The following is a 72,089-nucleotide window of genomic DNA, read 5'->3' on the forward strand; positions in this document are numbered from 1 at the left end:
ATCCTCAGGAGAGGATATTTATGAATGAATTTTACCTATCATACTGTCATGATTAACTTCTTGCTAATATGTATCCTTTATATTATTAAACTAAAATTATATGAGTCCTTCTTTACCATAACTCCTGCTACTCTCTTCTGACAAGAACTCCCCTTGTGTTTTCTATTTGTATGTCTGTCTTGCTTATTAAACTGATTATAAGGTCCTTGGAGGGAAGACCCATGTTCCCAGTGTTTACTTGGTATGGCACAAATGGCATGAAAGAGGTAGAGAGAGAAGGAAAAATATCCAAGACAGTCTGTGCTTTTATTTCAAATCCATAATTTTGTACATTTTCCATAACTCCTACATAAGATGCTTATAAAGCATCTTGGCCATTTTGGTAGCCCAAATCCAACAAAGTCTGAGTTATTTTACTCACTATTTTTGTGTTAAGTGAAAATTCTTCTTACAGGCATGAAAGCATATTTGTCAACCAAACTGGACCATAACCTTCTCTTCTAATTCGTCTTATCCCTTCTAGCCTCTCTTACTTAGACTTTTGCTTAGATTATGCTGCATAACAAACAACCCCAAAGTCTCAGGGGTTCATAACAACTGGCATTTATTTCATACTCACAAGTCTGCATATCTGTGAAAGGTTACATGATCTCATCTGGGCTCATCTGGGCCAGATTGTACTCAAGCCAGGTCACTTTCAGGTCTGCTTCCATGTGCCTTTATCTTGGGTCCCACGGTGAAGGAGCAAGAGTTACCTGAGATACACTCTTCTTAAGACAAAGGGAAGAATCTCCAAGAGGGCTGGCAGAAACTTATCATGCCTCTTTTAAAGACTATACTCATGATGTCACTTCTACTGGCCTACGAAGGTCACAAGGCCAACACCAAGGATTCTAAGGGTAAGGGAGGATGCTCCACCCCAAGCAATTTGGGGAGTGAAATGAATAACTGCTGTTCGGTAATCTAATTTACCACAAGCCTCTGCAGCTTTATTTTTACTATCCCATTTAGCTGAAATCCTTTTACTAGCCACAAATCTACCTATTTCGATCTGGCCTATTATCCTTCAAGTCTCAGTTCAAATGTCACCTCCTCCATCAAACTCTCCCTGGTGTCACTGGGCAGATATGATCCTTCCTTTTTTCCAAACACTGAAATCTTTATGACTCAAATAGTATTTATTACACATAGAATTGCATTGCAGTCATTGCCTATGTGCAATATCTCCTATAAAATCCTAAACACCTTTTTTAAAAGGGACTCTGAACAATTTTTTTTTTATTACCAACATCATTCAATGCCTTTAAGCATGGTAGACATTCAGTATTTATTGCATAAAGCAATGAATACATACATATATGTGTGTGCTTGTGACTCTGGTGGGGGGGGGTGTCTGCATTAAAAAGAAAATATAGCATAATAATTAAGAGTTTCAAGGTCTGGCATCCAACAGACCTCAGTTCATATCCTGTCTTCCTCTCTCCTTGGCTGAGTGCCCCCTGGGAAGGTACTTAGCCTCTCTGTGCATCAATTTCCTCAACTATAAAATGTAAATTGTAATAATCCATGTAAATTTTGAATATAAGCACTCAGTAAGTGTTACTATTTTACTATTACTATATACACTATGGTAAAAATTTCTCTTTTATATGCAATGTGATGAAAATATTTTTTTAAATAAGTACATAATGACAAGGACTAAAAGAGAACATATGTTCGTGTAGTAGAATTGTAAGAAAAACATCCCTTTTTTATTTCCTCCATGGATAATATGGTTTTGTTTATGCAACTTAAAAAATTAAATACTTATTTTCCTTGGTGTTCAGCCAACTCCAGGGTGGTGACACCCATATGGACCTACCACTCCACTGAAATGACTTTGTGAACAGATTCTATGTGCCAGTGCTACTATAAATACTTTTTTTTTTCCTAATTCTCACAACAACCTGCAAGGTCAGTAATATTATGCCCATTTTATAGATGAGAAGGGTGAGATCCTGAGAGGCCAAATTATTTGCCCAGGACTTTGCTGTTAATAAGTGGGAAATATATGGAGTTCCCACTTTGGCTCAACAGGATCGGCAGTGTCTCTGCAGTGCCAGGATACAGGTTCAATTCCTGGCCCAGCACAGTGGGTTGCTGTAGCCTGGGGATAGTATGCAACTGTGACTTAGATTTGATCCCTGGACCAGGAACTCTATATGCTGCGGGGCAACCAAAAAAGGGGGAAAAAAGAGAAGAAGAAGAATTGGGTTTAGGAATTCCTGCTGTGGCACAGCTGGTTAAGTTTCCTGTGTTATCTCTGTGGTGGCATGGGTTTGATCCCTGGTCCAGGAACTTCCATATGCCACAGGTGTGGCCTCCCCCATGAAAAAAACTAAAACAAACAAACATAAGTGGGAGATATGAGAAACAGAAATAAGGCCTGTCCCTGCAGTTTAGACTTCCTTCTCCACCCTATGTTTCTGTTCAATCACTATTTCACAGGTAATTTATTGTGTGAAAAACAAACCAAAGGCACCTAGACAGATGTTGGTTTCTAATACCATTCTCCAATAAAATAAACCAAAGCCCACTGGAGAAATTGTTGCATCTAGGACTATAGCTAGAAATATATAAGATGAGTCTGGAACATTTGTAGTGATAGCAAGTAAGGAAGCACTCCAAAAATTTATAAAAAGAAAACATATATACATACAATGACATGGGCATGTCTAAGGGGCACAGGAGCCACCTGAAGGAGCTTCCAATGTCTAAAGCTAAAGCAATATGAGCAACAAAATAAAATGGTATTTAAACCAATGTATAAAATAAGTATCCATGAGTCCTCACTGATATAAATAAATGATTTAATAAAGAAATAAATGGAGGATGGAATTCCTGTCATGGCTCAGCAGAAACGAATCTGACTAGCATCCATGAGGATGCAGGTTCGATTCCAGGCCTTGCTCAGTGGGTTGAGGATCTGGCATTGCCATGAGCCGTGGTGTAGGTCCCAGACATGGCTTGGATCCCGCATTGCTGTGGCTGTAGTGTAGGCCAGCATCTATAGCTCCGATTTGACCCCTAGCCTGGGAACCTCCATATGCCATGGTTGTGGCCTTAAAGGACAAAAAGAAATTTTTTAAGAAAAAAAGAAAAGAATGGAGGAGAACAGACAAATTTTCCATGCAGAAAACCGCCAAGTAAATTATGTGGATACTCTACCCACAAAGAGGGGAAGCATAATTCTCCAGTTTTTAAGTGCAGAGTGCTCAGGGTAACTTCCTTCCAAAGAGTACAGTATAGAAAAAGGAGAAATGAGTAACCTCAGTGGAGAAACAAATACTACCTCAGCCAGGTGTCAAGGTCAACATCAACAGTGATGTCATGTTGATAATATGCACCCTTGATACAATGTGATGTAGTCCCCCTCCCCAAACCTCATAACCCTAACTAATCTAAGAAAAACTTCAGATCGGGTGCTTGGGGTTATCAGACACAACTTAGAATAGATTTACAAGGAGATCCTGCTGAGTAGCATTGAGAACTATGTCTAGACTCATATTGCAACAGAACAAAGGGTGGGGGAAAATAAATGTATACATGTAAGGATAACTTGATCCCCTTGCTGTACAGTGGGAAAATAAATAAATAAATAAATAAATAAGAAAAACTTTAGACAAATTCCATGAGTGGCACATTCCAAAGAATGCCTGAACACTACTCTTCAAAACTGTCAAGATCATAAAGAACAAGAGAAGTCTGGAAAACTCTCATAACCAAAAGGCTAAGGAGACATGACAAATAAAGTGGTGTAGTATCCTGGCTGACATTTTAGAGCAGAAAGAACATTAGGTAAAAACTAAAGAAATCTGAGAAATTCATAAAAAGATGAGTTTCAGTTAGTAGTAATGTATCAATATTGGTTGACTGTGACGAATGTATCATATTAATATAAAATGTTAATAATAGGAGAAACTATGTATATGGGAGTGCTCTGTACGATCCTCACAACTTTTCTATAATCTAAAACTATTCTAAAATTGGAAATTTATTTTAAAAAACACCAGGCCTAGATGTGAAGACAGTTTCAATTCTAGAATTGTCCCCAGAAGAACCTGGGATGCAGGCTAAAAGAGTTTTCTTGTTTTCTTGGTGGTATTTAAGAAAGTACCACCTGACGAAATGCTTGCACACCATCACATTGAAAGCTGACTCACCCAACCAAGTGGATGGTCTATCTGGTGATCCTAATGAGAGACTGATTTGCCAGATCATAAAGTAATTCTTTGGTGAAGAATGTGTGCTCATTGCTCACACTTTGACTTATTATTTGAGCAATTATCTGTTCAATATCTGTCTTCTTTCATACAAAGGGAGTTCCAAGAAGGACTTCTTTCGCCAAACATTCCAAGAACATGGCATCTACTATACATGCTCGGTAATTATTTACTGAATGCATCAATGTCAATATAGGCTAGAGGATCAATGATCAACACTGCTAAGTGTGATCCATGGTGATCACAAGCTTTGGCTTCCTGAAGATTAAGGCGGCACTGGACAAATGTAGCTTCTCTTTCAGTCTTCTAAGTCTCTTGGTTCACTCCCCAGCATCCCAAATACCATTATTTCCAAGCCTTTCAAACAAGAGTAGAGAGAGGAATTTTACTTGTTGTAGTCAAGTCTAGTCCTAGAAAACAGTAAAGTTCCCCAAATCTAAGGAAATTATGATTCACATATTTTCTTTTGTGTGGCCTATTTATTCGCCTAAGAATTGAGCCTATTCCAGGAATCACAGGAAAACATAGACTCCTAAAAACCACAAGAAACATGTAGCCAAAATCACTGTGGGGAAAAACTGTAAGCATAAAACAGATTTCATTAGGGGCACATAGTATTAAGTCTCTCTGGTACATCAATCTTCATTATTGTTATTTTATTCTATCAGTGCATTCCAGGTCACAGTTAAGTTAGTAATTTTGCCATATCTTTCACTGCCTGGCTTTATGTAAGTGCTGCTAAGAATAAAATTAAGCAGTGGGAGAAAAACATCAGTTTGGCCTCTAAATTTAGAAAACTCGATGAATAAATCTATTAATTTCATTGTGGGGAAAAGAGAAGAGCAAATCATTCCTTATTGGAAAGATAAAATAAATAGAAAATAAAAGGTGATTGTCTTTATAATTCAGAACAACAGATTTAAATGTAAAGACCTCTCAACCCTCCTTTATTTACAAATGAGTATATTGGTTGATTGTGTATTTTCATTCATTTAACCCTCATCTTGGATTTTTTAGAAAGACATAATCCGAGGCAAAAAACCATACAGAAAATAGTTATATGAACGTTGGGTTCAGTATTTATTGAAGAGGAGTAAGACCTTTATGAGATCCTACTGATGGGATATAAATCATCTTCCGAAGATCATGGAAAAGTAGGTCCCTGACACTCAGCACTGCAGACATCTGGCAGGCTTTTATCCTCACACTCCATCCTCCCGCTCAACATCTGGCAGCCTCTTCATCCCTGAACCCCACCCCTGTCCCCAACTGCCTCCCAACATCTGCCACACACTTCTCTTAACCTCAGAAGCAAATCCAGTCAAAAGCTCAAAAGCACAATGTTCCAAGGGTGGTGACCTGGAGTCACATGCTAGGTGGGGGTGGAGCAAGGTTTGTTTTTATTTTTTTTTAACTTTAAATGAAAACACAATTCACTGGAACATATGATTTCATGTCTGTCTGGTTCTACTGAGAAACTTGTTTAAAATTGAAATCCACAGTTAACATTAACTTCTTAAAAAGTTTTTTTATCACCTGGGAATTAGAGGATATAATGAAAAAAAATTATGAGGAAAAGAAAGAATTTTATTCTTATGATATGCATTTTATAAGCAAAGAGAATTAATTCTGATAGGGGAAAAATGGACAATATACCTATGTGTTGTCTCTGCATACAAGTCACTTAAAGTGTCTTGGAGTTCCCATCGTGGCTCAGCGGAAACGAATCCAACTAGGAACCATGAGATTGCGGGTTTGATCCCTGGCCTCGCTCAGTGGGTTAAGGATCTGGCATTGCTGTGAGGGGTGGTGTAGGTCACAGATGTGGCTCGGATCTTGCATTGCTGTGGCTCTGGCATAGGCTGGATACCGCAGATGCAGCCCTAAGAGGACAAAAGACAAAAAAAAAGAAAGAAAAATAAAGTGTCATAAACCTACTCCAAAAATGTTTTGAAACCCATTTAAGGGAGTGAGTGCTATTTGGTTTCATGTTGTTTATTTTTTGTGAGGTTGAGTTCTTCCTTTTCTTTTCTTTTTTTCTTTCTGCATCTTTTTTTTTTTTTTTTTTTTTTTTTTTTGCTTTTCGGGGCCATACCTGCTGCATATGGAAGTTTCCATACTAAGGGTCAAATTGGAGCTACAGCTGCTGGCCTAAGCCACAGCCACAGCAACATGGAATCCAAGCCATATTTGTGAGCTACATCACAGCTTACAGCAATGCCAGATCCTTAACCCACAGAGTGAGGCCAGGGATGGAATGCACATCCCCATGGATAATAGTCAGATTTGTAACCCACTGAGCTACGAGGGGAACTCCGATTTATTAATTTTTATACAAGTTTTAAGGTTACTTTCCATTTACCATTGTGGTGCAGAAGGTTAAGAATCCAACTAGTATCCATGAGGATGCAGGTTTGGACCCCTGGCCTCACTCAGTGGGTTAAGGATCCAGCATTGCCTTGAGCTGTGGTATAACTCACAGACACAGCTCAGATCTGGTGTTGGCTGTGGCTGTGATATAGGCTGGCAGATGAAACTCCAATTTGACCCATAGCCTGGGAACTTCTACATGCTGCAGGTGTGGACCTAAAAAAAATAAAAATAAATATATCTTGCAAGTGAATAGGTGCTGTTTGAATCCCACATTAGTTTGGAAATTACTTCGTAGTGCTTCTAGCACCTTATCACACTTAATGGTTTACAGAACTATCTCACATGTGCTTTCCCCTTGTTCTGAATAGGGTAACTTCCTGGTTAGGCTGCCCTGAAATACTTCTCCACACCTGGAGTAAGTCACCTGACTTAGGTTTCCTACTACCAAACTTGTATTCTGGGCCAGACCATTGTGGCAGTTTGTTATTAACCATTTCATGGTTTTCATCTTAGGGTTATGGCTAAATGAATTAACTCCCCCAAAATTTCTTCCCTTTCTACCCCCAATCCCCCCACACACGTAATTCTCCATTCCCTCGCTTCTTTAGACCTTTCCTCTAAATAAAGAGATGCTTGCTCTTTCTCTTTTAAAAGAAATATGGATAAAACCATGTAACCCATGCTGGGCACAAGTGAATTCCTGAAGGTGGTCTTGGCTTCTGATGAGATATTCCAAACTTGAAGATGCTCTGGGCCTTGGATGGCTGCCAAGCTGCTGGATGTATCACAGAGATTCTGCAGGGCAGAGCCCTATCAAAGCATTTTATCATTTTATTACCCACTTAAATTAACAATTACTTCTGGGGCATTATTTAGATTCTGTTGCAGTGTGTAGTTTCTTGTTTAAAAGTTTGAATATGTTTATTGGTTCTTCATTAATTGAAGTTCCTTGCACATACGTTATGTGTTTTGTTGTCTGTTAATATTTTATTTTAATCCCTAAGAATGCTATAAAACAAAGCATTATATCAACATTATTTTCTCTTTTGACTTTTACCTAAACTGGGGAAATCTTTGCATGTATTAAAATCATAGGGATAGTAAACCAAGTTAGGTTGGAAACAGGCTAGAATCATAAACGATCTTTGCTTGTCAAGATTAGCATAAGCAGGACAAAGATGACGTGAATAAGGTCTACAAATGTACACCACGAGCTAAACTAAATGTAGAGTCCTGGAAAGAGCATTTGAATGAAAGATAGATTTGCCTTCTGGTCCAAGTTCTCCATTATCTAGCTTTGTGATTTTAGGCATGCCTCCTCACCTCTCTGTGTCTTGGTTTTTCCCATCTAGAATAAGTAGGTTTGCCTACATACATTTTTCTTAACTTTTTATTTAAAAAAAAAAAAAAGCCTCATTCACAAAAGTAGGGAGAATAGAACAATTAACCCAGCTTCAAAAATTATCAGCATATCTTGCTTCAACTATACTGCCTTAATTTCTCCTTCATCCTGTCCGGCTGATTTTTTAAAAGCAAACCCTAGATATCATAAGATTTAATCTGTAAATGAATATTTCTAACAGATAAAGACTTTTGCCCTAGCCATATCGCATTATCATCATTACATCAAAACAAACAAACCAATAAAAACCACAAACAAAAGAACAAAAACACTTAACATTAATTCCTTCAATCACTCTCAACTCTAACACTTTAAGGCCCAAAACCTCCCACAGCTAGATTTTCATCTGCTAGAGCTACCCTTTCCTAAAAACTGAAGCTTACGCCATTCTATAAGTGAGGAAGAGTCTTAGCATTTTTACCTGGTAGCTTTACTGATCTCCAATTCTGGGCTTCAAACCAAAGGGAAACATGAAAAACTTAGAATTGAGTTAAGAGCCAATCAAAGGTTTAGATGTTCAAAAGAAGGCAGATTCCTCCTGAAACATTAAAGAACTGGAATTTTTCTGACTAAAAAGGAGACACACCAATAGAGTAAATTAGAAGCAAAAATCATTCATTCATTCAGTCACACATTTTTTCATTTATTCATTCATTCAGCAAACACTAACTGAATGCTTGCTTTATGCCAAAGACAATGGTAAGTGATAGGAATGCAAATATGAATATGACACAGAGCATTGCCCACAGAAGTATGTCAATAAGCTAGTCTCCATCTTCAACTAGGGAAAAATTAATAGCAGTGGGATTTACTGTGTAGCAGAAAGACTAGACGAATATTGAAGTGAGTTTCAAGAGACTCTGGGAATCTTTTTTTAGAGGCAGGAGAATTTCATTTTTATTTAGAATGGCTTAAATATGTATAGAGGATAAAAATATTTTGTTACCTTTCAATTCTAAGATTTTTATAAACCCTGATTTGATATTTAGGCAAGAAAGTTATAATGTACAGGGTAGATACTACAGGATTACTATTAACTGTCTGTCGGATACTGAGAGTTTTCCTATACATAAGAGCAAAACCACCCTGATAATTGAGGTTACCTTCTCTCTGAAACAGAAAATGTAAAATATAACCTAACTCTACCTCTCCAAACAGAAGTCATAGATATATGAAACACAACTGGGAAATATTTCAGTCTTCCTTTCCCCCAGTATTCCTGCTACTGGGATATTAGGCTTTATTATCCGATGGCTACAAGATCTTTAAGTTGCTAGGACACCACAGTAATTTTGATATCAGCAGCTTGAAAGCCCAGTGACTGAGAAACACCACATGAGGTAACTCAGACACCTGCAAAAGGACATCCCTGGGCCAAACAGTGATTTGAGAAATGTTTGACCTCACTGACCCCCTCTTACTCTTCACCTGTACCCCAACCCATGGCTTTCACATTGATTGGCTGTTGAGACTTTCACTTAAATGACACTCTGGCTCCTGACTTTCATTCTCCTTTTGTCTCCCACTCATCCCAAAGAAATGCCTTTTCCTGTGCCCTATTTACTCCTTTTTCATAAGACCAAATTTTTAAAATAGTGTGGATATAAAAATAACTAAATCTGTTTGCTCTCCCAGAATGTATATTTTCATTATCATCAGGGCCCCCTAAAAGCATCAGTTGGTCATTAACAGAGAACCGGTGTGCATACAGCACTGCATTTGCTAAGAGCTTTCAGATATTGTCCAATTTAACCTAATTGCCATAGCAGCCCCGTAAGATTTATATCATTTTATAGAAAAGAAACTGAGGTCCAAAACCTTTTCCATAATCAGCTCAGAATCAGAATTATTGCTGATTTCAAATCTCATTTCAATATCTAGATCCCTGAGTGCTTATAATCTCCCTGGTGGAGCTCAAGTAGGACCATCCCCTGCTTAACTGGGAAGGAAGATGCTCTCATCCTCAAGTCATGACCCTTTGGTGCCTGGTCCTCTAGCTTTCTGATTTCAAATGCTCTGTTGTATTGTTGCATTGTTGTTGTCATCCTTGTCATCTCTATTGTTTTGCTTCCACAATCTCAGCATTTATCACTAAAGAAATCCCTTAACCCTGAGGCATCTTTCACTGTAGATATCTAGACATCTTTGTAGTAGCAGAGAGGCCTCCAAATGGCATCACACAGGCAACCACATACTCAACTGAAACAGAGGCCAGCTCTTCAGGTCCTAGTTCTTGCATAAGAGGGCAAAGTCAGCCACAGAAAAGGAAATGTCTCGGTCTCTGATACATGACTGGTCAACTTCAGCACTCTTAAGATTCATAAAGATTAAAATAGACAAGTCACATAGATACCAGACTGAAATGTGTGCTATTGGATTAGCCAATAAGCAAAAAGGGAGGTGGATAGACCTCTTTATAAATCATATACACTAAGACCATTCAGGGTCAGCTGAACTGCCTCTGGGTTTCACTGCACCTAGGACTTAGGTTTAAGGGACTCTAGCTAGATTTATGTACATTCAAATCTATGTGACACCACACCATCTTCTAAGGGGGGCCCTCCAGACTGAAAGTTTAGGTATCTGAGACCTAATCCAGATTTCACTAGCTCTATGATCCTAGATAAGTCACTTAACCTCTCTAGGGCCTCAGATTTTTCATCTATAAAATAGGAACACAGAGAAGAGAAGGTTTGAGCTGAATAAAAACTTGTTTCTACCACTGCCTAAGATCACTCTATTATGTTCTCTTCTGGAAGGACATAAATTTGCACAAAAAACCAGAATGGTATATCCATTGGAGTTAGTCAGCCTGGGTTCGAATACCAGTTCTGCCACTTACTAGCTATGTGTCTTTGAGCAATTCACTTAACTTTTCTAAGATACAGTTTTCTTATCTATAAGTGAAATAATAATTACTGGGAGACCAAATGAAGTAATGCATGTAAGCGGATGAGCAGAGTGCCTAGCACACAATCAGTCCCCAGTAAGTGTTAGTGTTAGTTCACATCACATTTTAAAATGTTGCTCATCCTTTACTATCAACAGTCCACAGACTCATGTGCATCAAGAATGGAAATGATTCATTCTGCCTTTTAAGCTTTCCGGTTTTTGTGTAAACCTGGAAAAACTATTCTTCAGTTCATAAATTCAAAAAACTCTGATTAAAACCTCTCCTTGCCTTGTTATGGAAACTCATTTGCTGTGATACCACATTCAAGCAGCTATGAGCTGGTTGAGTGAGCACCCACTATGTGTCAAACACATCAGAAAGAAGGTAACTATTTGAAAAAGCTCATTGAAGCAAAACCTATATAAAGAAATATACTCCTAATTACTTTATTTTTGATGCTGTCATTTTATATTATTGGCCCTTAGAAACAGCTATTGAAATTAGTCCAGCAAGATAGTGTGTATGCCTTAATTATTTACTTATTCGAAAGATGTATGACCATATATTCTGTACCTATGCTGTGCAAGCCACTGAGGCAGAAGCAGATTAAAACCAAATACCCGGGAGCTTGTAGTTTTGTTAATAAGTAAGATGCTGCATACACAGGTACCTACCAACCAAAGCAGAATTCAAGTGACATAGAAGAAATAGAATATTACCAAAAAATGAAGAATTACGTCTGGCTAAAGGCAGAAGAGACTCAGGGAGGACTTGTTGAAGAGGTGGTTTTTAAACTGGTCCTTTAGTGGCAAGCAGGATTCCAATGATAAGAGATGGTTTATAGGGAGGAGAGTCCCTGAGAACATCCCAGGAAGAGTGATGCGTGCCAGCAAATACTGGGAGCGCCAAACCCAGAGTCCCATCTGGTTAGCATGTGATACATAGAGGGGCATGAGCACAAAGACTGGAAAAGGCACTGCTCAGTCAGGGAAGGCTTTTGTCCTCAGTAAGTGTAGGCGTTAGTTAGTAAACAACAGCAAACCACTGAAGATTTGAGGAGCAAGGGTGCTTTAGGAAGATCAATCTGGCAACAAAAATTAAGTATTTTCTTTCTTCTAAAAGCTAAGACAAGATCATTGAGGGCCTGTGATCCTCCAAATGGAATGTCAAAACTTCCTCTTGGAAGCAGCACTGATATATTTTCACCAATAAATAGTTCACAAATATGTACCTAGCACTTGGTAAAGATCTATGGGTTTTTTTGATGAGAGCAACACTGTCCAGGCACCATGACCTATTTCTCATTTTTCCTGAAAAATAAGCACTACAACCCCTGCCCCTCAAAAAAATTTATTTATACTCAATGTCCCTAGAAAGTGCTGTAGCCATCCCTAAGAGCATATTAATTGTTCAAATAAGAGCGTTATATTAAAGCTTGCAGCCTGTATGTAATGGTAGCGTTGAAGGTTTAAGGCATATGTTATAAAATTAAGTAAATCCACAAAGCCTATCCCTTCTCAACTCCTAGCTCTCAATTCTGGTTGCATCGTAAATGAAACAGGCTTGGTGGTCTCCAGCTACCTCCTAGGAACATTTGTTTGATTTACAAAAACAGGACACAATTTGATACACTGGACATAATTAGTATTCACTACTTAGGAGAATGCCCCAAGAGTTAGAATTCAAATATACCGAAGCCAGCCCTGCATTTCTCTCTGTCCCCCTTTTTTCTCCTTTTTCCCTCCTCTCTTTTTTCTGCTCTCTCATTTTTTTCTCAGAGGACCCTGCCAGACGGAGCTGTGAATAAGCAAACCCCATGTCATGGGGATCTATGCAGAATCAAAGAACAAAATGCGTGTTTCAGCCAAGGCCGTTCTTCGTAGCTAGCAGAGGCTGCTGTTATCTGCTCTACTGCCCAAACCTCTTCACGCAACTGCTGATTATATAATGTTGGTTCCACAATAAGAATTTTCTGGAAGAAGCCCCATTTCAGAGAGGGGTGCTGAGCATTTAACGGTGCTTTGCTAACAATCATTAAAGTTATTACTGTTACTTAAAGCGGCAGTAAATATGTAGAAGACATTGTGGTAACTACTGTTCACAACATATAAAAAGTTCTCTCTTTCCAAGTGCAGAAGATTTTGCCTGTTCATTTTAAATCTGCTTAATTCCTGTTTTAGGGGGCCTTGTGACAGTCTTCCAAAAGTTAGCTGCCAAAACTGTGACTATATTTAGTTGTTTATTACACACCAACTCAAGGTGGTGCATGCTGGTAGACACACAGAAAAGCAAAGAAAATTAGAGCTCATTAGCAAAGGAAGCCAGGAAAGCTTTAGGAAAATTCTGAACCGGGAAGTATTTGTTAGAGCATTTTGGTTACTTTTGAAGACAAAAATAATCTAAGCCCTAAACAAGCAGCATAAACAAGTTAATTTTAAAGTTAATAAGGGACAATGAAGAGGTGATGATAAATAGAAAAGACAGACCCCCAAACTCCAACGAAATGGATGAAATCTTTGATTTCTTGATTCTTTGGTTTGGTATGGTTGACATGCTTCCCCTGGCTCATAGTCTGAAAATGCAAGGGAAGAAAATCATTTTGAATTTTATTTATATCCAAAATGTGACATTTTGGAATCATCACAAATTTCACCTGGGTGGTAATCAGATAAATGACACCTTCCAGTATCAATATAGCAATGCAGAAATGGGATCAAAACTCACCTGGAAGATGGAGTTCCCGTCGTGGCTCAGTGGTTGGGGATCCGGCGTTGCCATGAGCTGTGGTATAGGTCACAGATGTGGCTCAGATCCCACATTGCTGTGACTTTAGGCAGGCAGCTACAACTCTTATTCGACCCCTAACCAGGGAATTTCCATATGCTGTGGGTGTCGCCCTAAAAAGACAAAAAGACAAAAAAAAAAACCAAAACCTCACCTGGAAGACCAGGATGACCTCTGCAAACTCCATATCCAAAAGAACACACTGCATTTGGTTTCTTCTCTGCAATGACTACTTTTTATTAGATTTGAAGCCCCTGCTTAAGCTTATGCTAGAAACTGTTTCAGCTGCTTATTAGTGGTCTATGCCCTCATTAACTACTGTTGAGGAGAGGGAAACAGACTTTCAAGAGCATCCACTCAACCCTACTTTCAAAGCCATGATATTTTTATTTTATCCTTTGGTTTGGTGAAGGCTTGGGAGGGGGAACAGTTCCTGTCTTCCTTCATTTCTTGGAATAGAAATGAAGAGTAATTGCATACTGCCCTTAAAATCAGTTTAAAAGATATTTTGAAACTTATCCCATAAAGTCACATAACCGTAGGTGACAACTGGCCCCTATTTGTACCTCAAAGATTGGTCACTTTCAATTCATTTATATTTTCTTTCACAATACACTCCCGCCACCCACCCACCCTCATTACCACCACCACCATTAGCCCAAACAAAATGTGCTACTTTTGAATTGTTGTGGAGAGTACTAAATGGAGTAGCATAGATGTGTAAACAGTGTCACCTAGTGGACAGGAGAAGAAACCAGTGAATTAGCACAAATGGAAATTCAGGCCAGCTGTCAGCTTTGGGCCTCATTTTCCCCTTTCCTCTATTATCTATCACCTATGATGAACAAGAAAATTCGCTCAAGGAGATACACACACACACACGCACATACACAACCACAAACAAGTAAACCAAAACCCCCATAGCTTTTCCTAATTCTCTAGTTCCCTAATGAAGGCATTACCCAAATTAAAAAAAAAAAAAAAGCTAGTATTTAATGAGCATTTTCCATGAGTCAATATTTTGCAGAGTGCTTTACCTGGATCCTCTCACATAGCCATCCAAACAGTTCAATTATTTGTTAAGGAGTTTGGGTGGCTTGTCCAAGGTAATATAGCCTGACTGTGATAGCCCATGCAGTCAGTAATACCCACTATTTAACCCACACACACAAACCCCAAGGACAATCAAAGAGATCTTGGAGGAACCAATGTATGCAATGACACAATAATTAGATACACAGTAGGCATTTACTGTGCCCCAGACTATTAAGGGAATACAGAAATGAATTTATATGGTTTCTGCCCTCCAAGAATTTATTATCTAAAAGAAAATTTCAATTTGTAGAGTACTTTAAAGTTTACATCATTTCAACCTATCTTTATGGCCCTATAAGGTAGTTATGGCCCTGACTTTAAATATGAAGTTTTATGATTCATCCAAGTTCACACAGACAAGTGGCATGTCTAGAGACTGAAACACCTGGCTTGCGGGTGGCCACTTTGTTGTGCTCAGCGAAAGAACAACTTAAAAGTGTGTGGCGTTGGGAAGGGCAAAAAGATTTTTGTTCAGAAGTGTGCCCAGTGCCATACTGTAGAAAAGGGAGCAAGCACAAGACTGGTCCAAACCTCCATGGTCTATTTGGGCAGAAGATAGGTCAGGCTCCTGGATTCACTTACACAGATGCCAACAGGAACAAAGGTATCACCTGGGGGAGGAGACATTGATGGAGTACTTGGAGAATCCCAAGAAGTACATCCCTGGAACAAAAATGATCTTCTCTCGCATTAACAAGAAGGGAAAAAGGGAAAACTCGGTAACTTATCTCAATAGTTGGCCACTGCCTTATTTATTACAAAACCAAAATGTCTCATGACTTTTATATGTGTACCAAATTTAAATTGATCTCATCACTAGAATTCAGATCATGTATGGCTGATGGAATGTTTTTTTTGAAGAGTCCTGATTTAAATAAGATTGGTTTGTGGCTAAATTAACATCGTCAGCTTTTTGAATTTTAGTAGTAATTCCAGTTCAACAAGTACTATCACTCTTTTCTCCTTCTAAAGAGACGATTAAACTCAAATATCAAAGATTAAACTTTTCAGGAAGATGATGAATACCTTCTCAAAACCTATAGGAGATTGGTTTTATATTTAGATTTCTACAACTGGTTATATTAATATATTTAAATACTGAAAGATCCCTTCACTGTCTCATAGAACAAAGTAAGATTCACCTGTGTTTCAAGTTGTGTTCACTATCCTGTTAAGGCAAGAGCTGAAGATAAACTGACAATGTCCACTTTATCCTTTTGGTCTTAACTATACGAATTTTATTAAAATTCTCTGTATCTAAAAAAAAGAAAAATAAGTGGCAGCTCTTCAGATTTAAAAGCAAGTTCATCATTCCATAATGTGCTGCCTCTTTCCCAAGTGCAGCTGCTACATTCCCCTGTTTTTATGACAAGGAAATGGAGGTTGAAAACAGCAGAGAGATGATGACTCAGGGACTCATTATGGGATCAAGGGTGGAATGTCCTTCCTTCCCTCTACCACTTTCAAACCACCCCTGCCCTGAAAGGAATAACCATAAATCAAATTTCTCAATAGATTTATTTAAAACAAACCATTTGCATTCAGTATATCTCAAGAAAATGAGAACTATAAGGGAATGTCCATAGTATAAAAAAGGATGTACATAAAAAACCTATAATTAGCATTATTCTTCATGGTGAGAGACAGGACACCTTCCCCTTAGATCACAACACCACAAAGATATTCTCTCTTATCACTCTTATTCAAAGTCCTAGCTAGTGCAATAACACAAGAAAAATAAATAAATGATGTACTGATTAGAAAGGAAGAAATAAAACTATCTTTATTTGCAGATGACATGATTGTTAAGTATAGAGAACTCTGAAGAATTTATTTTTAAAACTGGAACTAATAAGTTATTATACCAAGAGTACAGGAAATAAGATCAATATACAAAAATCATCACTTTCCTACACACTAATCATGAACAACTTGGATGTGAAAGGATACTATTTAAATATTACCAAGAAGATCATCAACAACAACTTGGTCATAAATCTGAAAAAATAGGGGAACTTCACATGAAAAATCACCTTCAAAGGGGAAAGAAGAACCTTGTAGTACATAAAAGTGGATTAACAAAATCAGGAATAAAGTACATTCTTTTTTTTCTTTTCTTTTTTTTTTTTTGTCGTTTTGCCATTTCTTGGGCTGCTCCCGCAGCATATGGAGGTTCCCAGGCTAGGGGTCGAATCACAGCTATAGCCGCTGGCCTACACCAGAGCCACAGCAGCACAGGATCTGAGCTGCATCTGCAACCTACACCACAGCTCACGGCAACACCGGATCATTAACCCACTGAGCAGAGCCAGGGATCGAACCCGCAACCTCATGGTTCCTAGTCGGATTCGTTAACCACTGCGACACCACAGGAACTCCAAGTACATTCTTTATCTTTATAAAGACGGGGAGGTAACAGAAAACTGTATACTAACTATAATGAAAAAATAAAAATAAAAATAAAAATCATTAAAAAAAAAAAAGACTGAAAAGAGTTCCCATTGTGGCTCAGCAGGTTAAGAATCTGACATAGTCTCCATGCGGATTTGATCCCTGGCCTCACTCAGTGGGTTAAGGATCTGGCATTGCTGCAATCTGCAGCATAGGTCACAGACGTGGCTCAGATCTGGCATTACTGTGGCTGTGGCATAGGTGGGCAACTGCAACTCCAATTTGACCCCTAGCCTGGGGATTTCCACTTGCTGCAGATGAGGCCTTTGAAAAAAATAAGATAATAAAAGAGACACATGCACCCGCATGTTCATCGCAGCACTGTTCACAATAGCCAGGACATGGAAATAACCCAAATATCCATCAACAGATGATTAGATTCGGAAGATGTGGTATATATACACAGTGGAATACTACTCAGCCATAAAAAAGAATGACATAATGCCATTTGCAGCAACATGGATGGAACTAGAGACTCTCATACTGAGTGAAATGAGCCAGAAAGACAAAGACAAATACCATATGATATCACTTATTACTGGAATCTAATATACAGCACAAATGAATATCTCCACAGAAAAAAAAATCATGGACTTGGAAAATAGACTTGTGGCTGCCTGATGGGAGAGGAGGGAGTGGGAAGGATTGGGAGCTTGGGGTTATCAGACACAATTTGGAATAGATTTACAAGGAGATCCTGATGAGTAGCATTGAGAACTATGTCTAGATACTCATGTTGCAACAGAACAAAGGGTGGGGAAAAAAATGTAATGTAGGAGTTGCTGTCGTGGCGCAGTGGTTAACGAATCTGACTAGGAACCATGAGGTTGCGGGTTCGGTCCCTGCCCTTGCTCAGTGGGTTAACAATCCGGCGTTGCCGTGAGCTGTGGTGTAGGTTGCAGACGCGGCTCGGATCCCGTGTTGCTGTGGCCCTGGCGTAGGTCAGTGGCTACAGCTCCAATTCAACCCCTAGCCTGGCAATCTCTATATGCCGCGGGAGCAGCCCAAGAAATAGCAACAACAACAATAACAACAACAACAACAAAAAGACAAAAAAAAATGTAATGTATATAACTTGATCCCCTTGCTGTACAGTGAGAGAATAAAACAACAACAACAACCAAAAAAAAGATAAAATAAATAAACAAAATTTTCACTGTGGGTTTTCTTAGCCAATAATCCGCAATATCTGTCAACAAAAATATAATAATTTGATTCCTTCACAACATTTCAGAAAGCTATTGTTTGTAAGAGTAAGGTATTTTGGTGCTGTAGGACCCTGTGTGGTGGTAAAGAGGCAGGAGGATGAAACCCCTGCAAACTCTGATGGTCAGTGTTTAACAACCAACTCTCCATATAAATCAGCAGGTCAATCGAAGAGAAAAGAAACAACAAAGAAAACTCTGACTTTTTTATATGTTGTGGGAATTTCTGTGTCTATATTTATCAAAGATATTGGCCTATAGTTTTCTTTTTTGGTGGTATCTTTGTCTGGTTTTGGAATTGGGGTGATGGTGGTGTCATAGAATGTCTGTAGGAGTGTTCCTTCTTCTTCAACCTTTTGAAAAAGTTTAAGGAGGATGGACATAAGTTCCTCTTTGTATGTTTGGTAGAATTCACCTGTGAAGCCATCTGGTCCTAGACTTTTATTTGTAGGGAGTGTTTTTATGACATATTCAATTTCATTTCTGGTGATCAGTCTGTTCAGTTGACCTATTTCTTCTTCATTCAGTTTTGGCAGGCTATAAGTCTCTAGAAAGTTGTCCAATTCTTCTAGGTTGTCAAATTTGTTGGCATACAATTGTTCATAGTATTTTCTCATGGTTTTTTGGTATTTCTGTGGTATCTGTTGTGACTTCTCCTTTTTCATTTCTGATATTGTTAATTTGGGTTTTTTCTCTCCTCTTCTTGATGAATCTAGTCAGAGGTTTTTCAATTTTGTTTACCTTTTCAAAGAACCAGCTCTTGGTTTTATTGATTTCTTCTATTGTTTTCTGAATCTCTATTTTATTGATTTCCTCTCTGATCTTTATGATTTCCTTCCTTCTGCTGACTTTAGGTTTTGTTTGTTCTTCTTTTTCTAATTCATTTAGGTGGTGGGTTAAGTTGTTGATTTGAGGTTTTTCCTCTTCTTTGAGGAAGGCCTGTATGGCTATGAATTTCCCTCTGAACCCTGCTTTTGTGGCATCCCGTAGATTTTGAGTGGTTGTGTGGTCTTCATTATCATTTGTCTCGAGGTATTTTTTAATTTCCATCTTGATTTCCTCAATAGTAACATATTGTTTAGTCTCCATGTAGTAAGTTTTCCTGTGTTTGATTTCTAGTTTCATGCCATTGTGTCAGAGAAGATACTTGAAATAATTTCTATATTCTTAAATTTGTTGAGGTTAGCTTTGTGCCCAGGACCCGGTGGAATTCATCCCAGTTGCACAAGGATGGTTCAACATATGCAAATCAATCAACAACATACATCACATTAACAAAAGGAAAGTCAAAAACCACATGATCATCTCAATTTCAATTTGACAATTTCACCCCAAAAAATCAAATACCTGGGAATACTCCTGACCAAGAGGTAAAGGACTTATATGCCAAGAACTATAAAACATTAATCAATGAAATTAAATAAGATGTAAAGAAATGGAAAGATATTCCATGCTCCTGTGCTAGAAAAATTAACATCGTAAAAATGGCTATCCTACCCAAAGCAATCTACAGATTCAATGCAATCCCTATCAAATTACCCATGACATTTTTCACAGAGCTAGAACAAATAATCCAAAAATTTATATGAAACCACAAAAGAGCCAGAACTGCCAAAGCAATCCTGAGGAACAAAAACCAAGCAGGAGGTATAACTCTCCCATTCTTCAGGAGATATTACAAAGCCACAGTCATCAAGACAGTGTGGTACTGCTACCAAAACAGACATATAGACCACTGGAACAGAATAGAGAACCCAGAAATAAAACCAGACACCTATGGTCAATTAACATTTGACAAGAACATAAAGTGGGAAAAAGATAGTCTTTTCAGCAAGCATTGCTGGGAAACCTGGACAGCTGCATGCAAATCAATGAAACTGGAACACACCCTCACACCATGCACAAAAATAAACTCAAAATGGCTTAAAGACTTAAATATAAGACAAGACATCATCAAACTCCTAGAAGAGAACATAGGCAAAACATTCTCTGACATCAACTTTATGAATATTTTCTCAGGTCAGTCTCCCAAGGCAACAGAAATAAGAGTAAAAATAAACCAATGGGACCTAATCAAACGGACAAGCTTTTGCACATCAAAGGAAACCAAAAAGAAAACAAAAAGACAATTTACAGAATGGGAGAAAATAGTTACAAATGATGCAGCTGACAAGGGCTTAATTTCTAGAATATACAAGCAACTTATACAACTCAACAGCAAAAAAGCCAACAACCCAATTGAAAAATGGGCAAAAGACCTACATAGACATTTTTCCAAGGAGGATGTGCAGATAGCCAACAAGCACGTGAAAAAATGCTCAATACCACTGATTATTAGAGAAATGCAAATCAAAACTACCACGAGATACCACCTCACACCAGTCAGAATGGCCATCATTAATAAGTCCACAAATAACAATTGCTGAAGGGGGTGTGGAGAAAAGGGAACTCTCCTCCACTGTTGGTGAGAATATAAGCTGGTACAACCACTATGGAGATCAGTATGGAGATACCTTAGAAATCTATACATAGAACTACCATATGACCCAGCAAACCCACTCTTGGGCATATATCCGGACAAAACATTCCTTAAAAAACACATACGCACCTGCATGTTCATTGCAGCTCTATTCACAATACCCAAGACATGGAAACAACCCAAATGTCCAATGACAGATGACTGGATTAGGAAGATGTGGTATATATACACAATGGAATACTATTCAGCCATAAAAAAGACAAAATAATGCCATCTGCAGCAACATGGATGGAACTAGAGACTCTCATACTGAGTGAAGTAAGTCAGAAAGAAAAAGACAAATACCTTATGATATCACTTATATATGGAATCTAATATAAGGCATAAATGAACCTTTCCACACAAAAGAAAATCATGGACTTGGAGAAAAGACTTGTGGTTGCCAAGGGGAGGGGGGAGGGAGTGGGGTGGTTGGGGAGCTTGGGGTTAATAGATACAATCGATTTCCTTTGGAATGGATTAGCAATGAGTTCCTGCTGTGTAGCACTGGGAATTATGTCTAGTCACTTATGATGGAGCATGATAATGTGAGAAAATAGAATGTATACATGTATGTGTAACTGGGTCACCATGCTGTACAGTAGGAAAAAAAATATATTGGGGAAATGACTATTAAAAAAAATTTAAAAATAAAATAAAATGTAAAAACCATAAGAAAAAACTCTGACTTGGAGTGTTTGCCTATTTTTATGAATAAATACTCTCACCATTGCCAATTATAATGCTCACAACGTTCCTAAAAATTTAACAATGGGCTCTCAACCAATCAATAGGAGCTGGCTCTAGCACACCACTGCAAACTTCATGAAAACAGGGTTCTTGACTGTTTTTTTCAACCTAACACCTAAAACAGTGCCTAAAAGTTTTAGGCACTCAAGAAATATTTCTTGAATGAATGAATTAGTGAATTGATGAGACGCAGTCAAGTAAATTAGGTAGAAGTATACTGTCTTTCACTGGTTGTTACATAACCAGGACCTTGCTGCTTCAATGTCATCACAGGCTCTGTTTATCATGATGGTTGTGATTTGTGCTACAATCTGTGGAGGGAAGGGGAGTAATGTATCACCACTGTACTTTGTTGACATACTTTGTTAATGGGAGTGCTAAAAGAGATAAGACTCCTGACTGTATGTTTTCAAAAGCAGTAAAAAAGAGATATTACTTTTGTTTTTGTGCAATTTAATCAAACCCTGCTTATATTTAAATTTTCTTAATGTTATTATTTAAACTCCTTTAAGAAAAAAGAACAATGTCTATAAATCTGAAAGTCTAACTCCTAACCTTTTGAAACAATAATTGAGACAATTATTTTTGATAACCAAATATTCTCACAAACTCAATTGTTTCATTAGGACAAAGCAGACAGGGGACTAGCTCTTCACTACCAGTGGGTAGTTTCTTCTTGCTCCTGGCAATGATTCTCTTGGAGCACATATTGGACAGAATGTCAAAAGGGAACTAGATATTCATTCATTCATAAACAGGTGAACTGATTTCAATTTGTCTAATACCAATTGGGTGCACAAACTCCAGAACCTATAAGAGATGGATGCAGACATTGTATGAGACCATTAAACTTTTTTTAAAACTTATTTATATATTTTAATTTTTTAATAATTTTATTTTTTCCATTATAGTTGATTTACTCTGTGTGTGTGTGCGTGTGCGTGTGTGTGTGTTTTTAGGGCTGCACCCACAGCATATGGAGGTTCCCAGGCTAGGGATCAATCAGAACTACAGCTGCCGGTCTGCACCACAGCCACAGCAACACCAGATCCAAGCCTCATCTGCCACCTACACCACAGCTCAGAACAACACTGGATCTTTCACTGAGTGAGGCCAGAGATAGAACCCACAACCTCATGGCTCCTAGTCGGATTCGTTTCCTCTGTGCCACAACAGGAAATCCTCTGGTTTACTTTTAAATAGCAAATGAGAAAGCATAGTATAAGTCCTTGGTGTAGCCTAAATTGAGAATCAGACCAATCTAAAGGGTCTAGGCAGAGAGGCTAGTGTTTTCCAAGGGTTGCAAGATAAAATACAGGATTTCCAGTTAAATTTGAATTTCAGATAAATAAGGAGCCATTATTTAGTATAAGAATGTTCCTAGTAAAACTCCTGATATTGAACAGGATGAACTTGTACTAAAAAGTGGATTTGTTGTTTATCTGAAACTCTAATTTAATGGAGTATTTGTATTTTTATTTATAAAATCTAGCATTGCTATTCCAGGGATATGTTTGTTTGACATAGCCTAAAAGGGAGCCTGAAATTTTAAATAGATTCAATACTTAAATGTAAAATAAAGAATAATTTGAAAGAATTATTTTATAACTGTGAATGCCAAAAGTCTTCCTAACTCATAAAATTCAGAAGTCCTGGAAGAAAAGATTAAGATAGAGGTTTTTTTTTTTTTTTTTTTTTTTGTCTCTTGTCTTTTTAGGGCCGTACCAGCAGCATATGGAGGTTCCCAAGCTAGGGGTCTAATCAGAGCTGTAGCCGCCAGACTAAGCAACAGCCACGGCAACGCCAGATCCGAGCTCTGTCAGCTCTGTCTGCGACGTACACCACAGCTCACGGCAACGTTGGATCCTTAACCCACTGAGCAAGGCCAGGGATTGAACCTGCAACTTCATGGTTCCTAGTCAGATTCATTTCCACTTCGCCATGACAGGAACTCCAAGATCCACTTTAAAAGAATAAAAAATTTTTTGGATTTCTCATCTTGGCTCAGCATTAACGAACCCAACTAGTAACCATAAAGATGCAGGTTCAACACCTGGCCTCACTCAGTGGGTTGGGAATCTTGTGTTGCCCTGAGATCAGATGAGGCTCAGATCCAGCTATTGCTGTTGCTGTGATGTAGGCTGGCAGCTGCAGCTCCAATTCAACCCCTAGCCAGGGAACTGCTATATGCCACGGGTGCAGCCCTAAAAAAGAAAAAAAAAAAAAAAAGGTTTTTTTCTTGGGAAAAAACAATCTGCATAAAAAACAAATGACAACTAGGCAAAAATATGTGCTACTTGAAACACAGACAAAGGACTAATCTCTAATATATATAAAGATTACCTACAAATCCATAAGAGTAAGTGAAAATTATTTATCTGATTAAAAGTTCACAAAGATAAACAGTATTTGCAGAAAAGAAAACAGATATGATTCTTAAGTTTTAAAAAAAAATGCCCAACTTCACCCCTAGTAATAAAAATTGAAAATTAAAACTAGATGAAGTTGGAGTTTTTTCCTCTATGTGGCAGATTGGCAAAATTCCAGAAATTTAATAATAAACTGTGTTGATAAGACTACATAAAAATAACACTTTTATATGTTGCTTGTGAGAGTATGAGTTGGTAGAACTCATGGAGGGCTATCTTGCAGTATCTACTAAGGCTTCAAATATATATCCCAACAATTCTACTTCTAGAAATTTATGCTACATACATACAAATGCAAAATGAACTAAGTTTGAGGATATTACCTGCAGCATTGTTGTAATGGAAAAAAAAATGGCAAAACCTAAAAGTTCATCAACAGGGGATTGATTGAATAAATTATGATACATCCTTACAATGGAACACAATATGAATGTAAAAAAAGAATTAAGAAATGATTAACATATTGATATTGAAAAATCTCTTAAATTATCCTGATGAAAAGTAAAGGGTTTATAGTATATTAATATTTGGGAAGAAAATGAGGCAGAAAAGAAATATATATATTTGCATTGACTTCTATTTGCATTAAAATATATATCTGATAGGATAATCAACCAATAATAGTGACTACCTATCAGAAGGGTAGAGATAGTTGGATAAAAGACAGGGATAGAAAAGAATTTTTAATAAATAACTTTTATATGTTTTATATTTGAAGTATGTGAATGTATTATCAATTCAAACAATAATGAAATAAATATATTAGCCCATCCTGATGTTATTCAAAAATAATAGGGCTTAATTTTTGGATTAAGCTTACAATAATTTATGAAACTCCTCAATCCTTCTCCTTACCCCACTGTGGTGAACTAATGTTCCCAGTATTATTTTTACTCTTAGAAGAGACGAACAGAGATAGCACAGTACCATGACTTGACTCAATGATTCTCAGTCCAAAACTATCATACAACCCTTAATACGCCTCATCAAACCTTAGCCTAGGTTATCAGCAAAAAATAAATAAATAATTTCCAAGCACTGGCTATCAGTAAGATATGCTAGCTTCTTTGCTTCAGAAAACCTGTCAGTCCTTGCACTAAAAGGCTTAAGAGGAAGGCATCAGGTATAAATTTTAAAAGGTGAAAGTTGCCGTGAATGGTAGCGACAAGAACACTGGAATCTAAAAAAAATGTAACCACAATACTTTAGGAGGAAAGCTCCAATCTGAGGCTTAACAGATAAGAACTCAGAACAAGAAAAGGAGACCAGAGGTATTTCAAAGAGGAAACATGATGAGAAAGGGCACATAAGTGGGAAAAGTTGTACCATATATTGGACTAATGAGCAAACAGTTTTCCAAACAAGATGTGGATGGTAGGGAAAAAAACTGGAAAAGTAGGTTAAAATCTGTAGCAGAGATTGCTGATTGTCCATGCCAAAACACATTCTTTTCCTCCTTTTTTTTAAAGCAGAATATTTATTTTTGGCTAGGTGCATTAACACATGCTACAAGAGGCCACATTTTCTGTTTGCCTTGCGGCTAGTTGTGGCCCAGTGATCAAGTCTTACAGTCTCTAGGATGCATTCTGTCACAGGATGCATTCTGTGGAATTCTGAGTAGTCTCCTTAAAAGGAGGAGGAACGCCCCCAAAATGTAAACACACAAATAGGAGCCAAAGGTCCATAAGGAAGAGTTTGCTATAAACACATAGAGCAAGACAAGGAAAGATGAAGAACAGACTATTTTCCTTTACCCAGTCCAAAATACCAGCTCTGGGCCTTGTGAAAAACAAGGCTTCAATTAGAAGACAAAGAGTTGTTTTCTTCAGGATTTTGTGAAACATTGGAGCACAGATAGTGATTTTGTTCATAACCAGGTAACAAAGGTCAACATACGGAGGAAGGGGAGCTTTCTCCTAATTATTAGGGGACTGTGTGGTTCCAGTGGAATGGAAGCTAAGTGGGGTACTGTTTTGGCATTTCATGGGTTTTCAACTTTGGAATGTACTAGAAAAGAATCAACATTCTCATGAAGATTGGCAGAAAATGAGGAGTCATTCTAATTTGGCTTCAAAAATGTGGCTTTTATAACCATGGACATCCAAAAGGAGGTCTTGAGCAGAGCTGGATAGAACTGATCATGAGCTCATGGAAGCCCCCATGAAGCCACTTAGAAGCAACCGAGTAAAAACAGAACTAACTGAGAATTACTTTGAACAGAGCATCTAAAAACTTGTGCTATGGGGGAATATTAAAATTAGCCACTGAAATGTGAGTTACTGCTATCAATGTGAGCTACTGCTATCAATGTCATTTTCTCAAAGGTTATTGGGGTACAGTGACAGCCTCACTACACAAGTATCAGTGTTTCTAAGACAAGGGACCCCACTACAGCAACAAAGGAAAAACATAGCTAGAATAATTAACTAATTGTTACTATTAATTAATTAATAAGCTAGGGTCTACATGGTGGTGTTGAGATTCCCTTCCTGGGCATGAGAAGGTGATTGGTTAGTAATGGTGACTGGGAAGGGTGAATGACTAGCAGTAGTAGCCCAACCAAGAGAGGCAGCTGTGATATAGTGGAAGAACACTAGTCTTCATTGGAAATCCAGAGCCTGGGAAAGGGCAACATCTCAGAAGACTCACAGGCATTTTTGACATGTCAGGGAGAAGATGAGAATGGCCCTGTGCTTGAGAAGAAGCAGTCATTTCTCTCTACAAATTGATTTACCTCTTTCTACAGTCTCTAGAACAGGAATAACCAGAGCCATGCCCAAACACTCGCAGGTATGAGTCATTTTCTCCATAACCACCTGCACAGAAAGGAGCAGAGGGTTCACCTGCTTCTTCTACTTTGTCATAGCATCTGATGAAATCATGAGGGCTCCTGACTGGCCAGACAGTGAGGTCAGGGAGACACTATTACTTGGTCTCAGAGGACCTAGGGCTGCTTCTTATTTGCTGTTAATTTTTATTTGCTGTTTTATTTGCCAGTTGTGGTGATCATCTTAAAAGCCAAGTTTTCACATATTGTTAGAAAGGAAAGCCACCTTTAAGAAGGACCACAGCATTCTAAATTTAATTTGTAATGCTTTTTTTGAAGACTGATGTTATAAGATTATCTATCACTCTAGGGGAGGAAGAATGGGAAGAGGTAAAGAAATGTAGAAGGAGGGGGGACACAAAAAGAATTAGCAGCAGGACCATATGTAATTGTACTTGAAAGCCATAGAGAACTTTATCCCAAAATACTACCAACTGGGTTATAAACTACTCTGAAAGTTCCAACATTTTGCATACAAATATGACTATGCTGCCAAAGTAATATTTTATATTCAAAATATGCTCATATTTTACATGGACTTTTTCTCAAACTAAAACTCTTTATATTTCAAAAAGATATTTCGTACATATACACAATGGAATACTACTCAGCCATAAAAAAGAATGACATAATGCCATTTGCAGCAACATGGATGGAGCTAGAGAATCTCATACTGAGTGAAATGAGCCAGAAAGACAAAGACAAATACCATATGATATCACTTATAACTGGAATCTAATATCCAGCACAAATGAACATCTCCTTAGAAAAGAAAATCATGGACTTGGAGAAGAGACTTGTGGCTGCCTGATGGGAGGGGGAGGGAGTGGGAGGGATCGGGAGCTTGGGCTTATCAGACACAACTTAGAATAGATTTACAAGGAGATCCTGCTGAATAGCATTGAGAACTTTGTCTAGATACTCATGTTGCAACAGAAGAAAGGCTGGGGGAAAAATGTAATTGTAATGTATACATGTAAGGATAACCTGACCCCCTTGCTGTACAGTGGGAAAAAAAAAAAAAAGATATTTCTAGCATTCTGTTCAATCTAGTTAAACTGCTCAGTTGACCCCTTCAGATTTCCTCTAAAGGAATTTTATATTAAAAAAACAGAATATTTAATTTTCACTATTAACATTGGCAATAAACACTAAGGTGGAAGAATAGAGAAAATGGGATTTCTCTAGTTGACTATTCATAAGGATCTGATGAGCCTTGAAATCTACTTTAATCATTCTAACCTAATAATTCCACACTCAAAGCAGAACCTTAAGCTAACCACAGAAATCCACATTTTGTGTTTCTGTAGCATCTAGGCACATTTAAACAATCATTTATTAGTGATTTACAGTAAATCTTTTAGGTCATATCTAGGTATCTAGAAGACTGGAGATGTTTTTAGCAATTCATGTGAATAAAACCACTACACCCTGGAATTGGCTTTGCCTGGAGGTAGCAATGCTGCATTTACTATTTGGTTTGCCCTATTGGATGGTCATTTGGATCATTTGTCACTTCATTTATTCAACAATCATTTATTGAGCACTTACTGTGTACTCAGCCTTATGCTGGGTACTTAGGGTACAGATACAAAGAATAAAAACATAGTTCCCACCCTCTCTGAGCTTAAAGTCTGGTTGAGAAATGTTAATAGCTAATCTTTATGAAGTACTAACTCTACAGAAACCATTGTGCTATGCATTTACACAATTTACCTCATTTAATTTGCACAATAACTCCAAGAAAAGAACCCTTATTTGACCTGTAGCTTGAGGGATAAGAAGATTTTTAATAGACAAATAATGCAAAAAATCAACCCTGTAAGTTAAGAAAACTGCATGAGCAAGGACAGGAAGATAAAGATAGTTGGCAAATTTGTTTGCCTATATTGTCAGGTTCATGGAGAAAAAAAATGCGTTGAAAATTTCATTTGGAGCCTTAACTCACAGGCTAAGGGGGTTTGGAAACTTATCCCAATAAAATAGGCAAGGATGTCATTTGATACTTTTTCCTGCTATGGAGTGGGGGTGGGGGAACAACTCACAGTTGTGAGGCAAAACTTTCATAAGAATAGGACAGAGGTGCCAGAGTAGAATTCAGCTGGCAAGAAACTAGGCTGGCTCTCCTAGAATCCTGACAATGAACACATCAAGTTACAGCTCCATAAGGCAGGTACCTCCCGAGTGCCAAACACTGAATCAAGCATTAGAAATGTAAAAGCAAACAAATGAAACACATTCCTTGTCCATGCAAGTTTATAGTCTAGTAGGAAAGAGAAACTGTTAAATTAGCAGTTACACTTTAGTGATGTCAGCATTTTGGTCTGGGAAGCATGGAGCACTGCAAGCACAGTAAGCAGGACCATATGCATATCACAGTCCAGGACCAGGGACCCTGGAGGAAATGACTCTCAGACCTAAAGCACCAGCGGAGTTTAGTTAAATAAAGTAAGGAAAAGTAAAGAAGGAACAGCATGGATTTCCTCTTGTAGCTTAGCAGATTACAAATCCTAAGGATCTGGGTTCAATCACTGGCCTCCCTCAGTGGGTTAAAGATCCAGCATTGCCGAGAGCTGCAGTGTAGGTCACACACACACTCAGATCTGGTGTTCCTGTGGCTGTAGCATAGGCTGGCAGCTGTAGCTCCAGTTCAGCCCCTAGCCTGAAAACTTCCATATGCTACAGGTGCAACCCTAAAAAAGGTAAAAAAAGAGAAACAAACAAAAAAAGGAACAGCATGTTCAGATACATGGCGATATGACAAAGCATGGCTTGAGGAGCTGGGAGAAATTCACTGTTGGCTCATATGTACAGGAGGAGGAATAGGTTTTATTCCCTTTCTACTTTCTGTGTTTCTTTCTCTTTCTCTGTGAACTGCATAGTCTCCCCTAATAGTCTTAGGAAATAGAGAAGGAGGTATGGAATTAGAAAAAGGCAAAACGAGTGTAATAGAAGAAAGGAAGAAGAGAAGATGGCAAGAGGAAGCCATTGAGGACAGCAAAATGGAGAGAAAAGAAATGGAAGTCAGGGGCAGGGAAAAAGGTGACATAGCTGCACATATTCTTAAGCCATGGAGCTCTGGTGAAGATTAAAATGCTCTGAGAACAGCAAAACCCAAAAATATTTTTGGAAGAATCCTTAAATCCTTATAACAAGATCAGAATGACGAAAACAGTCATTGAGCATGGGCAGTGTGAACTAGGCATTGGTAGCTCACTTATTCCTCACAAAAGCCCTACTAGATAGATACTATGACTAAATGAGTGGCTCAGATCACATGGTTTGTAACTGATGGAGCTGACATTCATACCTGGCTCTCACAAAAATCTCTGCATTTCAAGACAACAAGAGAGCAGAGGCACTGAAAGGGGAAGCACCAAACAACTCACATCTTCCTTATCATTTTGCTCAAGCTTTCTTTGAACCTAAGAAAAGAGTCATCTACATTCTAACATAATGCCGTCAGAAATTATACATCACACACATTTTAAAATATCTTTAACCTGCTCTTAGCTGTACACCTTAGCTACAATGATAAAATCATGAGAAACAAGAAAAAAATAAATACACTAACTAACACTGATCTACCACCTCAGATTCACCAACAGTTTTACACACACACACACACATACACGCAGGCCATTGGGGAAAAAACAGACTAGGCACAAATGCTAAGAAATATAGAGCTGAAGTTCCCATTGTGGCGCGGTGGAAACAAATCCGAATAGGAACCATGAGGATGCAGGTTTGATCCCTGGCCTTGCTCAGTGTGTTAAGGATCTGGTGTTGCCATGAGCTGTGGTGTAGGTCACAGACACGTCTCGGATCCTGCGTTTGCTGTGGCTGTGGTATAGGCCAGCAGTTGTAGCTCCAATCTGACCCCTGGCCTAGGAACCTCCATGTGCCACCAGTGCTGCCCTAAAAAGCACACGAAAAAAAGAAATATAGAACAAAGTTAACCAATATTTCACATCATCTTCACATGAAAGAAATGGTCCAAAATGGCAAAAGGAAAGATAAGATATTAAAGCTGTAGATGATCAGCTAACTATAGAATCATTCTATTCCATTTCTTTCTGTATATTCATTTTTAACTATTTGGTGTGTATTCTAGACCTTTCTCTATGCAAATATACACAAATATAAATATATACATGTGTGTGTGTAGACAAATAGAAAATACATATATCTAAGTATGTGTACATACATGATAATATATATTCTGAGCATATATATACAACATTATATGTGATATTATGCATATATACACATGCTTATATATAGATTTTTTTAATTTTTTTGTCTTTTTTTTTTCATCTTTTTAGTGCCACACCCATGACATAAGGAGGTTCCCAGGCTAAGGGCTGAATCAGAGCCGTAGCTGCCAGCCTAGGCCAGAGCCACAGCAACGCCAAATCCAAGCCACATCTGCAAATCTACACCACAGCTCACGGCAACGCCAGATTCTTAACCCACTGAGGCCAGGGATCGAACCTGCAACCTCATGGTTCCTAGTTAGATTTGTTTCCACTGCACCATGCCGGGAACTCCAATATATAGCTTTTTTTAAAACAGTGTGATCATGCTAAGCAAATTATTCAGCCCCTCACATATTAAATATAAAAATATATTCTGGATTTCCCTCATTCCTTTAACTTGATGAATAATAATTCTATTGTATGAATACATCATATTTTATTTACCAATTTCCTTGTTAATGGCCTTACAATGTCTTCTGATTTTTAGAGTCACAAATAATGTAGCATTAAGCATCTTTGCAGTTATACCCTTACACACTTATGTACTGTAAATTAGATTTCAGGAACTCAAATTACTGTATCAAAGTGTTTACACTTTTGTTTTTTGATAGATACTGCCAAGTTGCCTCCAAAAACCTAAGTTTTTTTATTCTTTCACCAGGACTTATGAGAACTAAAAATTGGGTAAAACTACCACCACATATATGGAGTCTCACGTTGTTACAAAAATAGTTTTTGTTTCACGAAAAATTTTCTAAAGGGGCCTACAGTTTTCCCAGAACTCATTATGACTCAGTGGAAAGCTGAGAAACTTTGAAACAGGCTACCTGACAAGGATTCCATCAGTACCTCAGTGCAGGCAGCAAAAATAGAAGGCTAGGTGGGGGGCTCATGCAGACTCCAAAGCCAGGCAAATGGGAACAAGGTCAGAAGTGGCAATTCTAGTGGCATTAGGCAAGACCAGCAGTTTAAATTGGGAACTTGATCCATAGAGGAAACAGGAGATGAGGTCAGTAAATGTCCAGAGCAGTTTATTATCATCCCCTCAACAAATATTACTGAGCAGCTATTACTATGTGCCTAGCACCTCACTAGGCCTGAGCAATATAAAAATAAATAGAGTATGTTTCTCACAGTCTAGTGAGAAACCCTCTGCCTTGTCTCCTGGAATGTCTAAATCCTCCCTTGTTCTGAGCCCCTGGACCACTCCACCCCCAGCTCCTTTCTTCACTCCATAGTGCATAACAGCCTACAGGCCTGGGGCAACAACGAGGTGATGGCCAAGGTGGAAAGGGAGATGCGGTGAAACACCAGTTGCATTTTAGCTCATCCAAGGTCTCCAGTCAGGGTGATGGAAGGTCATCCACCCCTTTGCCTCTTCCCCACCCATGAATCAGTCTCACTCACCTATATTTTTTGTCCATTTCACATGATGAACATTTAAATGCTTCTTGCTGTCCTGAGTGGTTTAGGATAACCAATTGGGGATTGCTATTTACACTCATATTTAGAGAACTGCAGAGGGCAAGCTCTGTGTTTGTGTTCATGGAGATAGGGCTGGGGCATGGGGTGCAGTTCACCCATTGTGTGTAACAGGTAACCAAAATCAGTCTCTGGAGAGGACCTCACAAAGTGACACCTCAGGCTTGTCAGAACATCACCCTGCACCATCACATGGCTAGTTTACAAAAGGGGGAGGGGGTACATTGTATTATCTTAGATCATTACTCTGAATCTGCAGAATGACTAATCTATCCATTCAAAGCCATGGCTTGTATTCTAAAAGTAACCTCAGTCTATGCTTAAAATCGGAGTTCAAGGCAGGATAGGATGTGTAGTTTCAGAGATGCAGCATCTTCATATCTAAAATGGTGAGACAGTCAACACCCTTCTAGACCTCAAAGCACTGCCATAATGACCAAATAAGATGATGCATGAGAAACTGCTTATAATTGCAAAATGCAATAGATGGATGATGATGATGATGATAAGGGAAGACGATTAAATCCACCAACTGGGTAAGGTTAGTCAACAAATTATTTTTGGGAGTTCCCGTCGTGGCGCAGGGGTTAACAAATCCGACTAGGAACCATGAGGTTGCTGGTTCAGTCCCTGCCCTGCTCAGTGGGTTAACGATCCGGCGTTGCCATGAGCTGTGGTGTGGGTCGCAGATGCGGCTCGGATCTGGCATTGCTGTGGCTCTGGCGTAGGCCAGTGGCTACAGCTCCGATTAGACCCCTAGCCTGGGAACCTCCATATGCTGTGGGAGTGGCCCAAGAAACGGCAAACAGACAAAAAAAAATTATTTTTGTCAGCATAAATATATTAACTGTCAACTTTAAAGCATATTTCCTGTACTATCTTGGAGTTCCCATCGTGGCTTAGCAGAAACAAACCCAACTAGTGTCCATGAGGATGTGGATTTGATCTCTGGCCCCACTCGGTGGGTTAAGGATGTGGAATTGCTGTGAGCTGTGGTGTAGGTCACAGAGGCAGCTTGTATCTGGTATTTCTGTGGCTGTGGCATAGTCTAGCAGCTGCAGCTCCAATTCGACCCCTAGCCTGGGAACTTCCATATGCTGTGGGTGTGGCCCTAAAAAGCAAGCAAGCAAGAAAGAAAGAAAGAGGAAAAAGAAAAAAATCACTTCTCCATTTACTGTCTTAAGTGCCAACTTTAGCCTTAGAAACCAAAAAGTAACCCAAACACAGTGTATCACTGGCATGGGTTCAGAGAACAACAGTCTAAGGAGCTAGCAGTTACTTAAAGAGGTCACTGGGCTTTATATATGTGCCTGTGGACATGCAAAAATAAAATTATGAAAGCTTCAATTGGGAAAATTCTGAGGCCACACAGGTTGCTTAATCTTTGTGCTAAATAACTTCAATCCCCAGGGAGTGGCAAGAAGAAAAACAACTACACACTCTTGCTAGCAGCCCAACTGTAGGGTGTTTGTGAGTTCATGTGAATGCCCACTTTATTGGGAAAGTGGATTGGGGTTGACCTGGAGATACACTGAAAAATGGCCATTCTTCCTAGAGCTCTCACTGTAGACCTCTGAGTCTTTTTTGCCTTTTGTTAATTAAAAAGCTAAACTCCCACCTCAATCCTATGATTTCCACAGTGGGCCCTAAAAAACTACAAAACAGCCTTGAGGCCCCCTTAAGCTAAGATTTTTAGAATTGCTTGCTTTCCAAAACCAGTGGAGGAACAGAAAGGGAATGAGGGACACAGTTTGTGAATGGATAGAAACACAGATATAACTCCCTCGTGTAAAATTATTGCATAACGGAACTTTTTGCAAGACCAGGGATTATATGATGTAAAAGCAATGATTCCAAATTGAAGCACTTTATTTGTCAAAGTAACTAAAATAGTTGTTTAAAACACACACACATGCACACACACGCACACATACTGTTTTCTAAAGCGTGGTATTTTCTGCCTGAGCCTTTTCTTCTCGCTTGGCAGTCCTGTTGTGTACGTGATCTCTACAGGAATGCAGAAAAACCACCTGAGGGAGAAAATTACTAATCACTAAAAATTACTAATCACTCTCTCACACTAAACAAATCCCACTGGGAGGTTTTTAGTTACACATCAGGATATGAGTTCTTTTTTTTTTTTTCCTCTCAGGTTAATGATACAAAGGCATACAAAATAAAAAAGGAAGCATGTCACATCTTAATATGCATTAGGAGGGATATTTTTACATGATAGCATCTGGGTCTCAGTCCAAAATAAAGGCTAAGTAGACTGAAAGTCTCTATGCCCACCACTGGGTCTCTCAGAAAGAAAAGAGTTTGGAGCGAGAATCATACTTCCCACAGCATTGAATACAGTGCCTATCATCCCCCAGTGGTGGCCCCTATCATTTACTCTAACACTCAATGGCCTTATTTTCACTTGATATTCAATTCAGGCTCATCAGGTGCCTGTCATATATTATTTCATTAAATAGACTAGTGTGTCATTTATGGCAGTCCCCACCAATTTATATCATATTTTCATACTATTTATCTCATACTTGTTTATCTTTTACTGTTTCTTTTGTCCATTGTAAGTGGCCTCTGTACCTACTTAGCTGATCAGAAGTTGAGTGTATCCAATTCAATGGTCATATTACTTCTACTAAATGAGAGAAATTAGTAGAATTCAGAGTTTCTCTTTGAGTTCCCCCTTGGATCCCTTTTTCCCTCTTTATTATCATTGTTTCGGCTGATTATAAAACATAACACCATTCACCATTTAAAAAAAAAAAGATTTTAAGCAAGTCAAAAGTGTGTAAAATACAAGGAGTTCCCTAATGGCACCACAGGTTAAGGATGCAACCTGTGGCTCAGGTGGCATCTGTGGCTCAAGTTCAATCCCCAGCCTCAGAACTTCTGCATGCCATAAGCACAGCCAAAAACAAAAAACAAACCCTAAAAAAGTGTATAAAATACAAAGTGAAAGTCCTGCATAGTCCCTCTTCCAGAGACCACTAAACATAAATAGATTCTTTATATATAGAATATAAGCCTAGGTATAAATTTAAATATATCCATCTAATATAGTTCCGTGATTTACTGTTTACTTAACAATATGTTCTAGATATCTTTCTATATCAATAAGTATAAAATCACATCCTGCTTTTGAACAACCACTTGGCAAATAATAATTTATTTAAATAATTTCTATTAGTGGGTATATAGCTTATTCCCCATTTTTCAGTCTTTTTAATGAAGCTGAGATGAACAAGCTTATAAATATATCTTTGAATACCTTTCTAATTTTCTCCTGAGCATAAATTTCTAGAAAAGGGGGTCACTTCATCAAAACATATGACATTTCAAATTTTGAAATATATTGACAATATAGCTTGCAGGAAGTTAATTCAGCATACCCACATTCTCACAAATAACTACTTATGATCAGTATTTTTTATCTTTGCTACTCTGATATATAATGATCAAATATAATATTACTCTTTCAGGTGAATTTCCTGGTTACTGAAAGAGAATATTTTCAAGTGAGTACTTCATTAATACTGTCATGAAATCTAATTTTTAAGGTTTAAATTCTTCTCATACCATTTTACATATTGAAATCAATATCCAGGAGTTCCCTTCGTGGCACAGTGGAAACAAATCTGACTAGGAACCATGAGGTTGCGGGTTCAATCCCTGGCCTCGATCAATAAGTTAAGGATCCAGCGTTGCCGTGAGCTGTGGTGTAGGTTGAAGACGAGGCTCGGATCTGGCATTGCTGTGGCTGTGGCACAGGCCAGTGGCTACAGCTCCGATTAGACCCCTAACCTGGGAACCTCCATGTGCTGTGGGTGCGGCCCTAAAAAAAAAGACGAAAAAAAAGAAAGAAAGAAATTAATATTCTTTTTATTGACTAAGATCCACTAATCACAATTAAAGAATCATTTCCATTTTATAGATGAAAAGGCTGAGTCCAAAAAATTTAAATAGATGGCTAAAAGGAAGTAACTAGTTGACAAGCCTCCTAATGCTAACGTTACTTCTGGAAAACAAACAAAACAGTGAATGAGGCATATTTTGTGCTCTTGACAGAAAATGGAAGGCAGAAATATTAATGACTCACATTTATCCCCATTCTAATCTAAGTTGTATAGAGTCCAGTTGCACCGCACAACAAAAAATGTTCTGACAAAGCATTGGAGTTTGTGTTCCAAAACTCCAAAATCTAAACCCTTTGTTTTGTCTGTTGCATTAGAACCTAAAATCCCAATAGTAACTGTATGCTATGTTCAGTTCTTCTTTAATGTGCGGTGAAATAATTTAGGCCGATTAATTCTAGGCTGAGAACAAAAGAAGTGATTCCACCCCAATGAAAACTTAGCTCCATCCGGGGGCAGTCCACCTCTGACCCTTGGCTCTAACAGTGCATGGAGTTAACCGGATGCAGTCTCTCAATCTTTCATTTTCTATCATGGTGTCAAGGAAGAGGAGCCACCTGAGAAACAAAACGCAGAAAGGGTGCACCTCAGAGAGACAGGAGGGAGAGGAGGGGTAGTGGGTGTGTGTGTACATGCACACATGTTAGATTCTACTTCCCTGTGACATTTGGCTTTCTGATTCCATTTTGGCACTCAGAGTAATTAAGCAACATCTGCTAAATACCCTGTCAAAGGTATTTCCTTCCCCCATCCCAGCCCCACCTCCCCTTCCCCTGGCTTTGTTTTTTTCCTCTCTTTATTTGGAGGCTTGTTGAGGCCTCCCAGTCACCACCTGTGTGGCAAAACCAGCCTTCCCTCAAGATCAGCTGCTCTGCAACAGTGCACAGGTGTGTCAAGGAGCAATCTCGGCATTCTTATTTTTCACTTAGGCAGAAAGAAAACAAAAAGGCAGAAGATTATGTTATACCACAGTACAAACAGATGAGATAGAGAACAGAGGTGAAGCCATTGAAGGTAGAACCATATTTAGATAAATGGTACTGGAGGGTCCCTAGTCATTGGGATCAAAATAAAAGGAAACTACAGAGACCCAGAAATCTGACTTCAGCAGCAATTCATTTTAGTTGTTATGGAAATGGCAAGTCTATAGTAAATACAATTATAGTACTGGAGGGGAAAAGACTAGAATTGTCATTGAGTCCACCTACAATGTGCCATGTAGTATTTATGCCAAGACTTCAGGTGTTTTTCTTGGGAAGTTGCACTTTGTCTCATAGACTATATAAATCTATAAAAATAAGGCTCTCTGGTTTCTTCTCCTGTCCCTCACCAATTTGCTGGCAGTTTCTGATGTCTCAGGTCTGCTAGATTTCAGTGTGAAAGCATTTTTCTAGTTCCTGCTCTCTTTTTCTTGCTCTCACTCTCTCATTCTTTCATTCCTTCTGAGGAGCTAACTCCCATGTTGCAATATTTCCACAACCTTGGGCAATTGAAACACCCATCCCTAGCTTGAGTATTACTCATCCTGTGGGTTCAGTTTTCTCAGGCATCAGCATGCCAAGACATCCAAAAAAAATCACAGAGAAAAGGCCGGAGCAATTAATTTTTCTTATGTCTACAAGAAGAAAAAATATTTTAACTAACTGCAGCCAACATGAATAATTAATAGCAATGTATTAGAGGGACTTCCCACTCAAGGTGAACTTATATTCTGTTTTGTTCCTGGGTTTTTATCCTTGAACATGGAGATGCTGATAGCAAAACTGACATAAAACCACTTCTGGTAGAAATGTTCTCTTGCTACCTGAATGTCTGCTACATGTACACGTTAGCAGAGCGTAGGCAGTTTTAACTCAGAGGTGGGAAATTGAGGAGCATAAACCCATAGTTCTCCAGGATGCTGCTACCACACTGATGACAAATGGCCCGAACATGGTCCTCCCCAGACCTTAGAGCTGCTGTTGAACCATGACAGCCCATAAACCTGAGCAGAATCGGTGTGGGAGGGGGATCCCAAGTGCAGGAAGGGCATTGAGGTTGGGAGCATAAGCACTCAGACTGCCTGGGTTCAAATTCCAACTCAGACGCTGTGGCCTTGGGCAAGTTATTTAGCCTCTTTAAAATCTCTTCTGTAAAATGAGCAGTCCTTCATGAGTTTCCTGCTCTAATCAAATGGGGAAAATGCCCATGATGCTGTTAATGCTGCACAGTGCCAGTGTAAGTGCTTGATGGAAAGCAGCAGGTGGCATTACCATCCAGTGTTTTCCTCTAGAAGACACACCACTTATCTGGTGTTCTCAGCTAGTTAGCCTGGACTATGATTCAGCCAAGTCATCATCCTCTATTGCTGTTTGTAGGTGGCACCTCTGCTGCCTATCAGCTCTACCATCACCAGGCCCAACTGATTTAGAGAAAGGAATCTGTTTCCCATGCGGTCCAGCCCCGACAGCTCTACTCACCTTTGCTTTACCCCAGCCCTGCCCTGCCCTGCCCTGCATCCCCAGTCATCTGGGTAAGTCTCAGTGGAAGGCTCTATACTTCACCAGTTTAACTGGATGGTGAGGCCAAGGTCCAAAATCAAAGCCTTGACCCATAAACCCAGATGAAAACTGCTGCCATTGTCAACAAAAGGCAAAGTTTTCAAACTAGGAGAAAGGAAAGTGGAAGCAAATAAGTGGTCCCCAACCAGCTCTTGCAGGCAGCCAGGTAAGAGGTATATCAGGGTTCTGTCCACAGCAAACAAAAACAAACTTCCGCATATAGGTAGAATGGAGTAAAGGCAAGGCAGGGTGCCCAGCCCACCTGCTCTAGGGTTCCTGAGACACAGAGGCTGTGGTTGGAAAAGCGAAAAGAAGCAAAGGGAGATGAGCAGAGAGAAGGGATTTGAGAATGTCTTATTTGCACCAGTTTTGCCCACATTCAGCTCACACAGCATTCTGCATTCAGCTCAGGGTCCCCACAAGAGAAGAAACAAATGAACACTGGGAAATGTCCAGGAGCTGGCAAACAGGCTAATGGAGAGTCCCAACATTGTGTGGGAGGAGGAACAGAGAAAAGATTTCAAAGTGTTTCTCCCAGAAAAAAAGGCATCTTGGATGTGATATCAGCTTTCTCTGAATTGTCAAAATGTTCTCAGCTAGACCAACTTTGTCTCCGTGATTTCAAAGGGCAGTGCTAAGCTTGGTGTGTGGAGCTTACAGCAGGCAAATTTCAGCAAAACATAAGGATGGTATACCCAGCGGACCTCCAAAGTTATAGTAGGAGAATTGAGCTATCCTGGCAGTTGTCAAGGAAATGCTGGAAATCATACTGGAGAATTCATGCATTGGGAAAGAGGGGATGAAAGGACCTCTGACCCCCAAGGTCCCTTTCTATTCTTCATGGTAAAACAGAGAGGGTCAGTGAGCACAGCCAAAGACAATTTTCTTCATAATTAATACCAATTTATGTTTCCTCCCCTTCTCCTACCACTTGATTTTTTTTCTAAATAAGTAAATGGGACATAATTTATTTCTAACCTTCAGTTCAATAACATTTAGAGGCTAATTGTTAACTCCTGGAAACACTGAAGTTTTCTCTCTCCTTCTCATCTCCAATGTGTTGGAAACAGGGAAAACAAGAAACAAATTTTAAAACATTTTTTAAAAATCAAGATTAAACTACATATCTTTTTTGTTTTCCATATAGGAAACAAAACTAAAAGGCAAATACAATGGAAAATGATAGTGTTTGAAAGATAGGGGACAAGACGATAGTGTCTTAATATATGAAGAGTTCACATAAATCAATATAGAGACAATCATAGCAATAATAAAGAATAAAAAAGGCATGAATAGAAAATATTCAAAATGATTTAGATTTATATCGATACATATTTAGATAGATAAATAGATAGGTATACAACAAATATATGGGAAAATGTTCAGACCCACAAGTAAAGAAATGCCAATTAAAGCAATAATGAGATAGTATATTATGCCTATAGTACTAGTTTCCCCTTTCTTAAAAATCAAATATCCAAACAGATCTGGATCCCCATTGTTTTGTGGAATAGTCACAATGAATTTTATACACAAGGGTATATGCTTCAGGGGAAAAGGCTATCTGACCTCCTTCCTGACTTCTCTTTAGACAAAAATGATTGTCAGTGAAAAAGTTCAATCATAGCATGATTACTCATTTGAGATGGGTTCAATGGGCAGACCCCTTCTAGTCTTTAGCTATAGTATTAAAAAAGAAGCTGGCACAATTTTTTGGCAGAGAGATTTCTTACAAGGAAGCATTGCATGTTTTATTTGCTGAAGTGTAAAATTTATATCTTCCTGAGAAAGGTGCAGAGAGATCTTGGTGAGACATACTAGAAAACAGTAGATGAGAGTCACAAATTGGGAGTTCCCATCATGGCTCAGTGGAAACAAATCTGACTAGCATCCATGAGGACAAAGCTTTGATCCTTGGCCCCACTCAGTGGGTCAAGGGTCTGGCATTGCCGTGAGCTGTGGTGTAGTTCAAAGATGTGCCTCGGATCCTGTGTTGCTATGGCTGTGGTGTAGGCCAGAGGCTACAGCTCCAATTTGACCCATAGCCTGGTAACTTACCTGTGTCACGAGTGCAGCCCTAAAAAGACAAAAAAAAAAAAAAGAGTCACAATTTGCTACTTCTAGATCTTTGCAAGAGAGAGGTAAATATCATTAAATTTATGGTAAATGATAGAGCCCTTTAGGCCTGTAATAGAAAATGTAGCCAAGGGTCTCTGAAAACACATTTTCCAAGCTAATTTCTCTTCTATATTGCTTATAAGATAAATAGAATTTTTTAAACATTAAAATTCTATTTTGATACACATGGAAAGTTTTGTTTAGGAAAATTTCCAAGTACTAACTAAAAAGGAATCCCTGAATATCTTAAAATTTAATATTATATACTTTCCTTGTCCCCCATTGCTGAGGAAAAGTCAGGAGTAACTAAGTGGAAGATAGAGAAAACACACTGTAATGAGGAAGGCATGAAAAAAAGGGTGAACTATCTTCTCTGAATAAGGTGTAACTGGAATAGAGGACTGAGATAAAGGTTAAGAAGGAAGATATGGTAGGTGAAAAAAAGAAAGAAAGAAAAATATAAAAGGGGGATAAAACATCTTGAGAAAGAACAAAGCTAGAGGCATCATGCTCCCTGATTTCAAACTATACTACAAAGCTATAGTAATTAAAACAGTATGGTACTAGCAAAAAAAAAAAAAAAGACACATGTCACACGCAGGTCTGTGGGACAGAATTGAAAGCCCAGAAATAAACCCATAGATATATGGACAATTAATTTATGACAGAGGTGCAAAGAACATGCAATGGAGAAAGGATAATCTCTTCAATAAATGATTTTGAGAAAATTGGACAGCCACACCCCAAAAAAAGAAACTAAACCATTATCTTAATCATACACAAAAATTAACTCAAAATGGATTACAGACTTAAATGTAAGACCCTAAACCATAACATTCTTAGAAGAAAATATTTGCAGTGACCTCAATAGCATAGGTCTTAATATGTTTTTATGGCTCTGACTCCAAAGGCAAGGGAAACAAAAGCAAAAATAAATAAATGGGACCATGACAAACTAAAAATCTTCTGCCCAGCAAAGGAAACAGTTATCAAAATGAAAAGACAATTTACTGAATGAGAGAAGATATGTTTAAATCACATATCTGATAAGGGGTTAATTTCCAAAATATATAAAGAATGCTTACAATGAGCAGAGAATCTGAATAGACCACTTTCCAAAGGAGACATACAGATGAACAATGAGCACATGAAAATATGTTCAACATCACTAATTATTAGAGAAATACAAATCAAAACCACAATGAGATATCACCTGTTAGAATGGCTATTACTGGGGGGAAAAAAAGAAATAAATGTTGGAGAGGATGTGAAAAAGAGAACCCTCATACATAGTTCATGGAAATTGGAGCAGCCACTATGGAAAACAGTATGAAAACTCTTCAAAAATTTAAGAATAAAAGTACCTTATGATCCAACTATACATTTCTGGGTTTTCATCCAAAGAACACAAAACCATTACTTTGAAAAAATATATGTAGCCCTATGCTCACCATAGCATTTATAGTTACAATGGCCAAGTTACAGAAAAACCTAAGTGTCCATTGATGGATGAAGATGTGGTGTATATACACAATGGAATACTACTCAGCCATTTTTTAAAATCATGCCATTTTTGACAACATGGGTGGACCCTGAATGTATTATACTAAGTGAAGTCAATCAGATGGAGAAAGACAAATGCCATGTGATTTCACTTATATGTGGAAGCTAAAAACAAACAAAAGAACAAAATGAAATAAAAACAAACTCATAGATACAGAGAGCAGATTAGTGGTTACCAGACGGGAAAGAAGCTGAGGGGTGGGAAAAAAGGACAAAGGGGGTCAACTGTATGTGATGGATAATATCTAGGCTTGTGGTGGTGATCATTTTGTGTAAACAGATGTTGAATTATAATGCTGTACACCTGCAACTTATATAATTTTTAAAATGTTAAAAAGGGAAGTAGAAGTAGGAGGTGGGAAAGCTGGAAAGCAAAGGAAAATGGATGAGGAAGGGAGGGAATTCAATACAGCAGCTGAAGGAGTGTCTTCCTTAGAGCTCCTCTCTGACCAATTAATCTTCTGAACATCCATTTCCCTGAAGGCAGAGAACAGTCCACTTTTTTAAAATGCTCTTCCTTCCCAATAGTCATTGCCTATTAAATCTTATTTATTGGAAATGAATTTAGAGAACTTTGGAGTTGCATTTGTTTTTGTTTTTAAATTTTAATAACTTTTTATTATTGCAAAATACATTAATTTTAGACAATTTAGAGAATACAGAGGAAGGAAAGGAAATAAAATTCACTTTCCCTGACTCTCACGAATAACACTATTAGGTTTAGGTATAAAGCTTCCTGTATTTTTTTTTCTTGTTTTTGTTTACAAAATGAGGGCTGAAACCAATGAGCAATATATGACTGTTGTACAGTACTATTTCAAATAAATTTCTTAAAAGTAGAAGCAGAGTTCCCATCATGGCTCAGTGGTTAATGAACCCGACTAGGAACTATGAGGACACGGGTTCAATCCCCGGCCTCACTCAGTGGGTTAAGGATCTGGTGTTGCTGGGAGCTGTGGTGTAGGATGCAGCTTGGATCTGATGTGGTTGTGGCTTTGGCGTAGGCCAGTGAAGCTCCAATTCAATCCCTAGCTTGGGAACCTCCATATACCATGGTGTGGCCTTAGAAAGACAAAAGACAAAAAAAGAAAAAAAAAAAGGAAAGTAGAAGCCATTTGACATTTTCTAGATTTTTCAGTGGTATGAAAGTTTCAATTCATTGTTTCTTCAAAAAAAGTGGGTGGGGGGGATTCCCTTGTGGTGCAGCAGATTAAGGATCCAGCATTGTCACTGCAGAAGCTCCTCCAGTTGGCGTTGTGGCACCAGCTCAATCCCTGGTCCCAGAACTTCCATATGCTGTGAATGCAGCCAAAAAAAAGTGGGGGAGATCAATCCTGATTTTGTCAAGAGGTAGCGCAAGGGGATATGCAGCCAAAAAGAAGAAGAAAGGAAATTTGTATAATTCAGAAAGTGAGTAAACTACTCAATAAGCAAGGAATATAATGTATAAATTTCTTGTGGTTGTCATTTTTAAAATAGCGTATTATTTGTACAAAACAAACGTATAAGTGGTTAAGCAAATTCCATTACTTTACAGAATTTTCAGGGTAACAATTTTCATTTCAATCATTATTAGAGCCTTATTGCATCATAACACTTTTTTCCAAATCAGTCTAAGGGCATCAAGACAAATGTCCCCCCAAAATGACATCAAAACTGAGACTTGAGGGCTGTGTAGAGAGATGTGAGTATGCTCACAAGTGGGTCTGGGGCTATGTTAGCAAAGAAAAATTATTCCTTCCAAGTAGAAGGAATAGCATTTTGAGAGGGAAGAGATCATGTCACATTCTAAGACCTAAAAGGATTTAGCATAGGTGGATATGGAGTTCCAGGATGCTATCTCAAGAGATGTGACTCGGAAGGTGAGCCAAATCAGGCAGGATCTCACCCAGCCCCTCACCAGGCCTGACACAGCACTTGTTCCATGGGAAATATTAGTCATAGAAGCCATTCCTGTGTGAGTCTTAGGGAATGATATTTATAGGGAAAGCCCCTGATATAGAGCTTTCTCCACTGTAGCATTGTACTTCTCTCAAGGTTGGTCAAAATCAACTAGCGGAGTTCCCGTCGTGGCGCAGTGGTTAACTAATCCGACTAGGAACCATGAGGTTTCGGGTTTGGTCCCTGCCCTTTCTCAGTGGGTTAAGGATCCGGCGTTGCTGTGAGCTGTGGTGTAGGTTGCAGACGCGGCTCGAATCCCGCGTTGCTGTGGCTCTGGCATAGGCCGGTGGCTACAGCTCCGATTGGACCCCTAGCCTGGGAACCTCCATATGCCGCGGGAGTGGCCCAAGAAATAGCTAAAAAGACAAAAAAAAAAAATCAACTAGCAAGTGTAGGAGGTCTCCAGTTGCACAGTAGGTTAAGACTCTGGTGTTGTCAGTGCTGTGGCCTGGGCTGTAGCTTTGGTGAGGGTACAGTCCCTGGCCCAGGAACTTCAGCATGCCATGGGCTCAGCTAAAAAAGAGAGAGAGAGAAAATTAACTAGCAAATGTAATAGCCAACCAGCGCTTCTATAGCACTTACTATATTCCAGGCATTGTGCTAAGAGCTGTGCATGAAACGACTGATTTAATCTTAACAGTAATATTAGATGCTATTATTAGCCCCATTTTACTGATTAGAAAACTAAGACACCGAGAAGTAACTTGGCCAAAGGCACAGAGCTGGCAAATGGCAGAGATAAGCAATTTGCCTCCAGCAGCCTTGCTTTTAAGGACTACCCCACACACCCTCTTCATGGGCATTCAGTGCCTACTACACAGCCTGCCCTTTGCATGGGTGGGGAATCTGCCCAGATGATAAGAAACCTCAATCACTATACGGCTACAGGAGACAAAACTACACAGCAGGTCCTTTAGCCAAATAGTTCAGTAATTCATCAATAGGTGTGCCTCACTCAATGACAATGAAGTAATACTGATTCCCTCTGGTAATTGTATCATACATTGTCATTTACGAAGCACTTCCCCATGTTGTCTTGAGATCATGGCTGTCACAACAACCCTGTGCAGCCAGAAAGACAAGATTCTCCTGAGAATAAAACTCTGAGGAGGGAAGTAACTGCCAAGAACACTATCAGGGACCCTGACTCATGGCAGAGGCTCTAAGGAGGCTCACAGCACCTGCCCTAGCCTTAGGTTGGAATCTTGGTTTGTTCAATTTTAGGTACTTAATTTGCTAATTATGTGACCTCTCCGTCTCAATTTCCTTACCTCAGAAACAGGAATAATGCAATCTGCAATTGCAGTTGTTGTGAAAACTCAATGCAGTAACAGAGTACAAGTCACTCAATAAATTCTGTATTTCCTTTCTCTTATAGACTGCATGTATCTTCTTATGAAAAATGTGTATGTCACAATTGTTTTTTACATTAAATTATCTTTTAGATCTTATTATATAAAGAACAAATGTGGTAGCATAAATATCCAACATCCCCCTCCTTTCTCTCCCACCATTATTTTCACAAATTCTGATTTTCTGTTTGGGGTTTTCTTAGGTAGGTCACTTTAAAGTATAGCCTCCAGAAACCTATACATAGAACTTCCATATGACCCTGAAATCCCACTCTTGGGCATATATCTGAACAAATCTCTACTTAAAAGAGACGCATGCACCCGCATGTTCATTGCAGCACTATTCACAATAGCCAGGACATGGAAACAACCCAAATTTCTATCAACAGATGATTGGATTAGGAAGATGATACATACACAATGAAATACTACTTAGCCATAAAAAAGAATGATGTAATGCCATTTGCAGCAACTTGGATGGAACTAGAGACTCTCATACTGACTGAAATGAGTCAGAAAGAAAAAGACAAATACTATATGATATCACTTATAACTGGAAACTAACATCTAGCACAAATGAACATCTCCTTAGAAAAGAAAATCATGGACTTGGAGAAAAGACTTGTGGCTGCCTGATGGGAGAGGGAGGGAGTGGGAGGGATCAGGAGCTTGGGCTTATCAGATACAGCTTAGAATAGATTTACAAGGAGATCCTGCTGAGTAGCATTGAGAACTGTGTCTAGATACTCATATTGCGACAGAACAAAGGGTGGGGGAGAAAAATGTATACATGTAAGAGTAACTTGATCCCCATGCTGTACAACGGGAAAAAAATAAATAAAATAAAATAAAAATTAAAAACAAAGTATAACCTCCAGGAAGTGTGCAGGTGGGAGGGTGGAGGCACAAATTCCCTACCATATTTCTGAAAGTGACAGAGTAATTGTGGCTGACTCAAATCCTGTGTCTAGAAACAGCCAGAGGTAGAAGGGACTTGCTCCAGGATTCCCTCCCAGAGTAACCCCAGGGCCTTGACTTCGGGAAGTGAAACCCATCCCAGCAAGCAGGCAATGGATCACTCTGTTCTTCCGCAGGCCCCAGGGACTCTGTTATCCCCAGGAGCATAAAAGCCTGCACATAGGGTAAGATGCTCCCCCAGAGCATCTAAACCCCCAAGAACAAGCATCACCATCCTGCCACTGGCCCTGGGGCTTAGTTCTAGCAGCGCTTGCTGCTAAAGTGTATATGTTCCCCTGTTGAAGCAAGCGGCAGAAAATGCTGGGAACTGGGGAAATTCACTGTCACCTGAAAAAACATGTAAGAAAAAAAAAAAAAAACATGTCATGATTTTTGTGAAATAAATTCAGAAGCTGAAATGTCTGAGGGAGAAAATGAGTCTCTGAATAGAAACCTGTAGTGGGGAGAGAATGGAGGGAAAAGGCCGAATTTTGAAAATAAGTACATTTCTTTTCTTTTCTTTTTCTTTTAAACACTGCCTGTTCAAGTAAGAATAAGCAGTCTCCAACAGCATCCTCCCCTCGGCTCTTCCTAGGGCCTCTAAATCCAGGAAGGAAGGAATAGTATAGTTTGCTTTGCATCTTTCTGCTGTTTTTCTGCAGCATTTGATTGCCCTGATGGTGTTTACCTCACAAATACAGCTTAGTTCAGGCCAGAGGGGAGGAAAGCCAATGAAAAGAACTCCACAGGCTAGAAGGTGAGCAGGCTGGATGCCGAACAGCAGAAGCCTTTTCAGAGGCAATCAATAAGAAGTAGTGGTAGCTTTGGCTACAGAGGACACAGTTTTCGTTATGGGATGGTTAGACTAGGCACAAGGAGCAGCCAACCTTTGGTTACAGACAGAGACTTCATCGTTTTAGCAGGTGGGCCCAACATAGATGGCCTTCCTCACCCCATTGAAATCAGAGCTCAGTTCACCCTGCTTTGAAGGAGTTGGAGGAGAACATCACTTACTAAAAGACTCGGAAGTTTTGTAATGGGTTGTCACATTTCATCCTCCACTATTCCACATCCCACAGCCTCTTTAAAGCTGTATGCTTTAAATCCCACCCTTGCCAGGAAGACTTTGTGAATCCTTCAAGTCAGAGGATCCTTCTGAGTCTCCCATATCAAACTGTTTAATTTCATTAGTAGCAATTCCCAACGCTGTATTTTAAGTATCTTTAGACTTATCTCTCTCCTCTCTCTGGCTCCACCTTCCTTAAGAGCAATAACTGGCTTCTTTACAGTTGTATCCCCGCACCACCCTATGGACACACAATAATGACTTGTTGAAGGTTGAAATTTGAAAGAAATAGAGAAGTAGATCTCTCCATGGTTCCTACTCATAGCTCAGGCCCATTCACTGCTTTCCCCAGAATTCTCTGGGTTATTCACATGGAAGGAAAATGTTAGTCTATGAGCTTGATTATGAGCTGTAATGGGTGAAACATGGGCTTTGGTGAAATCTGATTTTGATTCCTCATTCTACCAACAAATACTATCTGTACAGACTTGGATAATTTTTTGTAACATCTCTTAAATAACTTTCTCATTTGCAACATGGCAGTAAGAAGATAAAATTCACAGAACCACTATAAAAAGCAAATGAAATCATCATGTGGCAGGTCATATATGAAGTGTTAACCCATGCATTGTCCTGAAGTCTTCGACCCAAGTCTTGAAATGAGACCTCATCCTCTACTGTACACCAGCCTCTAATGCATTTACACCAGCCTCTAATGCATTTTCCCATTTATCACTGTCTAGTACACAAAAAATAAGTAAATTTTTGTTTTTTGGTTTTTGGTTTTTGTTTTTTAGAGCCACACCTGCAGCATATGGAAGTTCCCAGGCTAGGGGTGGAATTGGAACTGTAGCCACTGGCCTGCGCCACAGCCACAGCAGCGCAGGACCCAAGCTGCATCTTTGACCTACCCCATGGCTCATGGCAACACCGGATCCTTAACCCATTGAGCAAGGCCAGGGATTGAACCTCTTGGATCCTAGTCGGATTCCTTAACCCCTGAGCTACAAAGGGAACTCCCATAAGTAATTTCTTGATTTTATTTTTCCAAAAGCCTAGCTCTTTAAAAAGAAAATAGATTTGGGAAGACTACAGCCTGGATGGGCCCCCTTTCTAGTTCATCTACTTCTGCCTCCAAGCCCTTCAGAAACAAGAGCCATCTACAAGCTGGGAGAAGTGAAGAGAACAAGTTAAATGATGATTTAGAGGTCAAGATCCTGCAATCCTTAGGCTAATAAGGAGAGGCACTACTAGGGGAGGGAGGTGTACGTTTGAGGATCCCTGAAGAGAGGGGACTTGAATCCCACTTACTTTAAGAGGGTCCGCTGGACCTATAAGACGTCTCAAGGCTGAATTAGGAGACATTGCAGGAAAGATACAGCATGCACAATCCCGCTGGGGAGCAAAAGAGAATACAATTATTTCTTGAGATTTCGAGTGTGGAGAAGGACACACCCCAATGACCAAACCAAGCAGCTCTATCTCATGGGAGATGGAGCAAGATCTCAACAGGTCAAGATCAAGAAAGATATAACTTTCTCTCCCCTACGTCTACAATGGCATATTCACAAATCTCTGCAATTTTAAGGGTTAATATCAGAAAGAAAGAGAAGGAGAAGGAAAGTCCAGATCTGAATGGGTTTAAATATGAAATGACTGATGTAATTACCAAAGGGACTGAGTTGACATAGTTACAACTGGACAGTTTTTTACATCAAAAAAAAAAAAAAAAAGTTTAAGGGAGTTCCTGTCTTGGCTCAGTAGTTAACAAACCCGACTAGTGTCCACGAGGATGTGGGTTCCATCCCTGTCTTTGCTCAGGATCCGGCATTACCATGAGCTGTAGTGTATGTAGGTCACAGCTGAAGGTCGGATCCCGTGTTGCTGTGGCTGTGGTTTAGGCCTGCAGTTGTAGCTCTGATTTGACCCCTAGCCTGGGACCCTCCATATGCCATGGGTACAGCTCTAAAAAGACCAAAAACAAACAAACAAACAAAAAAAACACAACTTTAAGATAAAGTTTAAGTTCACTTATGGAAAAATAAAGTTATATTTTTGCGGGCCTTGAAACTCATACTCACACCAAATATAAAGCTCCTAAAATGGAGCATAACACATGAAAGGTTTTGAAGAAATTAGCTTCCCTAGCCTAGATTACCTTAATTTTTTTATGCTAATATGTCTCTATTTTTCAAGTCTGTGCCATTTGTAGCTTGGCTAAAGAAACCAGTTAGGTTTACTTTGAAAATGCAAACAAATCAATAAATAATAATTATAAAGCCTTACATCTATTAAAAGTGAGCACTGTCCTTGCTGGAAGTAATGTTGTAGTTAGTTAAACAAGATAATATCCATCATTACCTCCATGGCAGTGAAGACAGAAAGGCAACATGAGACCTGTGGACAGTAGCTCCTAGGTACATATCACTCTCATCATTTCCGCAGTTCTCACCTTAGACCAAGCTGCCATTTCTCACCTGGATGCTGCCTAGTCTGCTTCTGCTCAGGCCCCCTACAGTCTATTCTCTATAAAGATTGACCCTTTTAAATCATAGATAGGATTATATTACTCCTCTGTTTAAAACACACCAAAGAAACTTAATTCCCACCAACTCCCTTTTCCCAAGGGTGAGCTAGATTCCAAAGAATAGAGTAAGAAAAGGAGGAAATAGTTACTTTATGGTGGAGGCACCTGGCGAAACTACCTTCACCAAAAAAATGGAGGTTAACCTCACCAATGAGGTCATGCAAATCTCAGGTATCCTTCGATATGATGTGATGAGAAGGGCACTTCACTCTTGTGGTATACTTTCTAAAAACCCATAAACCTGGTCCAATCACAAGGAAAAACAAAAGACTAACCCAGACTAATCCACATTCTTTAGGATACCTGACCAGTACTCCACAAGATCGTCAAAGTCATGAAAAATAAGCAAAGACTGAGAAATTGTCATAGACCAAGAGAAACTAGGGAGACATGAGAGCCAAATACACTGTGTTACCAGAAATTGGATCCTGGAACAGTAAGAGGACAGTAATAGAAAAACTAATGAATCCAAATAAAATTTGGAGTTTAGATAATGGTAATATACCAAAGTCAATTTCCTAGCCCTGACCTGTGAACCCACTGTAACGTAAGATGTCAATAGGGGAAACTGAAAAAGGAATATACAGAAACTCTCTATAATATCTTTGCAACTTTTCTGTAAATCTAAAATTATTCCAAAATCAGAGTTTATTTTTAAAACTCATGCATAAATGTAATTTTCTTTATATTTCTCTAATCAGCTTTGGCATTTGAAACCCCATTTCTGTAAATGATGGAAAACTTTTTAGTTTTATTCTTTTGAGGTGACCAAAATACTTCCAGAATAAAATGTACTCAGTTTTGGTTTAAAAAAACAAAAGACTCCACATAATTCCCACGGTCCTAATTCCAAAGTCCGCACCATGGCCTGGGATGCCCTATATTTTTATCTGCAGCATCCTTGCCTCTCCCTCAGCCATTCCTATCACCTTGCTATTATTGGAAGTTTCACACACACTCTTGCCCCAGAGCCATGTATTTGAAGTTCCCAGATACCTACATGGTCCCATTCCTTCTTCTTCTCAGACCTCTACTCAAATGTCACTTTTTCAGAAATAAGTTTCATGATTGTAGTTCCACAATTGAACTACAATAACATTGTTACCTTTATCCCCATCATTATCTAGCACCCTACCTTGCTTTATTTTTCTAATTACTTTCCTGTTACCTAACATTATATTATTGGAATTTATTTGGTGGCTTTTTTTTTTTTTTGGTCACTTTTCTGTTAGGAGAGGGATTTTATTTGATCCCTGCTATAACCCCAGTACCTCAAAGTTCCTGGAACATAGTAAGAGGTTAATCTGTTGAGTAAATGAAAATAAAATCTGTGCAGTTTTGCTTCAGTCTATGTCTCTTCAGGTGGCACTGGTCCATTTCAACAGGAAAACTGAGATTGCTTTCTGGTGATGGACATGTTTGCTGTAAATGAAATCAAACCTCCCACCTTCAGCTAAATATAAGAATCTATTATAATTAGCTTGTTAAATTAATTAGCAAGCTTTTGCTACCTCAGTAGTAAAGTTTTCCCCCCAAAATTTTGGCACTACTGATAAACCCATGGGCAATGAACAATATTTAACTGCCAGTAGGTGATAAAGAGAATTATTTGTTTGGTTAAGATGCTGGTAAAATGGATTAATGAGGATAAGCCAGATTTCAGACTACAATTATTTTACAGTCAAATGCACTCTACATACTTCAAACTATGACATTAAAGAATTTTCTGGAGTAATGGAGATGTTCTAAATTAGAGTAGTGGTCTAATAGATGAATACATTTATCAAAATTAATTGACTATTATACTTAAGATCTGTGCAGTTAACTGCATGTAAATTTTACCTCAGTTTTTTGGAAGCATGGTCCTAAATTGTTTATAATTTCATTGGACACAACCCATACTAAGAAAGCCCAGCCTGTAGAGGAAATGTATATATTTATAGATCACTCTATCAATTATGGAAAGTATATATATCTATCATAAGAACAACTTTTGAACTTTTAAATTTTGGAAGTTTCTAACTAAAATACTAATATTTCCCACTATCATCATCATCAGGGTGTTTTTTTAGTTTTAATGCAAATCACCTTGAAACTGTGTTGCCCTCATGAAGTAAAATGCAAAACAATAGGTAGCAAAAACTACCCCCTCACATCTAAATATTATCTCAGCAGCACAATCTTAACTAGAGACAAAATTTATTTGAATGCTTTCATTTGCAAGGAGAATTTGCATAGAGGAGAGGTAAATACCTTAATTGAAATAAAGCTAGGTGAAACCCCTTTTCCTTAACAGTGGAACTAAAGACACCTGCAGGTAATTAGCGTGATCATTAACACAAAAGGGAATGCAATGTAATGAACCCAGACTGCGAGCACTCAACTGACTCTGGGAGGGTATTGTGAATCTAGAGTTCCACTAGTAAATTAGCTTTTAAAATCATTCCAAGGCAATAATTTTATAATATATATTTCTATATCTAAGTTACCAGATCATAACTTGTGAGGAACTGACACCAAGTTTTCCCAAGAGTGGTGATTGCATAAAATTAGAGTAAATATTTGCAAAACTTTTATCTTCAGTTTCACAGAGGTGAACTAATATTCTACAATTGCAATATAAAAAGTTTTTTCATTAAAGAAGGCCTCTTCAGATAGAGATTAGGTGCTCAAGCCTAAGATCCCTTCCATCATAAGTGTTTGCTTTTACCATTAACTTTCCCATCCTGACATATATTTCACAGCATTCATCACAACCTATAAGCACATTATTTATGTTTGCTGGCTGACTAGTTTATGCGTAGTCTCCTTCATTGCTTTGTGAGGGCAGAACTTGGATCCTCCTATCTTTGTTTGTCCTGGCACCTGGCATAGTGGCCAGACACAGAGTAGGCACTGAAACCACCCAATTTATCCACCCTACTGGTGTGTAAATGCCTTGGGGAAAGGTGGCAATGGGTTCGGTTTTTAGTTCATTTGGTTGGTTGATTGGTTTGGGTTGTTGTTTTTTTTTGCCACACCCACAGCATGTGGAAGTTCCCAGGCCAGGAATCGAACCTGCACCATAGCAGCAACCCAAGCCACTGCAGTGGCAACACCCAATCCTTAATCCACTATGCCACAAGAGAACTCCCCAGTTTGATTTTATCAGCACAACTTTATAAAGAACAAGAGATCACATTTTTCCACACTGTACTCAGACCAGCAGAGCCCAGGCTGTAAGGCTGTTGCTCTTAGTCCTAAGTGGAAGCTGAGAGACCTTGGATCCCAAGCAGCCATATCCACTCTTTGGGGCCACTCCACAGAGTCTCACACAGGGTAGGGCAATGGCCAGATGAATGAAGGACCAGAGCAGGCAGTATGGTGGCAAGATGGGGATGGGAAGGAGGATGTGAAAGGGGGATTGTTGTCAGGGTCATAAGCAGTGAGGAGAATGCCAAGGGAAGCAGGGTTCCTGGATTGGCTAAAGCCTAGGGAATATAATTTGTAGCAGTTCTGGAGTAAGTAGCCTGGACAGAACAAACAAAAGCATGGCTTGTAGACAAATGACGTCAGAAACACAGAAGGTCATGAGGCAGGGTTCAGAATAGAGCAGTAACAATAGCACAGAGGCAGTGTGAGACACAGTGGACGGATTCACAGGCAAGGCTGGAGGACAAGCAGATTGCACAGGAGAAATTAGAGAGGAATTAGAAATTAGAGGAAAGAGGAGAAATTACCCCTAATCCATTTCTACTACACAACACCATTACCATCTGGGTATTTTATTCCCAGTCTTTTTTTCTAGCCCACATACTACACAAAAACTTCCCTTCCCTGGGGGAGACCATATAGCAACCCTCCCCTGGATCCATGCATCACTCACACAGTTTTTCCCCAGACATATGCTCTAGTGGCCCACCTCATATCTGTCCTCACCCTGTTGCTTCTGCCTAAAATGTCTTTTCTTTTTCTCATTTCCTCATGTTCAAAGGTACTAGTATAAGTTAAATTATTTCTAACATATTTTATAAAGGGAAAAGAGCAAAAATAAACAAATGAGGCTACATCAAAATAAAAGCTTTTGCACAGTGAAGCAAACAGTCAAAAAACAAAAGGAAGCCTACTAAAAGGGAGAAGATATTTGCAAAGAATCTATCTGATAAGGAGTTAATAACCAAAATATATAAAGAACTAATACAATTCAAGATCAAAAATATTTTAAAAATCCAATTGAAAAATAGGCAGAAGACCTGAATAGACATTTTTCCAAAGAAATCATACAGATAGCCAGCAGATATATGAAAAGGTGCTCAGCATCACTAATCATCAGGGAAATCAAAACACAATGGGATACTGCCTCATACCTTAAGAATGGCTTTTACCAAAAAGACAATTAACAAGTGTTAGCAAGGATGTAGAGAAAAGGGAACACTTGTGTGCAGTTGGTGGAATGTAAATTGGTGCAGCCACTATAGAAAACACTATGGTTCCTCAAAAAATTAAAAATAGAACTACTGTGGAATTCCTGACATGGCTCAGTGGTAACGAACCTGGCTAGCATCCATGAGAATACAAGTTCCATCTCTGGCCTTTAATAGGCTAGGATCCAGCGTTGCTGTGAGCCATGGTATAGGTTGCAGATGCACCTCAGATCCCGCATTGCTCTGGCTGTGGTGTAGGCCAGCAGCTACAGTTGAGATTCAACCCCTAGCCTGGGAACTTCCTATGCCATGGGTGTGGCCCTAAAAAGACAAAAAGAAAAAGAAAAAAATAGAACTCCATGCAATTCGGCTATTCTACTTCTGGGTATTTTTCCAAAGAAAACAAAAACACTAGTTTGAGTAAATATATGCACCTTTATGTTTATCGCAACACTATTTACAATAGCCAAGATATGGGCATAGTCTAGGTATCCATCAATAGATGATAAAGAAGACATGGTGTGTATGTGTATATATATATGTATGTATACATACACACACACAGTGGAATATTAGTCAGTAAAAAAGAATGAAATCTTGTCATTTGTAACAACATAGATGGACCTAGAGAGTAGTATACTAAGCAAAATAGTCAGAGAAAGACAAATACTGGATGATTTCACTTATATGTGGAATCTAAAAAACAAAACAAATAAGCAAACATAACAATACAGAAACAGACTCACAATACAGAGAACAAACAGGTGGTTGCCAGAGGGGAGATGGAAAGGCAATGAGTGAAATAAATGAGGGAGATGAAGAGGAACAAACTTCCAACTACAAAATAAATGAATCATAGGGATGAAAGGTACAACATGGGGAATGCAGTCAATAATATTATAATAATTTTGATGGTGACAGATGGTAATTAGGCTTATTGAAGTGATCCTGTTGTAATATATAAAAATATTTAATCACTATGTTGTGCACCTAGAACTAACATGGTTTTGTAATAGTTTTATAGTTTTTTTTGTTTTGTAGTTTTATAGTTTAAATAAATAAATAAATTTTTTTCTTATATCCTTTTAGGAGGTGGGTCTCTTTGAAGTTGGGTATCAGCTGTATCCTCAGAAAAATTTAGTGAGGTGTGATAGAGAATTCAGGGCCTTAGAGTCAGAAACATCTGGGTTCAAACCAGCAAAAACCACATTGATATAAAATCAGGTGCACTATTCATTCAGTTTCCCTTCTGCCATTAACCCATTGATCAAAGGAATAATCAGATTTGATTGGTGGTAAGTTAAAATTCTTCACAGGTAGATGGTGGGTTTTTGTGATGGCTTCCTTGGGTTACCTTTGTCCAGTGGACTGGATATAGAAGCTGACTCTGGGATCATTCTAAGTCCAGCGTTTCCTGTACAACACTCCTCATACCCAGTGCATCTGTTACATGGTTGTGGCAGCATCAATGCCAATGGACATGAACTTTCTTGACTACAACAACAAGAGGAGGCTTTGGGGCTTATTGCCAGCCTGGCATGTCACTTTGGCTTCTAGAGGTCAGAGGCCTAGAGTTGAAGCAACTGGGTCCTGAGAATCCAGGCACCAGAACCCATGCACACTTTCTAAAGTGAACCACCCAGCATGGGTTCCATGCTGCCCCAAAATCTGCCGCAGCTGAAAGACTGGATAGGTTCTTGAGGGCAGAGATCCCACAGCAGAGGCCAGAAGTAACCACCTGCAAACACCAGAGTCTGTGGTAGTAACTGTCTGACATTGCCTCCCTGTGGCTTCATGGTACTGGGATCAGGACCCTGGGGGTAAAAGAATCTAGGAGCCAAGGCAGATCCAAAGAGCTTGGTCCAGATGAGTGTGTAGAGAACAGGACAGACTCTACAATGCAAAATTAACCACAAATAACAGGTGAATCAGGAAATGTTCCAAAGATGGAGCCCAAGAGCTGATGCAGAGAATGCAAGTTGTTAATGCCAGATTGATTTGAGAGTTTCCTTTTTACTTAGGGGTATATTTAGGGTATGAATATATAAATAATTTATATATGTGTTTTATACAAATATGCTACTAGTTATATGTATTTATATGTTAGTCAACTATATTTATAGGTAATGAACACACAATATCCAGGAGATATATTTAAAACATCTGTAGGTATAAGGTATTTAGTTAATGGAGACATAAGAAGAGGAATGTAGAGAAGAAGAGAAAGAAACAAAGCAATAGAGACACAGAAAAAGAGTTAGAGATTGAGAAAAAGAGAGGGACTTACAGATCTTGACTTCTACATGCAGGAAGAAACCAAAGCTTTGTTTGTTTTTTCAGAGGGGTGGTGCACTTTGGATTTGGAATGCCATGTCACAAAAACAATGTCCACATGTCTGGATTATGTTTGGGTTATCTTCACCCTCCGATCTTAGTGCAACAGGATTTGCCAGTGGACCATGTCCACTGGAACAAAGACGTAAAAAGGATGCACATTCCTTCACACACAGCATCACACAGTGACCTCCAGGGTCCTAGGGCCACTTCTGTCTGTGACATGTCCATCTTCTGTCATTAGGCCTCCATACCTTCAACCATGAAGAGTTTACTAACAGGGAGAAGGAAAAGAAGCTTGATACTTTTAGCAATTTAGTAAGAGCCCCTTTGTATGTTTTCTTTGGTATTGCTATTTTCCATCTTTATTACCCAAAGCTACACCTGACCACAGGTGAGATGGAGACTACTATGGTTGTGGTCATAGTGCTTCAGCATGTCATAGCTGATGTACATGGAGTACTGGTCACTCTCTTCCTTTGCTAAATACAATGCATTTGAGTAAAATGTCCTAACTGCTAGCTGATATCCCCACTGAGTGTTAGAGTGCAAGAGTGTGCATGCTACACTTTACTGTGGGTCACTTGAAATGATAAATGTTAGAGGATGTTAGATTAGATTTTCCTGAAATTCTAGCTTTCATTTGTGTAAGTAAATGTCATCTAATGCTTAGCAAAAGCATTCAACTGAAATGTATAAGAATCTTGGGTTTCAGACAGAAATGACCAGTGGAGATAATTTGTGTCAGTGGATGAAGGTTGCTCTTCCATTTTGCTTTTTTTAAGAAGTCTAAGGCTTGGAAAATAGTGTCTATTTGCCAATGTAAAGAATGATTAGTGGAAGAAGGGTCAATGCACTAAAAGGAAACTGAATTTTCATTTTAGTAATTTTAGGGAAATTAATTCATGAGGAAATTAGTTTAAAAGACAAATGAGTTGATTTTCCACAAGCTGTCCAAAATCGTAATAACGAATCACTTTTTCATTTACAGGGGTATGCAAAAGTTATCTGATGAAAAGTTATCCTTCATCTCAACAGACATTTATTTCTCTCTGATTTTTCTCCTCCCATTTATCTTTCTAACTCACCAAAGTATATAATTATTCACATAGAAAGAGGATTTGTGACCCTACTGTCCTCTGAGAAATCCCACAGGAATACACAGGGACATTGAATGCCTTTAACTATTAAATCTATTTCTATAACACAGAATCAATCTATTCTCTCATTCATTCAGAAAATATTTAATGACTAACTAGTATATGCCAGGCACTGTGCTGAGAATGCAATGGGGAGTAATATAAGTAGGTTTCCTAACTTTATGAAACTTAATAGTCCAGGAGAGAAGACATTAATCATAAAATCATGTCTATATATGTAGAGTTACAATTGTGGTAAGTGGTATGTGTGAGAACTGCATTATGCTCAGTGAGTTTAATCTAGATATATCACAGAATACTTTAAGGAAATGACAGTTGCAATATATATGAAGAGAATGGGAGGGAGAGTCAAATTATAGGTGGTGGGATTGGGGAAAAGGGAACTATACATGCAAAGACTGTAGCAATAGGGAATATGGTACATTTCAGAAATTAAAAGTAAACTAGAAACTGCATTAGTCACTAGGGAAATGCAAATCAAAATCACAATGAGATATCACCTCATAGCTATTAATATGACTATAATCGAAAAGATGGACAATAACAAGTTGACAAAGATGTGGAGAAACTGGAAACTTCATACACTGTTGGTAGGAGTGTGAACTGGTATAGCCACTTTGGAAAACAACTTGGCAGATCCTCAAAAATATAAACACAGAATTATCACAACGACCAAGCAATTCTACCCCTAGGTATACAACCAAAAGAATATGTTCACACAAAACTTATACATGAACATTCATAGAAGTATTATTCATAATAGTTAAAAAGTGTAAACAACCCAAATGTCTGATGAATAGACAAATAAGATATAATATATATAAAAAATAGAAATATACATTGAGATAGTGACACAATTTGGCAATAAAAAAAGAATGAAGTACTAATACATCCTCCAACATGGACGAACCCTGAAAACAGTATGCAAAGTGATAGAAGGCCAGATACAAAATGCCACATTTGGGAGTTCTTGTCGTGGCCCAGCGGAAACAGATTTGACTGGCATCCATGAGGACGCAGGTTCAATCCCTGGCCTTGCTCAGCAGGTTAAGGATCCAGCGTTGCCATAAGTTGTGGTGTAGGTTGCAGACAGGGCTCCAATTCAACCCCTAGCCTGGGAACATCCATATGCTGTGGGTGTGGCCCTAAAAAGACAAAAAAAAATTAATTAAGAAGTGCCACATTCAATTTATATGATTCCACTTAAATGAAATGTCCAGAATAAGCAAATCCACAGAGGCAGAATATAGGTTAAAAGTTGTCAGGGGCTGGGGTAGAGGGAAATGAGGTAGAGTGACTGCTAATAGATTTCTTTTAAAGGGAATGAATATTGTTTTCTTTTTAGGGCCACACCTGTGGCATATGGAAGATCCTAGGCTTGGGGATGAATCAGAGCTATAGCTGCTGGCCTACACCACACTCACAGCAATGCCAGATCCAAGCCACGTCTGACACCTACACCACAGCTCACAGCAATGCCTTAAGCCACTGAGCAAGGCCAGGGATCAGACACGCATCCTGATGGATACTAGTTGGGTTCATAACCCACTGAGCCACAATGGGCACTCCATGGGAATGAATGTAGTCTTAAATTAGAGGGTGGTGATGGTTACACAACCTTGAAAATATACCAAGATGACTAAACTATACACCTAAAAATAGTTGTTTTTATGGCATAACATGCCATAAAAAATGAATTACCAAAGAGAGTGAATGATATCTCAGTTTTTTAAAACAAGCAAATCAGGATGAGAGAGGCAAAGAGGGTTATGAGTGGTGTAGTGCAAAATGAGGCTGAAACAAGAGATAGAGGTTCAATCTAGAAAAAAATATGTTCCTAACTCCTTCCACATCTTACACTATCAACCATCTCACAATGGAATTGGTAGTTCACATTTTTATGAAAAATACTCCTTAGTTTATTTTGTTCTTTGAATCCTAGCCTGTTTCATGTTGTGGCCACTCATGTCTGCCCAGAACAATAAACAGTTCCATTGTTGAGCCATACATCGTCTGATAATACCAAAAGACATAGCTATAAGGAACCCCAACAGATTTGTCTTGCAATGAGAGAGAAAGTTCTTTTAATTCTGCTAGGGAAACATAGCTTGGTTCGTCACATTCTTAGAAAAAGATCTAAGTGCATCAGACACAGCCAAATTCACACATGTAATTGTTATGCACCATGAATTTCCTCATATGAGATCTCTAAAACTCTGGAACTTCTTAGAAAGTAGCAATGGGTTTCATGTACCATTTACAAGAATTTTAAATGTTTAAAGCAAATCACATACTTGGTCACCATAAGAGAGTTTACGATATCTGCAACAAGTCTCTTTGGTTTAGGTGGGAATTATAGCAAGTCAGTGTTGAATATTGTCATTGTAATTGTAAACTGGTAGCTATTAAAATGGAAAAACCTATAATTACCTAAGTACTACAATTTGATGGAAAAAAATCTTTCAATATGTACTGATGATGGGTCAGGTAGATGATAGGAGTTTTGCTATAACAGTGTTGGAAACCACTACTTCCATAGTTTCATTAGAGTACTATGTCCCCTGAAACAATGCATTAAATAAACAGCTGTTTTTGGCTTAGTATTCTTATGAGCAGGTGGTCTTCTACTGACAAATTTTTATTTTGTTTTTCTGGTTTGTGTTTACAGTTGAAAGTATTTCTTCCCTGTAACTACAAATTTATAATTATTAGGTGTTCCAGTTAAAACCATGGAAGGGCTCATCTATTGTTGCATAATTTTGAAAACATGCTATCTCTTTTGATGACTATGATATTATTAATCAGCTAATTATCATCATTGGAAAAATATGTGTCCGAGTAGTTTTAAAAACACCTCTGAAAACAAAATAAGTTAAAGTGTTAATATGCGTATGTTATTTGCAGATATGATGCATTTTTTATATATAATTGCTCAGCTCCAAGCAATGGCAAAAATAAGCATAGGACCCCACAGGAATTGTGTCATCTTGTTGACTTCTGATGTTTTTGTGACATTCCCTCCCAGCTCAGCATGAGGTATTTGTCTGTCAGCAATGGTCAGCTAAGTGATTAGCTGACACAGCTCTTCAGTCTATGGGTCACTGACAGAACAGACAGGTTCAAATATACAAGATGTTGGCTCTAGCTCTTCCTGAATGCCTTTCCTACTTCATTAAGCTTTAAGCATAGCTGTTTGTGTAGGGAAATAGCATGTATTGGCTCTCAAAAATATAAACCCACTGCTTAAAAGCAATAGATAAATTTATATAGACTGATTTTATAAGGCTAAGAAGAGATTTCAGCTGTGTTTTATTTTGAACTATGCTTTATCAATACAGCCACATAATTATGACACAGCAATTAGACTCAAATGTGGCCACAATATCTATTCTCCCTCCCTAAATCATACCCATTAATGCAGGCAATATGAATCACAACTCATCAAAACAAATTCTGACCAGTAAAATAATATTTGGCATTTTTCTCAGCACATCTTAGTAGACAAATGTTTGATTTAGTGCCAGTCATATTTCTCTTGGAATGATCAAGGAAGACAAGCAAGTAGAAAAAGGACAAAAGAAGCATGACTTGGAATAAGAGATCAGACAACCCAAAGGCCAATATTAAAATGAAATCCATATTCAATGTAATTGGCAATCTTCCTTCCAGAGACAGACTGTTAAATACAAAACTATCCCTGAATTCTGGGAAACTAGAAACCCCATCTCCATTGTTTATCACTTCCTCCCTAATACCTGGAACATAGTATATTCTCATGAATATTTGTTGGCAAAGAAGTTTGAAACTGGAGTTCCCATCATGGCTCAGCAGAAATGAATCTGACTAGTATCCATGAGGAGGTAGGTTCGATCCCTGGCCTCTCTCAGTAGGTTACAGATCTGGCATTGCTGTGGCTGTGGTATAGGCCAGCGGGTGCAGCTTATTCGGCCCCTAGCCTGGGAATCTCCATATGCCATGGATGCAGCCCTAAAAGGACCAAAAAAAAAAAAGAGAGAGAGAGAGAGAAGTTTGAAACCATAGAAAATCTCTAGATAAAACCCTTCATTTCTCAGAGGGGGATAGTAAAACACTGAGGATCAGAATCATTTCAAAAGTACAAGTATCTGGCAATCTAACAATAGTGCTTCCACCACATCTTGCTGGTGTTCCCTGGAGAAGGACCTGATCCTTCACCCTCAAATGAAGGTCCTATCCTTTTATTTCTAAGATTCTGTTTCCTGTAGAAGTTATAGAGTTAAACGTGGTCACCCCTAATTCAAGATGTGCTTTAACTTTTTTTCTTTTTCCTTTTTAAGGCTGCACTCACAGCACATGGAGGTTCCCAGGCTAGGGATCTAATTGGAGCTATAGCTTCTGGCCTACACCACAGCTCACAGCAATGCCAGATCCTTAACCCACTGAGTGGCCAGGGATCGAACACCCAACCTCACAGTTACTAGTCAGATTCACTTCCGCTGCACCATGACAGGAACTCACAAGATGTGCTTTAACTTTAAACCACATTCCTGTGGCATCAGAAAAGTTTTTCATAAAGACTCCCTTGTACTCAGATTGCCCCAATTTATGCTTCTCTTGAAGTGATAATATTTGCTGATGAAAGCTGAGGGATGGGTTCAAGGTGATTCTGCCAACCCAACATAAAGGAAAACGTTGTGAAGATGGAAGAATTTTAAAAACAGTTTTTTGATGAAATAGAAAGTATAATTGAAAGCCAAGGATATATTTAGACAGAAAAGACCCAAGCCCAATGCCTAGTTTCCATGGTGTTGAAATGTAATGTAAAATTCTTATTATATAAAGAGTGGCATTTATTTTCTCATTTTGAATATGTTTGAGTGGCAATGGTAGATGATTTTGTCATCAGACAAAAGAGAAGAGTATTACCTTTGGACAGGATTTCGTAGTGGAAGGATACCATTTTATGAACCCAAAATTGAATGTCAGAAATGTAAACCAACACATACATTCTATAGACTATAGAAAGGGGTTTAATAAGCTGCTATTGTGTTAGAGCCAAAATAGATGTCCACAAACCTAAGGGGCTGGCCTTCAGCCTTTCAGGATAATGCAAGTCAGACCCAAAGGCAGAATGTTTGTCCTCTCGTCATTATGAAGCCCCCAGCTGCATGTGGCCCTGGATGAACACCATTCAGACCAGGCAGAACACACATCCTGAACTCTAGGTCCTTATAATCAATGACAACTCTAACACAACTAAACCAAGTGGCATAGGAACAATTAGATGCATATAAACGAAAGAAACACAGGTCCCCATTAATTCCACTTACAACACAGTTTAAGTGGTAGAAGAAGGGAGAAAATTCTTGGAGTTTAGGCAGACAGCTTGGAGCCTGAAAGAGCTTGTGACCTCTTTCAAGTCTATTCAGGATATCATGACAGTATTGGGCATTCCTCAGACCTTGATTTCAGGGTGATTTGATGAGCCCATGAGGTGAAGTTTGTGTAAACAGGAAACAACAGCCTAAGAAACTTCTCAGGGATGACACTGAGATGATTTGACAGGTTACTGGTACTTTTGCTTGGGAGAACTGAGGGTCTGAGGCTACAGGAAAGCAAGCAGAGATGGCAGAAAGCAGAGCAAGCTGTACATGAAAGGGACTGAAGCCTATGATGTGATGAGGTTGGTCTGACCCTAGAGAGAAGATCCACTTGACTCCTGGTTACTTGCAGATGCATTTGAAAATTCAAGAGTGTTTTGCACTTTGATAAGCTTGGTCCTCACATTAAAGATAAGAATGATAATCTCTTGCTTTGTTTTCATTTATATATATATTGGGAGTGGAAAGATAAATATGAAACTTAGTCATATAGCTAGACCTCCTGAAACCCTAGGGAAATCAAACTGCCAGGCTCAGGGAGCTGCAAGGTCTGAACTGGAAAGTCAGACCAAGGAAGCTCCAGCAGTGAGGTTATAGGATAGGAGTCCCTGGTTCCTTTTTTTTTTTTTTTTTTTTGGTTCTACCTCAGCAAGCTGAAGTTCCCAGGCAAGGGATCAAATCTGAGCTACAGCAGTGACAATGCTGTGTCCTTAACTACTAGGCCACCAGGGAATTGCCCTGGTTCCTTAATATGGTTACAGAGTTGGAATCAAATATATCTCTAGAATAAAAAAAATATATATACACACACACATATATATATATATATAAATGTTTACTTTCCCTGAAGTTCCTGTTGTGGCTCAGCAAGTTATGAACCTGACTAGTATCCATGAGGATATGAGTTTGATCCCTGGCCATGCTCAGTGGGTTAAGAATCCAGTGTTGCCGTGAGCTGTGGTGTAGGTCACAGATTCAGCTCAGATCCCACGTTGCTGTGGCCATGGTATAGGCAGCAGCTGAGGCTTCCATTTAACCCCTAAGCCAGGAACTTCCATATGCCGCAGGTAGAGCCCTAAAAAGACAAAAAGAAAAAGAAATGCTTACTTTCCCCAATAATGCTTGAAAAGTAACTTCCACAAGACACTTATCATCCCAGAAATGGCCAATGTGCTCATTTACATGGCTCTGCAAATGCTTCTTCTGGCAATCTGATCTCCCCAGTTGTGTGATTTGCTATGCTACTCTAATGGAGGGTATCATGTGTCTCCCTCCCCATCTCCTACTTCCCATCACACACACTGTGGCTATAGAGTTTGTGACACTTCCTGAACATGGCCCACAATCCCACCAACAACAACCTCAATGGCCCTGTTAAGGCTCATTAGAATAAATACAAAATCTGAGTTATTTTTCCTTAAGGGTGATAATTTGCTATTGCACATAATAAAACTAAATTTTGGCGGGAAAAAAAATCAATGGTTGAATTATCTTCTTTCCCTTCTGTTTACTGCTAGGGAAAAAAAAAATGTTTTCAATAGAAGCTATCTGGATAGCTAAAGGGTACTCTAATCAAAAAAAAATGGGTTTAGAAACTAGCATATTGAATACACGTGGATTTTTAAAATAAATTCAAATCTAAGACAAGTATATGATATTTCAGATTCGAGGTGTCATATCTGTTTTTTCCAGCCCCAAATTTATTTTTTTCTAGGACCACATTTTACAAAGAGAAGGCTTTGCTGTACATCTTTACTTCATTGGAGGCTAGTTATAACATAGCACTCTGTGTATTGGTGTATACTTAGCAAGTGCTAACAGTTTTTTAATTCCTAGTTTTAGAAACTACAGTTCATAGAAGCAGGAATAAAAGATTCTGTTTCTATAATTGAAGATTAGTTGACTTACAATATTATATTAGTTTCATATAATTAATATTTAATACACAGTACATAATCATAAAATTAATATATACTACATAGTGATTCAATATTTTATAGATTAGATTCCATATAAAGTTATTATAAAATGTTGGCTACATTCCCTGTGCTGTAAATTTTAAAAGATCATGATAATTATTTCTGTACAGAAGGGTTAGTTGTGAATAATTTGGTACAAGTCCACATTTGATAATTTGCACACAATTCTTAGATAATTTGCTCACAATTCTTGTTTTGACCCTCCCACTTGACTAAATACATATACTAACTTTCAATTTTAAGAAAAGAAGATTAACATGAAGATTATCCTAAATACTGGGATAGTGTTCAAAGAAAATTAAAATACCAAATTAGAAAATATAGCTTCACCCACCAAATAGTTTACTCACTTTTTGAGTCTTGGTTGTCCCATTCTTGATTTCCTAGTTAATTAACCAGTTGCCACTATAAAGAGAATTTTCCTGTCTTCTTAATTTAGTTGAACACTGATGACCTTTTGGATTACAGTAGGACTTGACTAAGCATGAAAATCAGCTGGCAGATTTGTTAAAACACAGATTTCTGGACCCTACCCTCAGTATTTCTGAATCAGTAGGTCTAAGAGAGGACCAGAGAATTTGTATTTCTAACAAGTTCTAAGTTGATGCTGATGCCCAGGAATGACACTATGAGAACTACAGAAATATAGAACATTATTCTATACTATTATTTTTCACAGATTGAAGAAATTCCATATCCCAGAACTACCAGGCACTATGGTTTTCCAGTAAATATTTCAGAGATGTTGTTATAAGCATCTTCAGCAAAGGTTGGTAGACCAGAGCCAAGCAAAAGTGAATCAGCTGAGGGGTTAGGGAGTGGGAATGGAACTCCAGTAGAGTAGAAGGGCTCTAACAGAAATTAACAAGATGAAGTCAACATTAGAACTAAAGCTGACCCCAACTCTGAACACCTTTAGGGAACCTAACAGCCAAAAGATCAGAGCTCAACAATGCTTAACTCCAAATACCTAAAACCTAACTCTGACAAGATACGAGTTGAGTATGGGGGTCCAGGAGCTATGAAGCAGTGGGGAATGGGAATCAAGTCACGGAGACAGTTCCAAGAGAACAGTGTGGAATTAGTCTGACTACCAATCCCAAGCCAGATTTTTTCAAGAATTCCTTTAGAATAATTAAAGAAAGGCAGCTAGCTTCTCCAGGCATTGTATGTTGTTATGATGTGACAGGGTAAAGAGATGGAAAATTCTGAATATCCAAAGCACCCATAATATAGATAAATACACATCTCCTAGGGATATTTTCAAAAATATCAATGCCCAGACCCCACTCACTGGGCATCATAAAATCCCTAGTGATGGAACCTGAATATTAATGTTTTTTAAAATCTCCCAGATGATTCTGATTGATAAAGGATTGAAAAATCACTGGGATAAAATAACAATATTGCATGTTTAGGGTAGTAATAAGAGACCAGAGCAGGTTAAAAAAAAGGCAAAATAAAGATGGAAACAAGCTAAAAAAAAAAAGGTGGAAACAAGCCCAAATATATCAATAATTTATTTTAATTTTTTTTTTTGTCTTTTTAGCTATTTCTTGGGCTGCTCCCATGGCATATGGAGGTTCCCAGGCTAGGGGTCGAATCGGAGCCACAGCCACTGGCCTACGCCAGAGCCACAGCAACGCGGGATCCGAGCCACATCTGCAACCTACACCACAGCTCACGGCAACGCCGGATCCTTAACCCACTGAGTAAGGGCAGGGACCGAACCCGCAACCTCATGGTTCCTAGTCAGATTCGTTAACCACTGCGCCACGGCGGGAACTCCCCCCAAATATATCAATAATTTAAAAATAAAAATTTAGTAGACTAATTTACCACTTTAAAAACAAAAAAACAGGAGTTCCTGTCATGGTACAGTGGAAACGACTCCAACTAGGAACCATGAGGTTGTGGGTTCAATCCCTGGCCTCACTCAGTGGCTTAAGGATCTGGCGTTGCCGTGGTGTAGGCCGTCGGCTAGAGCTCCAATTAGACCCCCTAGCCTGGGAACCTCCATATGCTATGGGTGCAGCCCCAAAAAGACAAAAAAAGAAAAAAAAAGAATGTGACATATTGGACAAAATACAAAGAACCAGATATTTGCTGTTTACAAGAGATACACTAAAGATAAAGTAAAAATCAATTATTCCAGGAAAACAAAAATCTGGAGTTACTATTTTATCAGCCAAAATAGAATTTGACAAACATAATTAGAAATTGAAATTTACCATGTAATAATAAAATGCTCAATTGTTCAGAATTATATAGCAATTTTAAACTTACATGCACCTAAAAAATAGGCTCAAAATATATAATAAAATATACATGAAGAAATTATCAAATCCAAGGGATATTCAGAAATAATTGCCAATTTAAGAGTTGCTATTTAAAAAAAAAACTTCACTATGCAAATAGTCAATACGATTAGTCGCTCTGGAGAAGATAAACTTATACTGGGCCATGATCATATAGAAGTATAATATGTCAGAGAAGTGGGATACAGAGTGCCAAAACATATCCAAAATTGGGATGAAATTCTAAAATATGAATAATCTTCTCCATCTTGTATATAAAACCTTAGGTAAAACATAATTTTCAAAAGCATTTTGGATTACTAACTTGGTATGCTGCCATTGCATCCTAACTGTACTCCCCATGTCTCTGATTCTTAATGGTTTTTTAGGGGGGCAGCACCCACAGCATATGGAAGTTCCCAGGAGAGGAATCAAATCTGAGCCCTGCAATCTACACTACAGCTGTAGCAATGTCAAATCTTTAACCCAATGACCTGGGCCAGGGGTCAAACCTGTGCTGCCACAGAGACAACACCAGATATTAACTCACTGCACCACAGCGGGAACTCTCTGTGTCTCACTCTTGATCTATCAGTCAGGGCTTCAGAAAGCATCCTATTTGCTTTCATAACACTATTTATAATTGTGTGTTGATTTCTGTGTTCATTACTTTACTACCTCATTCTTCCATAAACTGTTAAGGGACCAGGACCAAGTTCGTATATTTTTTTTCAGTATCACACACCTAGCACTTAATAGTGTATGGCACACGGATGGCATCCAATAAATGTTTCTTAATAAATATATTCCTAGCATTCAGAGCAAGTGAGAGACAAAAAAGCTCAGCCTCTGCTAGCTAACTGAAAGTTTACACTACACCAGAAAACAATCATCAACTCAAACAGTTCTGTTTCCAAATCTTGAAGCAAGAATTCCCACCATGGCATATGGGTTAAGAATCCAGCTGCAGTGGCTTGGGAGGCTCAAATTCAATCCCTGGCCCAGAGCAGTGGGTTATAGGATCCCATATTCCTGCATCTACAGTGTAGGTCATAGCTGTGGCTCTGATTCCATCTCTGACCCAAGAACTTCTGCAGGTGAGGCCATAAAAATGGAAAAAACAAAAACCTTGAAAGCAAAATGACTACACCATCAATTTAGTAATAAACAAAGGAAAAAACATTTCCCATTTTTTTATTCTCTGCCACATTAAAATATACCTTTGTGGTTGTTTGGGATGCAAATGTTCTAAAATTAGGTTGTGATGATGGTTGTACAATTATAAATATAATAAAGTTCATTGAGTTATTTTATATATGTGTATGTATATGTATGTACATACACACACACACACATACACACAAACCTTTGAAACACATTAGAATAAAAATACTGATATACCATCAACTGCCACAGGAAAAGATAGAGATATTGTATTTTAGCAAAATTCTAATCCATTCTTTGACTCAAACTTAGTCTTTCAAAAAGGAACAGGTCTTAGTGAATATAAGCCTTGTCCAGGCAACCAAACAATCACAGTGACAACACAACTATAACTTCGCAAGGTGACTTTCTATACTTTAAAATACCACAAAGGAAATTTTAAATTTTTATTATTTCTTTCTTCTGGAGGAAATTTTTTTATTATTATTAAAACTATAGAGAGGGATTTCCCTTGTGGTGCAATGGGTTAAGGATCTGGTGTTGTCACTGCAGTGGCTGGAGTTGCTGCTGTGGTGTGAGTAAGATCTCTGGCCCAGGAACTTCCACAAGCCGCAGGTGCATCCAAAAGCAAAAAAAAAAAAAAAAAAGAGAGAGAGAGGAAAATAGAAAGAAAAGGAAAATAAAAACAGCCTTAAATAAAATAGGGTCAACTGAGTTATATAAAGACTCAGTAAACTGAATTTTACACCAGCTCACTTGGGAAGCTTTGGAACAGATGGATCATGTTTCATATGCTATTCTTGGTTGGGAAAAGCCTTCCTAACTAGATACTTCATATAGGAAAAGATAGTTATTCTTCCATCCACAGACAAAAAGTGATCACACTGATATATGCTAATAAACAAAAAGTGATCACACTGATATATGCTAATGTTCTGTGAATAATGATTAAGTTATGATTGTATACAAGCTCTAATAGATGAGGTGAGCATAAAATTTTAAGGGGGATGAAATCTCTCATATTTTTCTTCAATTATTCTGCTGGGAGCTACTTATGTTTCAGTGTGGAGGATATAAAATAGTGCCCTGGATATCTCTATATTTTTTCTTATGATTTTGGTTAATATAGTATAAGACACAAGCTATCAATAATGGAAATAAAACTTATTGACTACATGAACTCTTTACTTTTTGAAATGACTTCAATCCTCATTTTCACTTTTATTGCTATGTGCTTATCTGTTCAGTGTAGGTGTAAGACAGCTTGCCAACTTCCCTTCAAAACCAGTCCTTTTTTTTTTTTTTTAATGACCACACTTGTGGCATATGGAAGTTCCCAGGCCAGAGACTGAATCTGAGCCTCAGCTGCAACCTACGCCACACCTGCAGCTATGCCAGATCCTTTTAACATGCTGAGGTGCAGCAGGGATAGAAACCATGCCTCCACAGAGACCCAAGCGGCTGCAGTCAGATTCTTAACCTACTGCACCACAATGGTAACTCCTAAAACCAGTTCTTACTTGAAATTTCTATATCATGGTTCATTCTTCAAGTTTAGAAACAGAGGGTCCTTTTTTTGTTGTTGTTTTTTAAGGCCACACTTGCAGCATATGGAGGTTCCCAGGCTAGGGGTTGAATTGGAACTACAGCTTCCAACCTACGCCACAACCACAGCAATGTGGGATCCAAGCCATGACTGCAACCTACACCATAGCTCATGGCAATGCCAGATCCCCGACCCACTGAGCGAGGCTAGGGATCGAACCCACATCCTCGTGGATACTAGCTGGATTCGTTTCTGCTGCGCCACAACAGGAACTCTCAGAGGAGCAATTTTTTATTTGTCCTAGTTGTGTGTGTGTGTGTGTGTGTACACTTGTAATGAATCTTGTAATGTTTTAAAATGCTTCTTAAATCTAAAATTATTTATGCTATAAACTATTACATTTAGAATGGGTAAACAACAAGTTTGTACTGTATAGCATAAGAAATTATATCCAATCTCCTGGGATAGACCATGATGGATAATAATATTTAAAAAAAAAAAAAGAATGTGTATATATATATGACTGAGTCACTTTTCTGTACAGAAGAAATTGGAACAATATTGTAAAACAACTATACTTTAATAAAAAAATAAATTTAAAAAATAAGTAAAATAAAATCTATTCATACCATTTACTCAATACTTCCTTTCTGCTAGAGTACAATCAGAAATAAAGACAACAATTTGAACAAAGAGAAAAATCTCTGGCACATATACCCATCAATGGCAAATGAAAAAACAGGTTGTTACATCCATGAAAGGAAAAAAATTTTTTAGCCGCACCTGTGGCATGTGGAAGTTCTCAGGCCAGGGATCGAACCCATGCCATAGCAAAGACATGACAACACTGGATACTACAGCGCCACAAGGGAACTATTAAAATGCTTTCATTTTTGCAAAGAATATTTAATATATGACAATAATTCTTAAATATTTGATTTATATATTGAAAAAGACCAAAAAAATGTATAGGGAAATATTAACTTTTTACATTTTTATATTTTACAAATTTTCTGCTATGGTATGTATTTTTTAAGGGGAAAAACAAATTAGCAGGAAGGAAGGGAAT

This window comes from Phacochoerus africanus, chromosome 1, assembly GCF_016906955.1.
Source record: "Phacochoerus africanus isolate WHEZ1 chromosome 1, ROS_Pafr_v1, whole genome shotgun sequence".
Taxonomy (NCBI): Eukaryota; Metazoa; Chordata; class Mammalia; order Artiodactyla; family Suidae; genus Phacochoerus; species Phacochoerus africanus.